Raw genomic sequence first — 72089 nt, 5'->3', positions numbered from 1 at the left:
GGTGAAATACCTTAAGGGCGGACTAAACCCTGCGTTCGCGTTTTGAATGCTCCGCAACGCCGTTGAAGTCATTCGTGCAGGTGGGGGGAGCTGGGGAAGGATCCGCATGAGTGAGGGCTTGACCCGATCAAGCATCCCATTATCATAGACGAATGCGGCCTTTACGTTTATAGGCGAACGGAGCCTTTCTAGGCAACGGCACTCGCATCCAAGGCTTGTGTGTCCACGCGGGTGTAGGCCTCTCGTTCGAAAGGCGTCGTCCCTTCAATCGGGGGAAAATTTAAAGACGATCCCCGCCGAGACATACGGTGTGTGCCACTTTGAGGAAAGACTGCACTTTGAATTTACGAAATAAAACCGGCTCAGTAAACTTTCGCGCCAAGGTTTTTAATGCGATGTCAAACGCCGTAACCGTGGACGACGCCTGCCTCTCAAAGCGCGATCCTTGGAAGTTATTGAATCTTGTGCTGGAAGTCGGTGTGGGTGGCAGTTACGAGATGGTGGTGGGCCAAGTGAATTGGTTGGGGGTTTGAACGTGTTGAAGGGGAGGGGACGCGAGGGTGGAGCGTATGTGGAAGAAAAGAGGTTCTGGACTGGGTATTAATAAAACGAAGTTTTCGACCTAGTTTATGTACTTTTTTCAATGCTGCGAAGATATGGGTACGTGGGCGGAGTTATACGTTAGGGGTTGGTTGCGTGCTGGATAGCTCAAGCTGAATGCCCCTCCGAAATTGATGTTGCGGTGTTGAGATGCTGGTGTTTTTTTTTAATTTTATGGATTCGTTTTAAGGTCTTTTTTTGCTTAGTGCCCCTTGAAAGAGTGCGTTCGTCAACCAAGGGCGAGATATCGAAATTTTGCGACATATATTAAAAGAACATCCGATAGTTAGATAGCATTCAGAGTATTTACGTGCAAAACTTATTTTCTAGTAGTTGTTTACTGATGCGAAATAGTGGTCAAGTACAATGGTGGTGGTTGGAAAGCTAAACTTAAAGCATTCGGAAATTACGGATGTATTTTATAAATTGCTAACTCGGCAAAATAAAACGTATGATGCTGGTCTTTTCATTAGTCACTAAAAATGTAGAATGAATGGAGAACATTTTTTAGTAAATTGTCGAAGACCGTTGTAAAATAGGAATTAAAAACTGAAATTATTTTAAAAATTTTTCGTTTGAATTATTTATATTTATGGCTTTTACTCTCGAGGTTGGTTGGATGGAATGTGATTCAACGTTGCATAATTTATTTCGTTTGGCCTGTGATGAAATGAAATTAATAAAAAAAAAGACGTTTAGACAATTATTAGCTTAAGGCTCATAGGCCTACTCTCGTCATGAGCCTGAGTGAAGATCTGATATGGAGATCTGAATTTTGGCGCAACCTTCAGTAATAGTTAAAATAAATTGCACACAAGCCACACATTTTTGGAGAGAACATTTCGTTATCTTCATTGAATATCAATCCGAGGATTGGTTTATATCAGCTCTCCAAACTCTCCCGTTGTCAGACAATTTCTTCATTCTATCATAGCATCTTGTACCAAAATTTCCCATCACCTGCATCTCGTAGTCATTCTATCCCTCCTTCTTTACTTCAATTATAATCTTCGGTAAGATCTCATGCCCCGGGACGTGTCCTATCAGCTTTCAACTTATTCGTATAGTTATCCTAATTAAGCTTCTCCCTTCATCCGCACTTCTAACTACTTCTTCAATTATTATACTGTCTATCAAATTCATTTCCGTTGTTCGTTAGTTCCTCATGTTCCTTCCGCTCTCCTATTTCCCGCCACAGCTACGTCCTCAATCGGTAGAAAAGTAGGATCTATGCATGAGTATTAATGAAACGATTATCTGTCTATGGCATTACAATTTTTTTGTTGGTGGTTACCAAGTCAGCTAGAATGTCCTCTTTGTCATTCCTATTCTGATTACTATGTCTATCCCTTGTGCTTCATCCATTGCTAGTGACATTTCTGTCTGCATAGAAAAACTAGTTCACTTGTTAATGCATCTTACCCTAGTCTTACCTGGGGGCAGCGGGATGGTGCAGATGCTGGAGACGGCATATCTTTTTCAGCGATATCCCGATTCCTACTTGAGGTGCTTTGAGGAGAGCACTTTGAGTGAGTGCCTCCTCCGTCGGATGGGACGTTAAACTGCCCTTAGCGCTTTTCGTTAAGAGTAGAATGCCGACGCCGGGTTCTCCCTACCCTTCCTTTCCCATCCATCCCTAATGGCACTATGACCTTAGCTTTCAGTCGCCTCACCTAAAACTACTACTACCCTCGTCTTACATTGAGATTATATTCCCTATTTGTTTATCTTAATATTTTTCATTCAATCCTTTTTATTCCCTCCTGCGTTAATTTATCTTTAAGTTCTTATATGTTGGGCCGGTATTTTTAACCTACGCGTAATTAATTTTTATAAACGATATGATAGCATCATAAACACGAGTGCTTTGTTCACTTGCTTGGTTTCAGAGTTCTATAGAATAGCGACCGTACGTGCTAGAGCAATGTAACTTTCATCACAGTTAAGGCATATGGTCTCAAAGGCGTTCACTTTTTGGAAAAGTAAATTACTGCATGTAGTTAAGTAATCTCTTAGAGGGGTTTTGATAATGTAAATAGACTCCTAACGATCTGATAGCTCTTCCACTTAAAGTCTCTCTTACTTGGCGAAGTTGTTTGCCCCCTGGTCTTCTTCTTGGAACCTTAAATTTTCCTTATTTTCCTCATAAATCCACTGTATCGAGCGGTTTGCTCACTTCATCTGATTCTTCTTTTTCTTAGTATGCTCCATATCTTATTTTCTTCCTCTATTCTGACAGTAAACTCAACGTGATAAATATTTCTGATTTTTTCTTTTCGGAAGAATGACTCGCGGTGATCCTTGAACGATCGTTCTGAGGGTGACGATCTTCTTCTAAGATATCTGCAAGTACGGAGGTTTTATCTCGTGATAATACTGGTTAAGATGAACCTATATCTCCTGCGTTCATGCCAATTGATCCCCATCGGAGGCTTGATTCTTCAGCCATTGTTTGGAAATGGAGCCCGGAGAAGACAGGACTCTCGCTGAGAGGGGGAAGGCTATCGAAGTAGGAGAGGGAAAGATGGTCGTGTCCGCAAAATAATTCGATATAATCCTCTGTAAAAAAATTGAAACGGAAGAAAACTTACCTTTACTAATCTCCCCCCGATGAGTCCCTACAATCACTGCTGCTGTAGTTAATGAATGTAAAATAAGTGAAATGCTCTGAAAATACTACGCGAGTATAAATTTACTATAGAAATTTAACGACTTCTAATTAGACAACTACAATCAATTCCACTTCCAAGTACAGTTATTTAATAACCAAAACCTTTATAATGCATCCGAAGGTTGGTTTGATAAGTGAGAGCAGAGTTTACCCAGTAATAAGCCCTACGGCGTGTGAAATTCACGTATGTATTTTTATAACGACTTTATTGGGATCAGATTAAGACTTAATGATTTCTTCTTCCATCTAAACATTATACATTACAATAAAGATAATTACAAAAATCCATGCGTTAGGTGGAGGAAAACTCACCTAGGCGGGACTCGAAGCCGTGACCTCTGGCTTGGCAGGTGAGGGCGTTACCCTGCCTCTACCGGGGCCAACATTTAAGGGTGAGGGTGTCTATTCATTTCTCTGTGCCAAGAGTGGTTTCCCAGGAAGTTCTGGTACCCGAAAAATTACACCACCTGGGTGAAGCTGAAGGTGCCCTTAGGCGTCACTCAGAATGTAACCTGGACCCTCCGGTCAGTCATCCAGGGCTCAACTAACTGATCTGCCACGCCCTTAACTTCCACCGATTAATATTTGATATACACACATCATTAAATCTGGCAGTGAGTTTCAACGGGCTCATGCTTTTTCCAGTACAAGATCTCATGTCAGGGTCAAAGTTTTCCGCTATTGATTATCCTAGACGCCACAAAGCTTTTCCTCGTAAAACTTATTGACTAACTTCATAATTATGATACCATTAGACTTGCGGAAGGAGGTGACGAGAACCCTCTTCATTGCTACCGCGCCGTGTCTTGGGTAAATGAAGGGATTGGAGGTGACACTTTTCGGACTTGACGTGAGAGAGTGCGTCGCACGAGGAACCCTTGTGAGCAAATGGCCACACGCGGGCCACTGTGTAGAGGCTAAATAAGTAATTATGGCCTATGGGAGCGTGTGTAGTAGCAGTAGAGCAGATCAGAATGAATTAATCTCTAGCTTAACTCAGGATGAACATTGGGTTTAAATGGAGATTAGGTGTAATAGGATGACACATTCAATTTTTATTTCTTAGCAAGTGAAGGAGTAAGAGAACAATAGCTACAAAATTCTTAGACTTTCTTTCCCATTGAACTCAGTGGTCTTTCATCGCCACACACAGCTAACTTTAACACAGTTAGCGCCATTTCCAGGTAAAAGAGTGAAAGTGAAAAATGCTTGAAAGAAATTAAGTTTTAAACCATCCAGAATTGAATATCTTAATGATAACCAAAAGATGTGATGCTTTCTAGTACAAAGTTCGAGACAGTTCCGGTGAATTAAGGAAACGGTTTATAATGGGTTGCATTTATCTGAAATAGATATTATTAGTCTAATATCTTAAATTTGGGGAGCAACAGGCATCCAAATGGGGCTTTAAAAAGTCTGTTTTATATAATTTAAAAAAGTAAAAAGCAACGGATTTGAAGTAGGTATTTATTTAGAATTTTGTATACGATATCTACCTTCTTTTTCATTATTTTTCTCAATTTTGTCAATTTATCGTTGTTGACTTAGATAATTATTGCCGCTCAAAGTGAAAACTCACTTAGATAGATCACAAATGAAAAGGATAACAATATTTAATACCCTTGGAAATTAAAGATATTTAACTCCCCACGGCTGCTTTAATATTGCGCTCGAGATATGGCGATAGCGATGGCTAGCAGTATCTTGTCCGTTTGAGTTATCTCAGTAGACATTAATGATTCCAGGGTTTTGCGAGAAGGGTTCTAGAGGGGAAGGGTAATTGATCAGCGAATAGAGATGGCCTCGGATGCTTGAATGACAAGCCCCGGGTGGTGCGCGGAATACTTAAAGAGGGTGAATTTTGATTCCGTATTAATTGGCCCTGGAATCGTGAAGTCAATGATATACAGGTGATGCCTGACATTTCATATCGTTTTCGCCATTGAAAGATTGTTTATAAGTTAGGATAAAAGTTTTCTGTAACAAATTATCAAATAACCCTGAAATGCGTGTATATTTTAGGTATACAATAATTAGTTATCAATTCGACCCTATTTTATATCATGGCCATTGTATGACTCACCGGTATAATTACTTAATTAATTACATTAATTAAGTTATTTTAAACTTAAGTTAATTGATGTTGAGTTAATGTAGAGCAATAAGTCCCCTCTCTTTGCAAATGACTGAGAAAAGAAATGAAAGTTAGCTCGGTATGGGAAATTACCACTGATCACCAGCTAGTCGTTATTTAAACGAATTTGGTAATAATTTACTCAATTATCACACTCATCATTCGGCTACAACTGGTTTAAATGCAGGTATAATGGATTAGTCTAAAACGCACAACAATGAGCAAAAGTGAGTGTGCTGTTTCCCCGCTTTGTTTGGCGTGAAACATCTAACATTATGGGTTTAAGTTTTTACTGCGCAGTGGAGAAGATTATGAATTTCGATTATGTGGGGAAGATGACAGCAGAATCAAGGGGGAGGTATTGTTACACAAGCAGTGTTCATTTTTATTATATTATTTAATTGACATATTTTATATCACCCATTTTATTTATTATTTTATCTCCTTTTCATTGCAGAATAAGTCCTTCGCACTCATTGTAAAATACTTTTACTTGGAAAAATGGAGGATGAGGCATTCACTTGCAGGAATATGAGCATTCAAAGATCTCCGTCTGTGAGTGCTAGTATTCCTAAAAGAATCTGGCTGAAAGGAGTTTGAGTTGCCTTAAGGTAGACCAAGTTATTTCGTATCAGAAGTTGAGAGTGTTTGACTACTTTTTGGACAGATGTATATCTTAACATCCACGAGCGTCTTCAAATTAGGAAATAATTTCATGATCCATAAATCAGAATCTCATCAAAAGTAGTGAGAAGTCGTTTGGAGTAGTTTGAAGAAGCGTATGGTCTCAAGATAACGACGATAAATCTTGAATACCTACTTGTTTTTGAACGACTTTCGTCCGGATGGAAACGGAGGATTCTTAATGTGTATTTTTGAGAAATCTCACTGTTCTTAATGTGACACTAGGATATTACGACCTGGTGCTACCGCTTAAGAATTAGTTAACTGTCTTTGAAAGGACCTTTTGGAGCTTTTGATGTTTGTTGGTATCATTCCTAGTTATCGGCCTGATGGTGACAATTAATTTCATTCCTAGTGAAAGAGTTGCTTTTTTATCGAGTCCTGGTGACATCAATCATTCCATGCTTTACATAATAATATTTCACACTACCTTCAATTCGTCTAGATGCTAAAAATCGTTTTCATTGAAGCTAAATCAGAAAATTAATCATTATTCGCTTCATTGGAAAATTTAACAAAAACACTGCAAGTATACATCTCATAGTATTTTAAAATTTTCTAGAGGTTTTGATTGTGCAGCGGAAAAATCTGAACGGTTGAGAGTAATTATCAGATACCTTTAAACTGTAGGTATATTACAAATACTGTTGGCATTTATGCTACAACGTTTGTCCAATTAAGAATGACTCATACTTCATCGTACAAAGAATTCTCATTATTACGGTATTGTAAATGCTTAAAACGCTATGCTTATATTTGAAAAGACTCAATTTTTATGTTACACGTGAGAAAATGCATCTGTTATATATTTTCGTAATTTAAGTATATTTTTTACAGAAAAGTTATTTAAAGAGTGATAAAATTAAATTATTGATAAAATATTTAATCGATTATTTATATCTTTTTAAGTAGCTAATAATTTTTGAATGATGGTTTTTCTCAGGAATATTTTCAAAGGAAAACTGCAAAATAATCTTTAAAATAAACATTTAGTCAAGTGAATTGTCTTTAAAAGTAATCACCGTATTAAGATTTATTTTTATTAATAAAATGAAAATTACTAATCGACTAGAGTGCTTTTACACCAGCCATCAACTTCATCCATCACTTGAGCTAATATTTGAGTTCGCCGCTCGTTTTGGATAGAATCTTAAATAATGCTATCTCTTATCCTTAATAATTCCTTTTGGTTGGTTTGGTTCACCTTCGCGTTCCGATTATACTCGGGAATGATCCTGGGGTCGAGATACCCTGCATTGCGTTTGTCTTAATCACGTCGGGTTTTAACTGACCAAAATATCGGGATATTTTAATTGGCACAAAAATCCCTTCCATCTTCCATTATATATCCCTCCGAATACAATTCAAACCCTAAACACTGAAACCTCCACTCACTTCACCCTCACTCAAGGCACTTCTTTCCCTTCCAATCTTTCAGGTATGAAATACCAGTTTAACAAAATATTTCTGATTTGACCCATCAGGCAGCGCTCGCAAATCTCCACGACCAATTTTGTAAATGGTTGTTCGCCAGATGTTTCGCACTAAAATTTCGCTGTCATCGTAAAAAACACTTTAATTTTACAAGAAGAGAAAAATAGTATACAATTTTTTCCCACAGATAGTATCTTTTACAGGGTCGCACCCAAAAGTGGTAGGACTGATTTTTTTACAAGAATTTTATTGACGATATACTTACATCGACTTAATAATCTTCAAAGTATGCTCCTTGAGCTGCTACACACTTAGTATAACGTTGCTCCCATTCCCCGAACGCCCGCTGGAAATTTTCTTTGGGGATGCCGTTGATGACCCTCGTCGAAGCCTCTTGAACGGCCTTTATCGAGTCAAAACGTCGTCCCTTGAGCTGTCTTTTCATCAGGGGGAAGAAGAAGAAGTCCGGTGGTGCCAGATCGGGAGAATAGGGCGGATGCGGCAACGTGGCAACGCCGTATTTGGCCAGGAGCTGTCTGACGACGAGCGCGCCATGGCAGAATTTTCGGCACCATCTTGGCGCACACCTTGCGCATGGCCAAATCCTGTGAAATAATGCGTTGGACGTTGGATGCAGACAGACCCAACTGGTCTGCAAATTCTTCACTGGTTATGCGTCGGTCTGTGTTCAGCAGTGTCCTCACTCTGTCCAAATTCGTGTCGGTTCTTGCCGTCGACGGCCGTCCGGAGCGATGGTCGTCTTCAACGAGCTCCCTACCCTCTTTAAACAACTTGCGCCACTCAATGCTGTGGAACGGCTTAAGGCAGTGTCCCCATAAGCCTGCTTGATCATATCGAGGGTCTCAGTGTCCGTCTTCCCGATTTTCGCACAAAACTTCATGGAATAACGTTGCTCTAAATTCAGATTCTTTTGTTTTTCGACGCGGACAAAAAACTTGCTTCACTAAAAACGGTGTCCTCACTCAACGACAGCCCGCAGGTGACTGAGGTTGGTGTCGGTTTGTTGCTAAGAGCCCCTTCCACCTTACCCTGCTAGGCAGATCCCCCTCCACCACTCCGTTCGCGCCAGAGAAAATCAGTCCTACCACTTTTGGGTGCGACCCTGTATTGACCAATCCATCGCTCCGAGGCTTGGTATTGAGTAGTTTAACAAATATAGATTTTGTGAGTGACAGTTATTAGCCTGGTACTTTAATCCTCTTACCGAAGGACCAGAGTTTGATTCCGGAGCGTCATTCTCCTAGATGTATGTTGTCTTCAAAGAAAACAAATATAGAAATTACCATCGTAAAATGCTTATTCAGTTATAATTGTGAACCAATGAATTAAAAATCTAAAATATCATCACTGACTACAGAGATGGACTTTTAAAGACGATCAGTTGAAAAATCAAAAAGAAAAATGATAAGGGAGGAAAGTATTATAAATTGTGAAGGTAAATAACCCCGTAGTAGGAAGTAGCATTACAAGACACAGCAATTATGATGGCATGGACTCGTACAACTGATGGGAAATGAGAGCATTTCTTAGTTAAGTTTGTAGTGATACCTGAACGGAAGACGGCCGGAGGAAACTTGAATAGAAGGAATAAAGAAGGAAATGAGCGAAAAAGAGAGAGAGCTTTGGAATAATGGCATACCATGGAGGTTGCGAGGCGGAAGACTCGTAGAACGTCGTTAACCGCCATTAATAATAATAAGAGTGCCTCTTATTCGCAGTAAATTCATTTGATTTTAAGACGAGCAAATGGAACAAAAACGATAACGAGCGCAAATACCGAGATAAGAGGGACGTTGGAGTTAAAGAAGCACGATTCATTACCCGATATATTTATGTGGCTAAGTGGAGAGAGAGCCTAGTTAGGAAATTAGTTCGAGAAAAACAGAAATATTATTCCTCATCTTTCTCGGGTCCAACCAGTGGCTCGGGATGCCGGAAGAGGAGTTTTTATTTCTTATTCGTTATCATATTTTTGATCTTTTTGTTCTCTATACTTTTGTGTACATTTCCAAATTGAAAGGGGGGTTCGACAGAAATTGTGATGAAAACAATGCAAACTAAGTAGAAATGAAAGCATTAACTGGTCCTCTACATATGACCGAAGTTAATAGAGCAGCTGATTTAAATTTTGAGAATCAATGGAACAAAGGTGGCCAATCAGTTTATTCAATGGCCATGTCATAAAATAGGTTTCTATTTTTACGATTTGATGACATTTCTTACATAAATTAAAGAATGAAAGGAAGTTAGACGAATTAGCACGGATACGTGAATTACTAACGCTGATTAGAGAGCATGTTCCTATACATATACCTATAAATATACCTGTTGATGAGAAAATCAGTCCATCTATGCTCATTTTTTTGTAGTTGCCTAGAAGCTCAATACGTACGCCATCAATATATTTACCCTGGTGGACTCATGAACTTCTATCAGTTCAATTCGAAATTTTTGCTGGAACGCAGCCTAAGGCTCATTCAATCAGTCAGATAAACCTAAATACATTTCAACCACTGATTTATGCGGTAAAAGGTACTTGTAGGAACATAGCCACCAATAACAGGTACAGTGATAGTCCTTTAGCCGGAGTATTGTTGACAGAATCCAGAATTGCTTTCGTGGAGATTTAACGAAAAAATAAATCCGAGATGCATGTCAAATGTCTTCCATCTAAAAAGGGAAAGCAACTTTCAAGTCTCTTTTGTTTTATGAAAGAAGTATCTATGGTATTCTATGTTCCTGTTAAATTTAGAGCAGTTATATTTGTCTCCATTCTTCATAATATGACGTATTGATGAGGAGGATACCGGCTCCTTGAGAAAGTGGGATATTATTACTCCACTAAAGGTGGGGTTGATTCCTGTGATCACTGTGAAAGTAATTATTATGTTGGTCGCCGAACTCGGAGATGTTCTTTGACTGTATTCTACCATTAATTGGTAATTATGGCAAATTAAAAAGCAGTTAATCAGAATTTGAACAGGTTTTCTCCATTTGTGCTAGAATACAATACTTATATACGTGATTCTTAAGTCAAAAGTTTGTAGGTAATAATTTCTTAGACTTATTTTTGACAAGAATTTTTATAGTTAGCAAACAAATTCTGTGATTTTTTATGATTGTTTCCGAGTTCGGGTTGAAAATACCCAATGTGACTACTTTTGGCCACGTTAGTAGTTGTGGGTTTATGCGCCGGTTCCGGGGATGCTAGGTTGAATTCTTCTTCAAATATGTGCTTGGTCACATGCTAAATAATATTTTAGCTTAATTGCCTTTTTAAAACGGACTCATCGGTCGTATACCGGACAGAAAACCAATGGACTCCTGCTTCTAATTAGTTTTGGGCTGATTATTCCCCAGTAAAAATTCAATTAATATATTCACTATATTCCGTAAGTTTTTTAAAAAGAAAAAACCCTACTCCTTCCTTTTTATTGGGCCAAGAATTAAAATCAATTGCCTTTAGAATATAGGGTTTTCTCGGTGTATCAGTATTACAACTTGAATTGCGGAAGGGTTAACCCAAACGATGTTCATGATATCGATTAATTCAGTATTTAAAAAAAATGAGATGTTTACAAATACAAATCCTCAAGATCAATACACGTTCATTTACGCTGAAATTATTTCTAACTTACTTTTTCATTAAGATAACGTATTTCCGTAGGAAAATTCTGTTGGATACGATTTTATTTTTGTAATAGTTTCCTTCGTCCATTAATCGGAATGAATGTACCAAGAACTTTTCTAGGTCAGCTAGGCAAAAAAACAAGGAAAAACAGAAAACACAAATATGAGATAAATTTTCAGCTTCATGTTATGAGCCCGCAGTGCTCATTTCAGGAAAAATTATGTGGATTTCCTAAAAAAAGCATTTTCTTAAAGATGCATAATTCAACCGATTAAACGATTCTGTGTAATGGAGTACTATCCTCTAAGAAGCCTGAGCATTGCTCAACAACGTTTTTGGATCTGCCTAAGTTCGCAAATATGCCACGTTTTCTCTATATGGGTAAATTATCACAGAGCTTAATTTTTTGCAAATGGCTCCAGAAAATGTCTTAAGACTTAGGTTTTATCGATGCTTTAAGGGCCGATTGGTACTTCTGCGACGAATATAAAACATATTGGTTGAAATTCGGCGGATTTGTGGACGTAACACACTAGCTATATCTTTAGAGAATGAACGAAAAGCATATGACTTTGATCATTAAGTCACTATTCTGTAAATTTTCATCATATATCATGAAATAGTGGGTCGCGGTAGTCCAGGGGGTAGAGCGTTGGACTGCTGACCGGAGGGGCCCGGGTTTGATTCTCGGGCAATTCTCTCTGGGCACCTGCAGCTCCACCCAAGCTATGTGATTTTTCGGGTACCAGATCTTCCTGGGAAACCATAACCGGCACAGGGAAAGGAACTGGCCCCCCTACCATGATGCGTGAATTTCACTCGCCGTCGGGCTTGAGTACTGGGTAAACTTTACCATCACCTACCAAACCGACCTTCGGATTGATTACTGTGTTTATGGTGTTTTAAATTATGAAGTAAGGAGTGATTTTATTTCTATGATAAATAATATTGAGGCAATGTATGCCAGTCTATAAATACCTGTAAATGACCAAATCAAAATATGCTTAATGCAAATGAGCATTTATAAATCCATCATATCAAATTATTGAATGCTAAAAATGGATTACCATTAGACTTTGGAGGAGATTATGAGTGAAGACAGAAAGATGGGTACAGAGGAAGAAAATGGTGCATATCAAAAAAGAAATATCGATAGCTGCAAACGAAATGATATAGGAAGAGTAAATAATGAAAAGGAAATCATGGGATTACGGACGAGATGATTATGTAGGTACAAAAGAAATGTAAATAGAAGAAAGTGAACGCAGAATTAGGTATAAGGAAGTATAAATGGTTTAATAATAAACCGAAGGGGGAAATAAACAGTAAAAGAAACGTTGTGGAAGACAAAGTGCGAGGATATGGGAAATTTACCGAAGGAGGGTGAATTTGGTGCTCTATGCAGGAAGCGCTCTCGGGAAAGAAGAAGAAAAATTATAAACGGAGCCAAGATGGAAGGAATATACAGAGGAACTATATGTTAAAGACTTAAGGCCAGCGGGCTTAGGCATAGAAAGAGAATACAGAAGAGTACAGCTTAGGCCCTGGCATACTGGATGGCGAGATAGAAAAGACATTAAGGGAAATGAAATCAAATAAAGCCATGAAGGTAAATCAAATTTCTTAATCAAAAAGGAACAACTTATCGGTTCAGGAAAATAGAAGGAAGAGTTTTATTTTATGAAGGAGGAACTTGGCCCGAAAATTTCGTCTCATCAGTTTTAGTTTCAATCCAGAAAAGAGATTGACAGTCATATAAAAGGACTGTAGAAAAATAATGTTGATTTATCATAAAGCTAAAATCAAACGTCAAACGATTACTTGGGGGATAATAATTTTTGGGTCAGAAAGGGAGAGGCTCGCGTAAAGGTATTACATTAATGAAGAGGAACATAGAATACAATCAGGATGTAGCTTTTGTTACGTAGATTGACATAAGGCGTTTGATAGAGAGATTTGGGTAGAATGAATGAATGTGTTGAAGAGCATAGAAATGAATTGGTGGAATGGGAGACATCCACAACTTGTACATATCTCAGACCTCTCGGGTGCTGGTGGCGGATAGCGTGTTGATAGAGAGAGATTGGGCAGTGCTAGAAAGATGAGTGAGATAGTGGTGTCCATCAGTAATACGGGCTGCTCCAAGCTACGCATTGTGGCTCATGTCGGGACAAACGACGCCTCGGAACGTGGATCTGAAGAGATCCTGCGCTCCTTTAAGGAGATGCACTCGGAGGTGAAACGAGTCGAGGCAGAGTTGAAGGTCCCAATTAAATTAAGTATATGTAGTATTGTGCCGCGTTCAGACCGCGGAAGGCTCGTTTGGAGCCGCATTGAGGGTTTAAATGAGAGATTGCTGGGATTTTGCCGGGGAATCGGAGCGGACTTCGTTGATCTGAGGCCCGTCCTCTCATCGTGTCGGGTACCCCTTAATCGCTCCGGGGTCCATTATACTGCCGAGGCATCGCAGTTGGTAGCGCGTAGGTTACACGAACACGTGTCGAGGGTTTAGCATAGCTGGTAGGCAAGAGCGTAGGTCATATATTGGGAAAAATAAAGTAGAATCCAGCGCTTTTTGTCAATTCAGTTCAGGTAATGCCTCTCAAATCCCCAAAAATATTGAACAAACAAGCACTTGCGTTAAAACAACATATAACCCACGTAAATTTAATAAAATTGGTGCCTCTACATACATAACAGATAGCAATGCAAGTGAATGTAATTCTTTTGTCTCTGTTCACCACGAATCGTCTCAAAACAGTTTTGTTAGCGTACATAAAACCGAAAAACAAGAAGTTATTAGCCATATTAAAATTATAACATTAAATTGCCGTAGCATTAGAAACAAAATATCGGATATTGAACATATTTTTGTCAGTACAAACGCAGACATAGTAGTTGGAACAGAAAGTTGGCTCACGGGAGATATAGCAAACAATGAGGTTTTTCCAAACGGCTTCACAATTTACAGAAGGGACAGACCAAATAGGTTGGGTGGGGGAGTATTCATTGCAGTAAAGTCACATCTTAGTAGCCAACGATATGAATGCGACGTAGATGACATAGAAAGCGTTTGGTGCAACATTAAGGACTACAACGGCAGAAGCCTATACGTGTGTTCATTTTATAGACCCCCAGATTCTAACACAGATGTCCTACACAAGCTCGACGAACAAATATCCACTATCAGCAGCAGACAAAGCAACAGTATTACTATAATCGCTGGTGACACAAATCTACCGTCAATTGACTGGGAAAACTACTGCGTGGGAAAATCTGCCAAATACAGAGATTCATGCCAAGAACTCCTTCATATATTCACAAAACAGTCCTTAGAACAAATAGTTAAATCACCAACACGGGGCCAAAGCATACTAGACATCTTTGCGACTTCTATGCCCGAAATCATTACTAACATTGAAATAATAGACGGAATCAGTGACCATAAGGCTATTCTTGTGGAGTTAAAAACTAAGTTCGTCAAAATAAACAAAGAAAAGCGTAAAATATACCTATACAACAAGGCAAATTTTAACGGACGAAGAGAATATTTAAAGATAAAATTACCGGAATACAAGACAAAAACACTGACAACAAATACAGAGAACACTTGGAATTATTTCTTAAATATTTTACGCGAAGGAATAAAGACGTACATCCCGTCCAAACTCAAATGCGACAGTAAGGAACCTAGATGGTACAACGGGGAAGTCAGATCGGCATTAAGAAGGCAAAGAAAGCTACAGTCAAATTTCAAAAAGAGTTTAAAAAGTGACGATATAAGTTTTGTGAATACAACCAAACAGCTACTAAAAGAATGTCGTAGTAAGACGAAAAGTATTATGCGCACAGCACTACACTCTTTTAAATCTAAAATGCTAAGCGAATATCTTGAGGAAAATCCAAAGTCATTCTGGTCCTATGTTAGGGAAATACAGGGTAAACGTCCCACTGTTCACTCTTTGAAGACGGAAAATGGAGAAATCATTACAGATAGCGTGAAAAAGGCAAATATTTTAAATAATTTTTTCCAGAGCGTCTACAACAAAAACACAAACGCACCAAACGATCCTCCACACCCACCCGGGGAACACATGAGCGATCTTACACTGACCAAGCAGGGAATAGTACATCTGCTCCGTAGTATCAAAGCACACAAGGCACCTGGTCCGGAAGAAATACCTGCTAGAATATTAAAGGAATTAGCTGACGACATTGCCCCATTTTTACATATTGTTTTTCTAAAATCGATAGAAGAAGGCTCAGTGCCTCGCGACTGGAAGCTAGCCCATATAACTCCCATCTATAAAGGCGGCGATAGGGATAAACCAACCAATTACCGACCCATTTCTTTAACATCGATCTCTTGTAAAATATTGGAACACGTTATTGTCACTAACATTATGAAATTTCTTGATAGTAGGAAAATACTAATCCACAACCAGCACGGATTTAGGAAAAGCAGATCTTGCGAAACACAACTTGGTCTCTTCATTCACGATATACTTAGATCGGGAGAAAACAACACCCAAGTCGATGCAGTATTCCTGGATTTCAAAAAAGCCTTCGACAAAGTCCCACACAATAAATTGTTACACAAACTTAAATACTATGGGATCAATGAGAAAATAATTAATTGGATTAGGGACTTCTTGTCAAACCGCAAACAAATAGTAGTCATAGATGGGTTGTGCTCAACGGAGAGAGATGTTACTTCGGGCGTCCCCCAGGGAAGTGTAATAGGGCCTCTTCTGTTCTTAATATACATAAATGACTTAAGCACACACGTTAGTAGCAATCTAAGGTTATTTGCTGACGACACGGTGATATACAGGGAAATAAGGAGCCAACTAGATCGCGAGCTACTCTCTAGAGACTTAGACAATATCTCGGGATGGTGCAATAAATGGGGATTAACACTTAATATAGATAAATGTGCAGTTTTGAAATTTTGGAATAAAGGAAGCGAGGAACAGGATATAAACTACAAAATAGAGGGTTCAGTATTGACTACGGCAAATCAAGTTAAATATTTGGGGGTTGTTCTAACACCACGCCTTTCATGGGGAGCACATATCAGGACAATATGCGGATCAGCTTTAAAGAAACTTGGCTTCATAAAACGGGTGGTGGGGAAATGTAATGAAAAAGTTAAAGAGAGGTGTTATTTTGCTCTAGTTAGACCTCATTTGGAATATGCCGCAAGTATTTGGGATCCGTGGGAGAAAATTTGGCAAAAAGAATTAGATAAAGTCCAGAGAAAATCCGCTAGATTCGTTAAAAATTGTTATGATAAGAACACAAGTGTGACAGGTCTCTTGGGGGATTTAGGCTGGGAACCACTTGAAGTACGGAGAGAACAAGCGAGGCTTAGACTTTTAGAAAGGTTCAGAACAAACGAGTTTAACTATGACACTGAAGGAATTATAATGGCCCCACACTACTTAAATAGATCAGACCACAAAGATAAACTAAGGGAGATAGATTCCAAGACAGATAGGTACAAATACTCATTCTTTCCCCGAACAATCAGTAATCATAATAGCAAGAAACCGAAGTCACTTTAGAAATATTAAAAACTTTGAATTTACAAGTCGGAACAAAATTAAACACTATAGAGATGTTAGGTATACTTTCAGGTGCATGTGTATGTTAGTTGGTAGTTTGAGTGTTTGCATGTGTGTGGGGTGTAAGTGTTCATGCATGAATGTATGCCATGTTTTTTTTTTATATATGATTTTGTCGTTATTGCATGCGATTTTTTTTTTATTATTTTTCTTTTCTAATTTATGGGTGGTGTCCTAGCACCCCCCGCCACACGCCCTTGCGGCGGCTTGCGGGGTATTGAGTAGATGTAGATGTAGATTATATTTTTGGTGTTTTCGGTGTTTTTCAACTTATATATGGAGGAAATGGCTAAAGAGGCATGGGGAGAACTGGAGATTTAAATGGAAGTCGGTGGAAAGTTGATAAAATCAGATTTACACGAAGGATTTTTCAGGCGGCGAGGAAACATAGTCGTTGAAGCAAGATGATAGGCTTGGATTTGGAGGCTTTTGAAATGTGGATTTTGATAAAATGAACAGTAAGGAAAACGAAAGAGGAAAAGCTAAAAATGGAAGAGGAGGAGAGGAGATTATTGGGAGAAAGAAAAAGGAAAGATGGATGCAGAGCGTTTTGATTCGCAATAGGATATTAAAGACTTTGATGATGGGGGGATCGTTTGGTAAACGAGGAAGGGGAAGAAATAGGATAGGCATGTAGGACAGAATTTAGGGCTGTCCATCGAAAACCTAATTTTAAGAGTAGATAACCAGTAATAATAACCTAATGATGAAATTAATATTAGGAAAGTTACCTATATTTCTAACTTACTCAGAAGGCTGCAACCAAAGTTCGCTTACGTGTCTGGACTCTTTTCTTCGCTGGAAACAAATTTTTGAGGGCTAGTTAAAATGAAGGTTTTATTCCATTGAGCGTGATCACATTAAAACGCTGTAATGTTGAATTTTGAGGGGAAATGTCACCATTATCTTCTGTGAAAAGTATTTTTCTAGAACTGTACGTTTAAAAATGATGACACCAATAACTGAATCTTCTCGAAAGCTTCAGTTATATACTTTCCGGTGATAATTTCCGCATAGGTTCGTTCATTTCTCACCTCAATGGATAATCAGTTTGCAAAGCACACGGCTGGAAAACAGGATCTTCGAACTACGAAAATCCTCCGCCTCCTTTTGGGGTGTGGACTTTCATCTCCTCGGATATCCTTTTCATTTTTTTTTCAAAGTTTGGCTTTCGCCATCGAAGCTGGTTTATTATTTCTTCATCGGACATATTTTACGGATTAAATTCTAAGCACGGCTCCAATCTCCACGCCTTAGGATTGGATAAATTAATTTTAAACCAATTTCCTTTGCTTTTGTGAATGTTGACTCGGGAGAATTTTAAATAATCTTACAATTGAGTAGAATTATTTTAACTTTCCGATAGCTATGGGTCGGAAATAGAATTTTTTTTCTCGGGAAATTAAAGGTTTCAACTGGACGCTGTTAAAGCGTATCGCAGTACAAACCTTATTATAAAATTCTTTCAATATATTATAGAATACGCAATAGCAAAGACTTATGTAATAAGCTGCGATAAAAAAATTATGCTGTTAAAAGTATAACTGTGTCTAGCTCGTTTAAATTTTCATAATTTGTGGATTTCTAAAGAAATTCGTGTTTAAAGATGAATAGATTTTTCTTATATCCTTTCGTCACCTAACTGAGGCGTTCCGACTAGATATATAATGGCTATAATGTTGCCCTTAGCATTATGCTTTCAATTATTATGTGTGTGGAGCTCTTTTTGTGTAGCTTTTTCGAGCCAAATGAATGTGCACGATATTAATGATTTGACCGGATTCCTTCTTATAAAGAGAGCCGTTTCAATATAACTTAACTTCTGTATGACTTAGTTTCTTATTACATTGAAGAAATACGGTTAGGGAAGTCGGTAAAAAGGAAGTAGAACTTTGGAGAGTGAAAGCCCTAGGCGGAATAAACCTTTTCGTTCAATGCCTCCGCTTCAACGTTAACGCTGTTTTGAAATATGCTATCGGAAAACTGTCTATATCTACGACCGTTCATTTCAGTGCTTTCACCCTGATTGTGGAGAAATTTGGTCCCATTATGGGTGCAGGACTCTTTAATTTATCTATTTTTCTCCGCATTGGAAGAAAATAGTGTGAAATGGAAATGGATGGAAATATTTGATGCCTCACGTTTCACCATTTTAATGTTTCGATTGCGTAACGTTAATTCGAGTGAAGGCTATTAAGAATATATGAAATTTTATTATCTTACTGCACTGTATCTAAAAAAATAGTTTCATGATAACACCAAGTTTTCCCACCACAGGATTTACATGACTAGTTACTATTCAATTTAGACAGAGCACTGCTCACACCAGGTTGTATTCGGTTTGTAGTTATCAAAGTGTTGCGAACACTCGAAAAGCAGATGGAGAATCAATCACCTTTACCTTTGTTGCTCATTGTTAGAGATGAAGTTGATTAGTTCCGGTGGTATTTTTAAGCTCTTTCTTGAGGAGCTGCAATTGAGAAGTCACAAGTAATAAGCTTCAGAAATTGAATTTCACCGTCATGCCACACTGAAGACGGAAAGACAATGTATTACTAGTCGCCAAACTTCTGTTCACAAATTGCTCATTTAAGTATTAATTGAATGAATTGAAAAAGAAAGGTACCCACGCATATTTTATGTAAAAAGTGATGCAGGGCATTAACAAGTTTCAAAAGGGTCGCTATCCAACTTCTCTTCCATGTCTTGATTGCAACAGAGTAAACTTAGCATTAATGGATTTTAAGCGTGGTGCGTAGGAACATTTTTATTAAAGCATAGATACGAACACTCAGAGGCTCTGGAGGAATAGGAGTGTATATAAATATTAATCCGACAAAATTGTCGGCATAAAACTAAGGTGGCCGCAGGTCATGGGTCCTGCGTCACCGAGTCTCTGATTGGGTTTCAACTTTATATGTTTATTTATTATAATAGCTTTGGAAACGGACTTAAAATGGGGCCTCTAATTTCAAATCTTTCCAAAATGCCGAGAAGTAAATGATATTCAGCTATATTGAAAGTTTTCGCGATATTAATGCTATACATTTATATTCCGCCTATGGTAAACAAAATCATCAATAAAACGAAGTGCCTGTAATTCTTCTACTTCTTCTTCTGTTGTAATATAAAAGTAATTGTTTTTATTGATTCAAATTTTATTTATTGCAAACTCTATTAGTCATAATGTCTATTGATCTCTCCATATGTGGAAGATGAAAAATGTTTACGGAGTGGCATCATATGCCTAAACTATCATCTTGCTTCTATATTATTCACAATTTTATATAATTATTTCATGTAATCACATTATTTCATGTAATTACATTATTGATGTAAACAACAAGTGCTCCGAGTAAAGATACTAAGGAATATAATTCATTTTTTAATCAGTACTTCTAATTTTGAGAATCAACATCACAGATTTCAGTATACTTCCTTTTTAATATTTTTTAAAGAATTCAAATCAGTAATATGGCTTGCCCATAAATTAAGAAAAATATTTTTCGCCAAAATAGGCTATGCTTATTCGTCATAAACGTTTTAAAGATATCGATGCTGAGAGATGTCACATGATTCATTTATTCAATGGCCCATACTACTTTCATATTGTGAAAAAGCCATTTGTGTTGATATATCGATAAACCATGACGGTATTTTAATGAAAATACAAATTTAAAACCTCTTTATTCTTCTTTTTATGCAATGGAATGACCTTGAAAATTTGAGAGTTTAGAAAAACTTAGCTCGAAACCGATTATTTGTTAGAGTCAACGAAAGTACTTTATGAACAACTTTGTAATATTTCTTGATAAAATAATAGATCCCATCATTGTCGGATAATATCTTGTTTTCTATAAGTTATTTTTAATTATCACCCAATTTCAATAGCTATATTGGTGCAGTAAAATAAAAATATTTTACCTCTTTCATCTTGCAACTCTTGGAGTTTGTTTATTTAAAGCCAGAATTCATATGATTTTATGCTTGTGTAAGGACTATTGTTCTCTCCCGTCATCAATTCCTGATCAGAAGTAATTGGATTATTGCTTGGCATTGCATCACATCTGTGTCGGAGAGGTGACCTGTCAGGGTCGCAAAGCGAGGGGAGAGAAATGCTTACTTGGGGTTACCATGCCTCCTATGTTTCATTCGCGGGGTACACGCCCGACGGCAGACGACGTGAGTCCGAGGTCAGTGCACACTTTTTCCGCCAACATGGTCTCCTAGGCCTTGGAGGAAGCAGTTGGTCGGTTGATTATCGTGTTCAGGGTGACCGCTTTTCGAATGCAGGCCTTTGGCTACGATTCCGTGACCCTGTGGCTGCTCCGCCGGCCTTCACCTTGACCCAAACCACCATTCCAAGACAAGAGTTCAGCTAGGTGTTAATAAAATCTATGCTTGAATAAACAGCGGGGAGAATGATATGGTGTTCAGTTATATTTGCCTGCTGGATACTTGCATGGTCAACCATGTCTAACACTTTGCATCTATTCCTTGGAAATGCACTTCAGGAGTGAATACAGGGACATTCTTCTCGTGGAATCCTGAGTAAAATCTTCTTCTCCTAGATTATTCCTACTCTACTTCTTCCAGCATCATAGTGGCTCTTTTTATGAGATTTGACGAATCGGGATACCCTACACTGTGTCATCTCTACATGGGCGAATCAAAATTTCATGTTATTGCCTATGAACGGTTTTTTTTCGCCACGTGTCACCATTTTCTGCGGATGACTCTTCTGCTCATGCCGTAACTAGGGCTTGGAGGTCAGCGGGCAGCTGCATTGAGTTCAGGGATTATTAAATTATTTTTTGGTGCTATTTTGTAGTTTAAAATCATTATTTAATTGATTTTACTAGATTTAAAAAGAAATTTTTCATATTTATTAGAGATTGTTGTCGTCTTCTCTATGATGATTTATTTTTCCTTTCAACGTTTTGCATGATGCGTATCATCAAGATGTAATAATAGCCTTTGTAGCAAACCCAGTGACTAAATCCATCCATAACATAAGATACCTTTCTTAGCCTTGTTAAATACCTGAAATCTTTAATCTGACTTGTTTCCCTGTGAATAGTATTTTTTTCTAATATGTCGATAGACATTGCCTTTCCTCCACAATAGTTGGAAATAAATCTAAAAAATACATTTTTAATTTCATCTTATTCATGAGAGCACTCACTATACGACCAGGAGATTTGGAACACCTTGGTGAAAAATAGATATTAATGTATGATCGAACTAATGGACATCTATGAATGAAGTTCTCCCTGCAATTCGTGACAATACCAAAACACAAGGCTGGACGCCGCTTTTAAGTGAAACTTCGTCTATTTTTTTATCATTTAAAACTCATGACTGGTGGGTCTAAAATTTAGCACTAGTTATTCGAGGGGAGGTAACCATCACCTAAGGCTATTTACTCTACTAGGGATAGGTGGGTCATTTGGTCGAGGTAGGATGTTCAGGGAATGGGGAGGAAGGTAGGGTTCGCAGTGAAGCGTCCCATACGACGGACGGCGTGCTGAAATTGAAGTACTCTTCAAATTGTCAGTCCAAGCAGGGACAAGTTCTGTCAGGATTCGAACCTTTGCTCTCAGGGTGGGAAATTAGTACTGTAGTCGTCGCACCTAATCGATGACCGTCTGAAATGTGACGTTTATATTCAGAGGGTTCAGGAGAGAAACACACAAAGGATTACACTGTCGGTTGAAACTCCGCTATTTAATAATGAATCTGGTATCTTCTGATGCAATGTCTCACCCAATGTTATACAGGTATCGCCGACGCAAATTTTGAACGATATTGAACGACTGCGGCCAAACGGATGAATCATCGCAGCCATAACATCCCGAAGCGGAGAAATCCATGAAATCAACCTTCCGACGCATGTTCTTGGATAAGAGGTCGATATTTTGTCTCAAGAGAGAGATCTTTAAGTCTGACGTTAAAACCTCTGAGGAAACCATTCATAGCCTTTTTCAATATTCTGACTGATGATCCCGCCTTCAATATAAAGGTTTTCAGAGGATATGACAATTAATTTATTGCATTGAGAATGTTTTTTTCGTCCTACACATTGCTTAAAATTGATAATTTCCTTTCAAAACAAAGAAATATTGAAATTATTTCCAGGGTTAATCTGAAACTGCCTAAGGCCGATAAGACCGTAACTACAAAACATGAGCTAAGTAATTGATATGAGCTGCTTTGGAAGTAAAGGTATTTAATTCACTGGATTGGAACTTGAGTATTGGAATTCGATATTGGCAAGGCCTGCTCACCAAGATTTCCCATCTTGTGTTCGGCAGTAGAATTGGAGTCCTGGCTTTCCATACGCTATGGTTCTTTGCGGTTACACGGACTGGGTAGTAGATTTTGGTCCACCGAATTATTTCAAGAGGCAGTAACTTTTTCTAATGTGGAAAGTGGTATTACCCGTGCTGGGTGTGACCATAGGATCAATTTTTTCGGAGGCGGCTACTCACTCAATCCACATATTTTTCTTCGCGGTCACCGTGCCACTCGCCGTGCGATAAACGAGTATTTTCCTCTGGGAATGCATTGACATTTGGGGGATTCAGCTGTTAGGTATGATGTGAGAAAAATCTTCCTTCTGTCGATGATGCGCTAATGCGAAAGAGCTGTTCCAACGCCAACGCACCGAATGCCACTCGGGATCAATTCCAATGGAAATATTTGCTTCCGGGACTTGGGTTGGCCATATTTGGGGGGTGGGGGTGATGGGTGATATCAATGGAATTTGCAGTGGCAAAAACTTGAGGATGAGCTCCAGAGATTACATTGAGATACTAAACGTAGCGAAAATACTCTTTGACTAAACATGCAGGTTTTACTATAAATAATTTATTTTGTTGCAGATAGAATCACGGTCCCCCATTGAATTAAATTAATAGAATGAAGTAGAGAGGACCTTTTACATATTTAAACCTAAAAATGTGTATACCGGAGTGAAATTTAGCCTCTAAGTTTCCTATTTTGCCTATTTATGACGTTCCCAAATTTGTTTTGATTATTCATCTCCATAGATCTTAAATTTTGTTTTTTCACATTTCTCCCAAAGCACCTTCATAGAAAAATTGGAGACCACTTGAAAGGAATTAGGGAATGTAAAAGGAACTGCAAGATTCATATAAGTGATTCATATGGAAGATCATGAGCAGGTTTTACACTCATATTTGTGTCATCATTTCTATAGACTTAGTCGGAAAACAGTACTTTAAGCGAAATATTAACATTAGTGATAGCAATAGAGACGATTACAAACATCCAAGTCCTAGGTTGAGAATTGGTGATTATTAAAATTAGTTCTCATTTTATTTTCGGGCTTTTTAGAATGTTTGTGCGTGTTGGGTTCTGGCCTTGTGATCACTGTCTGAGGAAAAAGGTTATTTAAATCGGTCAGCTTGGAAATCAATTTCCAATGCAACTTCCTGTTTGCAGTATTGTCTGCCAACATAATGTAGGGTAAGCGTTATTGCCTCTTTGTCAGTTGTAAACTCATACGATTTGTTCTTTTAAATAAATCATGAACTGAATTCGCATCCACTCCCGGGATAACTACTGAGTTAATTACACTCTTCCTAAATGTGTGTCAAAGGGCGTATTGATCAATAGAATGGTTTTAGGCGTCATTTTGTGGAAGCGATTCATATCGGAAAAGAAAATACTTAGGATTATATGTGGAAGAACTAAGTATTTTCTTTTCCGGTGTATTAATCGACAGTGGGATGTTGAAAACTGTAGTAGAGAGGAGAATCTTAGGCAAACGAGGAAAGGGCAGGGACAGAATAGAGATGTTGGACGGGATGAAAGGAGGAAGGAAGTACGCGGAGATGAAGGACTTGATGCAGAGTACGTTGCTGGGTTGTGTTTTGTTAGGAGTTACAAAATATTTATTTGGTAGTTGCGTCCATTCAAATACAAACCTTATAATTACATGTATAATTTATATATGTATATATAGGCACTCTGGGTACCTGCAGCTCCACCCAAGCTACGTGATTTTCAACAGGGTACCAGATCTTCCTGAGAAACCATAACTGGCTCAGGGAAAGGAACTGGCCCCCCTACCCTGATGTGTGAATTTCACACGCCATCGGGCTTAGTACTGGGTGAACTTTGGGATGATTTCTGTGTTTATGGCATATATATATATATATATATATATATATATATATATATATGCCATAAACAAATAAAAAATATATATCGCATATACCCCCATACATATATATATATACATATATATATATACATATATATATATATATATATATATATATATATATATATATATATATATATATATGTGTGTGTGTGTGTGTAAATATCCATGACAGATATGTATGGAAAGAAAACTCAATCTCAATGAGGTGGTTTGAATTATCGAAATATCTGAACCGTTTTGTCCTCTGTATGTGATCCGTTACTGTGAATATTTATTTCTTCTTTGTTCACGTAAACGTGCTCTGCCCCTCCTCCTACATTTTTTGTACTTAATAACGCTGTATCAAATAGAAACACGTGGTTCCAAGTAATAAAATTGTTTGGAAAAGTACGTTGTATCCTTATTAAGAATTTTATTCCTAGACTAAAATTAGGGACAATATTTTGCTGTCAAACTCCAGAAATAAAATTGTCGAAGTTATCTAGAAGTTTTGCTGTAAATGTTGCTCTGCCCACAAAGTTATTTTTTTATCTTAGAGAGAATAGAGTATATGAGCCCGAGCGATGGTAAAGTTCGTTCGATATCTCACCTGGATTGCCTAGAAGAGCCGTATTTCATTAGCGTTGAACCCTCGCAGCGGAAAATTTGACTACCTACGGTATAGATTTTAATGGCCGGCTATGATTCTTCTGGATTAGTTCTGAAGTTCTTTAAAAATGCTTATTATGTGTGTTTTGTATTGAATTGCGAAAACTTGCTTGCTTCACATTAAAGTTTTTATTGGTGCATGCTTTATTCATATTTTGACTTGAAATGTGTGACGAGGAAGTTTTATTTACAAACCTGGCTCGTATTCAATGAGGAAATTGTGGAAAAACCAAGTTTTATTAACTTAAATCATTATAAATTTGTTTCAAAATGTTTCCTTAGGGTAAACAATTCTTATCATGAGGGTAAGTCAATGAATAAGTCGTAAACGTCAGCAAGGCAAACGCGGGAGCTGTTTCGACTTAGCCTCAAGTAATTTTCATCTGTTAGGGCTCCTAAAAAATCATTTGTGTGGCCGTCGTTTGGAAAATTATAATGCTGTAGACCAAAGGGGTAACTATTTGGCTGCGACAGCAAATAAAAACTTCTTTGCTGTCGAATATTAAGGATTTTTAAAGAGATGAGATGAGTTCTGAATGTATGTGGCGAATATGTGCATTAGTGAAATTAATTTCAGGAAATTACTTTGATTTTTATTGCCTCTATCCAGTTTTTCGAGTTATTCTTACTTACTTACTTACCCCCGTATATTCTTTTAAATTTTTGGTTCCAGAAGAAAAGGCCCTTTTCCTGTAACGTGCGATTCTTTTGATGCCCTTTTCACATGATGAAAATGGTGGAACCTTTTGCTTCGTCAAAAACTGCTAAACGCTGTGTGCAGGCGCGTTGTCACGGTCGAAAATCATTCACGAGTCTTTCGTCCACTGTGCCGGTATTCATATTCTTATCCACTCACGAATATCTTTCGAAATCCCCTGATTATTTATCTTCTGACTTTGAGGTTGACTCTTTATTTAAAATAGTAATATGAGGCAAAAAATCTCTCGGATATCGAAAAAACTATCTTCGGAAATCGGTTTGCATTTGGATTCTCTCATCAGTACGTCTCTGATTCTTGGTGCACTTTGAACTCATCCACTGGCATTGATTGGTCCGTATTTCATGAAGTTCTCTGAAAAATACAACTTTCGTTAATAATGATTATATACGACTAATTTTAGTTAGTTTGACTCACGATGTCATCAACAGCGTCAGCATTTATTCGAGTTTTCTTTGGCTCAGTGGTGAGATGTTTCGGCACCATTTGTTTAAACTCTCTCATTCCATAAATGCAGTAATTAAGTAGCAGGTTTTTCGGTAAAAACTAGATTTAAACAGATATTAATGCTATACTTCCAATTAGAGTTAGCATGTCACCAGGATATTACAATAATTAAAACCTATTTCATTTCATGGTGTAATATAGCATTAGTTTTTAAATATATTTCCTTTAAAACTAGTGTTAAATGACATTTAATATCATGTTAAATATATTAGTGTTAAGCAAATATGTCGTCAAAGTACAAAAAGAATTTAAAACCAATGGTCCTTAAATACAATCCTTTTAGACCCAATTTTTTTTCTGGGGAAATAGATTTCAAAGTTTGTCCGTCTGTTTGTGTTTTGATGTTAGCTAATTCAGCAGTTTCTTTTTAGTAATTCTCAGTAACTCTTGAATCTTGACAAACAAATGAATCGAATTTTTTGTTAATATCGTCAGTTTTTGATGCGAGAGAACGACTGAGTCGCGGATTGCCTTCGACATGCTCCATTCCCGCATTACTTTTAGAAAGCACTCAAATACTCGAGTGTATGGTAAAACGCTCGTCACTGTAAAATATTTGAGACCACTCACATGTTTTTTGATGTTTTTCAATTGTTACGGGAAATTCCAGCAGTGTCAATAGAATTTTGACGTAGAACAAAAACGCGTTTTAATTCAAACGAGAGTGCCTGATAAATACTTGCTATGAATTTATGAAGTAGATCTTGTAATTAAATGTGAGAGCACTCATGAGTACCGTGCTTTACCCATTGTTCTAGACGCCATAGGAAATGTATAAAACGATTAAATACAATTACTGAATAGCTGGTACTTACTCTGATTGATTACCACACATTAGAAAAGAGACACTCGGGACCGATGATTATTGCTGATGGGAAATCAAATTGATTAAATAATTAGAAGCAAATATCTATCGCAGTAAGATATGCCAATGCTTAGTCTAGCCATTATAGTCCGATAGTAACGGTACCGATGTTATCAGATACGAACACACAATACATAAATATTGGTTGATCTAATGAAAAAAAAGAGGAAAAGGTAAATCGAGAAAGATCAACAGCTTGATATTATAAAACACTGTTTGAAACAAGTTGATAAAATTAAATGTAGATTAGACCAAAAATGAAATACCAAAGAGACGGCTACATTATAAAATGAAATACGTGGGAAATGAAAACAAATGAATTTCATAATTTTTGAATTCTAAAGTCGTTAGAAATTTGGCATATCGAACTTTAGACGCTAAGATAGAGATTGGAACTAAACCAGTCATAATGTCCTAAAAAAGATCAGGTACAAATTATTTAACACCACGTTAATTGAGACGCGACGCTGAAAATTAGGGGTACCGGCGCATGATTGGAAATATATCTCCTGTTAATTATTATTGCATGTTGTTTTGCTCATTCAAGGACAGTAAATACCTGTATGTATTAACTTGTTGGAAGAAATGACGATTATGGAATGCAGCAAAAAACTGTACGTTTTTAACGGCTGTCTGTTAGTGGAAAATAACTTGTGTCAAATGAGAAGACACTTTAAATGGAAATAAAAATCCATTCCGTCTTTATCAATAAATATGTCGAGAGAAGACAGACGGAGTAAGTAAAAAGTGAAAATGTCAGGTAATTGCCGGTTTATGTCCCGAGTTTTAAACATAATACATTATGTTTGATAAAACGTTCAACTATTTTATTCGACGTTAATTATTGGAAATGACTTCAAGGAAAGAAGGAGAGAATAGGTAAAATGGTCAAACTCAGTATTTAATTTTTTGACACACTTAAAGTAGTGTAATTTTATATATAATAAAACTATGCATTTTTATTTAATAAAATTTATATTAATAATTTACATCCATTTGATAAAATTATCTATATTAAAATGCATAACACTAATTTATTGATGAAATGTATTCATTACTTTGCCTATTAAAAGAAAAAAATACAAAATTTACATATGCACTGCATATGTAAATTTTGTATTTTTTCCCCTCTAAATAATGAGATAAAATGCAAAGTTTCAAACATGAATTAATATTTATATGTATTGGAAAAGCAATTGCCTTAATATGAAGCATTCATTTCATTTGTTATAAAATATCTTTTACCCTGAAATGGCTTCTCCTTAGGAAAGTAGAAGCGGTGAGAATGGGGTACAGTATACTTATACAATTTGCACTAAAGAAATATTAGCTATGAGTAGTTGCCATCATATTACGAATTGAAATATTAGAATACAACAAATGATTAACTTAGAAATCATGCAAATTAATTTTATTTAATATTCTGAAAAAAAATCGGAAAATAAATCCTAAATCTTTGAGTAGATTCCTAAAAAAATATGTACATATTTGTGTTTAAAAAATAACTTGTGATTACCAGAGAGAATGGCTGGCAGAATTGTGTATTTACTCTTGTTTTCCAAAAAAAAGAATGCCTTTGTATTGCTTTAGAGATTAAAAATTCAGTCTTATTCCCTTTTTTAATATTAATGTGCAAAAATGGAGACTAATATGTTTTCACAGCCTATTCTCTTTTCAGGTCTCTTTTTTCCCCTTCCTAAACAGCATTACTTAACGAGAAATATTATTCACATCTTTCTTTCGGCTTAAATTTGCATTTCCATCGATAGCTTAATGAGATATGTCCCTTCGCATTATTTATCGATGGATTTTATCAATGCCTCGTTATATGAAGATCATTATTTTTCCCCTCATCAAAGAGAAAATTAAGATGAGGGGCTATGTTTCGGGCGAAAAGAAGTGCGGCTGGAAAACAGTGATTTATTGATCAATGGGAGGATATTAAGCGTGGAAATCGACGTATTCGGGAGAAACAGGACCGAGTAAAGCATACGGGGAACATATATTCTTATTAATTCGAGATATGTGATAAGGATCTCAGCAATCCAACCCTCAGAAGGACGAATTTCGGGTCCCTGACAGTTAATTATGACCCGAAGAAGAAATATTGAGTTCATTTAAGTATTTGCTACTGTGCTAAGCACGCAAACAAGATCCGGATTTAGTAAAAAAAGTTTATATGTACGTTTCACGTCTTTTCGTTTACACGAAGTTCCAGTCGTTAATGGTCGGTAAATAACGGCGTGATCTCTATCCACCAGTAAGATATAAACTCACCAAAATTTATTTTATATAGTGTGCGGATCTCATTTAAAACATTTTTAAACTGAAATCGATGTGTGTGGAATGCGATTATAAATACAACAAAACCTTCTAAAGTTCTTTCCATCGCTACTATTCCTTTAGCAACATCCCGTCAAATAATTTTGTGTCATTCTTGACTGAAAAATACCCGCTTCTTTGCTCCAGCACGCACAAATAAATATTTTTGAGTTTAAAATGATATGGTTTTCTATTTCTTTACATATTCAACCGAACAGCACTCGTATACGATGTATGCATACCATAATTGTAGAATAAAAGAATCAGATGTCAATTTAAAGTAAAAACGGGAATAAGAAGTCATCTGTAAAAAAATTTATTGATAATTAAAGTAATGCAACAAATTTCATTTATAAAAAATTCAAATTTCTTGATATTCACCCCAACTTTGTTGCACCTTTTTATTTTGTAAATCTACAAGTGCCTAATTGATGGAAGTTTTAATCCATTCATGTACTCTGGGAGGCCTTCTTAATATATTCCAATGGAATGAAAATTAACGTGAGACATATTCAAGTGCTAACTATTCGACAATTACGCTGTATTTAATAGTGAAATTTCTACATCTACCCACGGCCCCGCAAGCCGTCACAAGAACTTGCGGTGGGGAGAGGCAGAGCACCAGCAAGTCACGCACAGCTGTTAGTCATACGTGCATTTGAATATTCGGTACATTAGCTCGTATAAAAAACACTCGTGCACATGCGCACATCATATGGTGCCTGTATACACCATAAAACCAGGTTCGACATTGTGGCCATTGCGTGTCGTACGAGGGAAGAAAGGGTACTTGAAACTGTTGGTGGCGTTCTATATAATTTATCCCAGTGTTCCAATCAAACAATATAATTTGGTGCCATTATAATTTCCTCTATGCTGTGAGAAAACTCTGTTGTCCATGTACCGCTTTATATATCTAAGTGTTTCCTGCTCTCTTTGTGAATTTAGGGGCTCTCAAGCTAATTCCTCCAGCATACTGCTCATTCGTTCACGCTTACTATCCTCTCGTAACTTTTTTTTTAGCAATTATGGAGGATTTTCTTTGACCCTTTTCCAATTTCTGAATTGAAATGGGGGCTGCGATGGTGCGGTGGCTAGCTTACAGGCTTCCTACCGAGAGGATCCGGGTTCAAATCCTGGAGACAACAAATATTTTTCAGTGGTATCCCGATCCCTTTTTAAGGTGCTTTGTGTAAAGTACTTCCCATCCATCCCTAATGACGCAAATGACCTTAGCTGTCGGTCGCCTCCTATAAAAACTACTATTACTGAATTAAAATTTTCTCCCAAGGATCCTGAATACTTGCCGCGTATCCCATCTCTGGCTCAACTAAGGCAAAACAACACTTCTTCCTTCTTCGAAGAATCTCTGGGGTTGCTACCATAGTTAGTTTAACGGAGCCATCATCTAATGCACATTAAAATGCAGAAATTTCACAGCGTAAAAATTATTCATAGAATTTTAAAGAGTAAAGAAGATGCCTCGATAGCTTAATTGGTTCCCACTATTCGTCGGAAAGCGAGGGATCGGGGGTCGCGTGACGTTCATGGTAAATGATTTTTACGCTGGAATATTCCTGCATTGAAACCTCTCTCCCTCCTCTTCTTTTCTTTTGCATATTCATTTTCATATTGCGTAGCAGGAGCTCATGTGAGAATTTATCAGCGCTATCGATTCAGTTTAAGGTTCAATAATAATTTGATATTTTCCCAACTGCTACTCTCTTTATGAGTTTTTTCCAAAGTTTTCCTTTGGAATATATACAGCAGTACAGCAAGTCCATCAAAGTTCTTTCATCCTGCGACGTGTGTTCACGTTCTAAAATTTTTCAATTTTTTCTTGGGGACGGAACTATACAGAATGATATGGTTGAGCAAGCAGTACTAAAGCAATCTTTATAAAATATATATTATACCCAAACACTGCTCCATATAGCGTACAAGATTTGTATGGTTGGCACTAGAGCGAGAAGCATTTCACTACTTAAAATAGCATCGTTTAGTTTACAAGAACTATGTTCAATCATCCCTTTCCTTCCCTTGTGTGGTATAACTTTCATAAAAACTCTCTTTCAACTGAGTGAGAGATGAAGAGATGCTGCTATCCATGTGAAAAATATGCGTCTGTGACTGCGACAGTTCAAAGAAGGCCGAACTTCGTGTGACATCGAGCCCAAGAAACCGCCACGGATTGGCCAGTTTTTCCATTGGGCCAAATTAACCCCTATAGAAGCGTCCTCCACGGCTACGGGGTCATGGAGTCGACGTTGTAAAACATTTTTCCTTTTAAAAAGAAGTTATATTGTAAATCAACGGAAATGATAAAGTGCTGGTATACTTACTTTAAAAATAATTTAAATAGTGAATTGCGTTTAACAGTAATTATACTAATATGACCTGTAGACATTCTTAATTGCATTATTTTTAGATATATTAAACAGAAGCTTGTATCAAGGGAATTTCAGTTCTCCAAATGTATTCGGAAAACAACTATGTAACCTTTTAGTTTCAGGCATATCGTAGGAAAGGGACGGATATTCACTGTATATTTATCGAATATTTCTTCTAATTCCTAGCGTTGTCCTATGTCTAGAGGGTCTGAATTTAAAACCATGGTCAATTAAGGTTTTATTTGAATTTATAACGGATAGTAACTTTGGAATGAGTTGATGATAATTGACGCGATACATCTCTACATCTACATAAACACCCCGTGATTATCCAAAAAGGTGTGTGACAGGGGGTGAAAGCACCAGGAGGAATGGGCAAGCAAGATAAAGGGCTTCTAAGGGGAAAATGAGTAAGAAATCCACTGAAATCACGTGCGAGGCGGTTCCTTGAAGAAGAACCGACCCCAGTGTGCACACGAGTACACATGATATCGCAAAGCAATATTTAAAACAAGCCTTCAATATAGCCTGCCCAGAATCTCGCAAATTACAAAGGAGGAAACAAAAAAGAGCATAGCCTTCCATATTAGAGACGGCCTCCAAGCGTGTACAAGTCATACAGATCTGGAGAGCAAGAAGAAGGAAACATCAATTACAGTGTGAAAGTCATGTAAATTGAGGTTTACAACGTCGTTTGTTGATTTATATATTTTTAAAATTAATTTGCATCGAAAAAATATATTAATTGATAGTTATACCGAAGGGTTCTTTTTAAAATTATGCATAGCAATAAAATAATAAAAGCAATGAATTATTAACGAAATCGATACACCTTATACGCACTTGTTTCGACGAGGATGGGACACCTAAAACCGATGTATAAAATCAAAAACTTTGTGAAAAATGTGCCTTAACTTAAGGTAACTCCATAGAATTTGGAATATCAAAGGTGTTCGTAATTAGAGGCGACTAGTTTGTCTGTAGAAATACCGGCAAGGAAGCAAGAAAGAATGTAAAATAAACAAGGGCGAGAAATTTGAAAATCTATTAATGAACGGCAAAATAAATTCTATGGTGATATTCATTGCACTCGGTCAATAAATTATGCTTCCAAATTTGAGCAACGTTAGAATTACTTTGTATGGGGATGCATTTTTTGACCCCAATCACAACATTTTTACATATGTGTAACAGGAATAAAAAAATAGCAGCAGGACTTCTTTAATACAATTATAAACATGTTTTTATTATAGACCCATTATAAATACGCTTGCTCTTAAAATTAAGATAGTAGATTGACGTAAGGAAAAACATTAATATATTAAAACTAAAAAGGAGAGTGCGAGCTATACCTAAGGTTACGGAAGCATATATAAACAAAGACAATTGATTTTAAAATTGAATAAATGTTATATACAAAAATATTTATAAATTTTATTTTAAAATTAAAAATTAAATTTTATAACCCATGAAAAAATGATGATTTCTTGAAAATCGCAATGCCGAAGTATGCGGGAGGACTCTAAGAAGAAAATCAGGAGACAGATCAAGTTTAGGGCAGAATAGGAAAGATGTGACACAGGGGCCTAGTAAGGGCGAAATAGAATAGATGCCAGGGCATTTACCTCGAGAATAAAAACTGATGTTGGCGGGTGAAGGCTACAGGAGTTCCACGAAGAAAATTTGAGTTGTGCCCGTCGTCGATTCTCGGTTTTGTGCATGTCTTTATGCGTCTCATGTGGCCAGAAAGAGAGACGCGTAAATGTTTTTTGCGCATATTTCGACCTTATTTATAACCTAAATGCTCTAATAAAAATTATACAAAAAAGAAGTTCAAGATTTGACAAAATAAATCTATTTCCTGGAGCATTAACAAGAAAAAAAGCAAATTGCCCATATTTTACGTAACCCGAACTTCTTTATAATAGCGTATATACCAACAAAATATTATGAAGAAATTTAGGTCATGAAATATGGGAATATTAGTTTGAATGGAAGGTAGTTACTCTGTACAAAGAAAAAATACCCGGTTTGGGATAGAGTAACGAAAGATTCATTTATGACCGAGTTTACTTTAACTCTTTTCCATAAAAAGAGAAGGAGCAACAAACTTTTCCACAGAATATTAACATTTGGTACAAAGCAATTCACTGCGATTATGCATCATAAGGTGCCTCCAAAAGCTGTATCATGGTTAAATACGTCGTACCAGATATTACAATTTTGCGTAGTTGTTTTGAGTAAGTTGTTCCTTCCATTACTATGGAATATACAACTTCTACGAAGTGGAGCCTGAAACCATAAAGTTTAAAATTATTTTATTTTGAAAGTTTTCAATTTATTCAATCTTTTTGTGCTTTACCGCGTTTATATAAGTTAAAAACTTTTTCTCTTTTTTGTATGATGCCACTTCGTTAAAACTGGCTCAACTTCGTAACGCTCAATTAGAGTTCATAATGCAGATGGTTCATACAACAGATCGGGGTTTCCTTTTGAAAAGCGCTCCTTTGATTCGTTATTGTTACCTCATAGACCAAATTAACAATGAACGAGTTGATTTCGCTGTTGCAAAACTACCCCGCAAGTCTTACAGGCTTCGCAGCCGCCATTTACCTTGGAGGGTCAGGGAGTGTGGCTCCCGGCAGTTTCCCGACCCCCTTCCCCTCGTTTCCGCCCGCCGTCCTATCCCTTCGTCTTAATCCATCGACCCGCGTCCCTCCATTAAGTGCTCCTCTTCGTTTGTGTCGCCTCTTCCAGAGCGCCCACCTCATCTTCAGCAAACTCTCTTCTTCTCATCGATTTTCAATCTCCCCAGTTTCCCCCATCCGTCAGTCTTCCTCTTTTCTGACTTCTTCCGGCAACGCTGTCTCAAGTGTATTTGGACTTGCTTCCACCACTCCTTACTCTTTGTTGGCCACTTCGGTTATTTTCCCGCTTTCTTTAGAATACGGATAACCGTCAGTTATACCATAAAATTCTCAATTTCTATGATATACATGCTTTGATATTATTGAGTAGTATCACTGAATTACTATTATATTAAAGTTACCAGTTCTAATGGTTGTACAGGAAAAGTTGAATGGCCATGAGTCAGGGGCTTCTTCTCTATGTAGTTCTTCTTTTGTGTCATCTCGAAGTTGATTAAGCTCAAATAAAGTAAAACTTCTTTTGACTTGGGTGAAAATTAAAAAGTTTCTTGATTTTGAATTTTGAATTCATACTGAGCAAGATACTTTTTCATTTGATGCGTGATACGTTGCGGGTGTTTCATTTTGTACTGAGTTACGCCATTTCGACGTAGTATTCCTCACACTAAGAAGACGCAATCTAATTCAGGGATATCGATTATTTTGTGAAATTTAGGACTTTATCAGCTATGTATACGGGATCTGCCAGTATTGTTGGAATTAGCTTGGAATACTTTTGACTCCGTATAATCTTCAGGAAATTCGTTCGGGAATAAAATTCTGTGTGTCACGTCCCTGGGAATTTTATGGCGACTCAAAAAAAACTCGGAATGGTCGTAAAAAGGTTTTTTTGGAGTTCATTAATGAAATTATGATGGCAATCAATGACCGAAATGGAAGGAAACACGGATGAAAATAATTATAGAGCAAAAAACTTAGGATGAAATATGGAAAGAAAAAATGGAATATGTCAGTGCAAGGACTTACAAGAAAATGAATAGATCGGTAGGGAGTGGAACATAGTTTGGTGAGATGCCACAAACCATTTCTCAGATTGATAACCCGTGAAGATGAAGATGTAAATGATGTCTTATTTTGAAAACCTTTTGAAACCCATAGCGCTCAATTAAATTTTTATCGAAGATCCAATCTCATTTGGCTGGTTAATCAACGATATTCAAGCGACATTATTTCCTTCCTGAAGTGTTCGGAAAATTTAACTGGGACAGTTTTTCTTGAGAGTCAAGATTTCATTGATGTTAGTAAAAGATAATTGAATGGAAAAAGCAGTATTGATTAGTACTTGTAATAATTTACCTGATATATTTTTCCGTATTTTATGGTTTGGAATTTTGTTTGTTTCCTCTTTGTGTCGTTCCTTCGCTACTGTATCATTAAGTCTTGCTTCCAAATTAATATATTTACACTTGAGTGATATTATTTAAATTTTTATATTTTTAAACTTTCCTTTCCTTTTTAATTCAATCCCTGTTTTGAGTCAAAATCCAGTCATAGCGGCTTAAATGAAAAGTTTTTCAACTTAGCTAGAGGCCTGGTTCTAATTTTAGCAAAATCTGCAATTTAACCATTGCTGCGTGAGTGATTCCCTGCATAGTTCCTCTAACAATCTTAATGTGCTACTCCGTTTATCATAAAAACGTTTTAAAAATCTAGCTCCTCTACCTACACTTGATCTTATACGGCAATCGATCCAACTGCTTGTGGATCCCAATTACTAGCAGCTTATTTTAAACGAGGCCTAACTAGTGAAGAATTACATTGCTCTTTAATCTTCTCGTCATATTGCCTTAATACTCTTCCAATAAATTCCAATTTTTTGATGAATTTTCAAATATCCCCCTTTTATTTTTCACTCAGGAGAGGTCGTGAGCTTGGGTAGCGCCTAAGTATTTAATCACATCTACGCTCCATTTCGCATTTTTGATACAGTAGGCGGGAGGAAACTACTCTTATTCCAGAAATTCATCGCCGCACACTTATATAAGCATAATTTTATTTCTAAAGTTTTAATTTGCCCCGGAGGATTCATTACGGCTAATATTTTACTACATAAGTTCTATTCCACTTTACGAAATTGCAATTCGGGAATCAGGCTGTGGACATTATTTGGTCAACTATCGGAGATATTCAGTGGGACTTTGGGGAAAAAGCTTTGATTGAACTGCTGGTTAGTCTTTCGCCTTTATTTACTTTGAGTGAATTAACTGTACACTTATTAACTTGAACCTCTATGATGTAGGACCAAAATAGTTTTGGATTCCGTTTAAAGTTTCAGCTAATGTTTTGCTTTTCAATACGCCTAACGCTTTCCGAAATTTCTTTTTGGAATTCACCCTAGAGACTTTATAATCGTAAATAATCTCATACCGTTCGTCACTGTAGATATCACTTCGTATATTTTTTATCTTTGCGTGGAATACCCTTTGACATCGTAATTATTTTATAATATCCACGTTGCACCATGTAGGTTCCGTGTTATCTTATATACATTTACTGGCAAGGAAATTATTAGCTGCTGAGCGCGTGGTGACGAGGTGTCAACTACACGTCATGAAAATCTAGCTAATTTAAATGTAAAATTGACTACTAAGTATCCTTGTTTTGACCCCTGTTTTCAAACCCTGTGTTAGAAGGAAAGGTGTCTAATTTACCATAAAATAGGCTACGGAAATCGAATTGAGCATTTTTTGAAAGCTTGCCGGGATTTTGTTTATGTACCCCAAATACTTGAATCCAATTCAACGTGAAATCTTGCTCTTGATGTCTTGGGAATGGGGGCAATTAAGGGGCCCTTGTCTCGAAAATCTTAATATTTTGAAAGTTACGTCCCGTTTAATTTGATACGGAAATTCCTCTCCCAGAAGTTTAATACGCAATCAGTTAAGAAATGAAATTTGTGCTGGAAAACTAATTTTGGAACCCTGAATTTCACGCTATGAATATTGAAAGTTCGTTATTGATGTTCATTTAAAATTCAACTAAGGAATTAGTGAAAAACGCTCAGAGTTGTCGAACTGTGACTGGCATCCATTCATATTTATTTTGGATTCGATACATTTAGGCATGATGCTATTGCCTCATGTATTAAATTAGAGTGACATGAATGGTTCAAGATTTGGGATATAACGACTAATGAATAATGATTACGATGAAAAGAGGCAGAGCTTGGAACCATCGTTGGTTCACTTCAAAGCAAGCTAAGCTGAAGAGCATATTCGGCTGAAGTGCGACTTGTATTCTGTATTTTTATGTATAGGATATACATTTGATGAATCATTTTTTTATAGCAAAAATTTTCTTTTTCCTTTCATTCAATGAATCGAATGCTAAATTTCTTAACGTAGCGTATATTTCTTTTTATTCAATTTTAACCTTGTATACATTTGATTCTGAGTTCGGAGAACTTCATTACTATAAATACATATGTGCTCAGAATCCATCAACCGTTAAGTCGCATTAGTCGTGAAGAGCCTTTTGAAACTATTTGGATCCCAAAAATTTTATATATTTAATAATATAGCGGTTGCTTATTTCTCAAATAAATAGATTTCATATTTAATTTTTTGCACGGTGTTCTTCCTAGGGGCCACGAATCTTATTATAAGAGTAAGTCAATAAATAAGTCGCAATATTCAGCAAGAGAAACACAGAAGCTATTACAAACATTCCGTTAAGGTCGCATGAAATATCCAGAGTAGTATTGACATAGCCTTCAGGGATTTTTATCTTTTCGGGCCCCTAAAAGATCATTTGGGTGGCGAACGTTTTGAAAATAATGACAATGCCGTAGTGCAAGAGGTTACTTATTGGTTGCGAGAATAAACGAAAGGCTTCTTTGCTGCCGGCTTTCAAATCTTATGAAAATATGGAGTAAGTGTTTCAAGGTACCCGGTGAATATGTAGAAAAGTGAAATAAATGTCAGGAAGTTACCTTGATTATTATTGCCTCTATCCAGGTTTGCGAGATGTTTATTGACATGCCCTTGTATTTCAATTTTAAATGTTTAGCTTTAATTTTTAAATCAACAAACACTTAAGGTTTAGACAATGCCTAAATTTACCATGTTATTAAAATAATAAACTTAGGAAAAATTTTAATTTATGTCTTTGCTAGGGATCAATTAAGTTAAGATTGATCTAGCGGTTATCCCATTTATGTTTTTGCTTTCAGAAAAAATTTTAATCAGCTTCTTTCAATTTGTATTATTGAAATTTCCGATTCATACGAGATTTTGCTGGTGGAACCTAAATTAGCGATAGCTTAAAAATATGAATATGGAAAAGGAATTTAATTGACGCGTAAACAGGTACTAGGGCATGTAAGCGCTCCTATAGCGTGACGTTAATACGAGATTCATCCGGAAAGTAGTACCCGTTCCTGCCGCATGAAGTGCTGACGACGCGAGTAGCCGCTGGACGAGGTCGGATAGCTTCAGTGGCTTGTCTGCCTTCTCTGAGCCAAGTTGCGTGACGCTAGCATTGCCTGTGTTGTTTCTGTGATTGTTTACAATGTTTAAAAAAATTGAGAACGCCGCCAGTTGTGAAGTGAGGGCAGTGATTAAATTCCTCAATGCAAGAAACGTTCGCCCATGTGATATTCATCGCCAATTAAAGGAGGTGTATGGAGACAATGTAATGGACGAGTCGTCTGTTCGGCGGTGGTGTCGCAACTTCAACATGGGGAGGGGGAACACACACGACGATGAGCGTTCGGGGAGACCGTCTGTCATTACAGACCAACTGGTGAGCTCAGTTGACGAATTCGTGAGGAACGATCGTCGCGTCACAATTGATGACATCTGTGAGCATTTTCCCAATGTTTCTCGAACAATTGTTCATAAAATTGTTAAACACCATCTGCATTATGCAAAAATTTGTGCAAGATGGGTCCCTCGCGTATCTCAATGAGCTGGCGGCGAAGGACTATGCAGCAGGAATACAGAAACTTGTCACACGTTATGACAAATGCCTTAATTTGCTTGGAGATTATGTTGAGAAGTAGTTTAAAGTATCCTCTTTCAAATAAAATTTTTTATGTTTGTTAATATTTACTTTTGTGTCTTTATTTCACGAACGGGTACTACTTTCCGGATGACCCTCGTATGTATAATGTGCAAAAGATAGAAGTTTTGAAATCCCGTTTAATCTCTCGTGAAACGTGTTCAACGGAAAATAACGCCATCATATTTCTTAATTTTGACGAAAATTGAGGGATTTCACCCGTCAATGTATGAAAATTAAATAATCTATTCTCAAGATAAAATTAAAAATTATTTCGCTAACCCATTGAAAAACATAGAGAGGTGAAAATATTTCAGAAAATTTATTTTTATGGACATTCCAGAGCGTACCGCACATCCATGGAGTGGGAGAATGTGCATGTGTGTACGGGACAAGCTCCTGTTCGCTTAAACCTCTAGGTATTGACTATTTTTCCAGAAGTCACGTGCCTTTCAGTATTCGCTGTTATAGAAGGTCTCTAGAGTTTCATTCTGAGAATGCATCACGTTTTTTGACACTAAGGAATATTATTTCAGTTACCAGTCAGCAACGTGAGTAGTTTCCCTCTCACACTTTTACAGATTTAAGCAATAAATGCGCATATCATAGGATAGGCATGCACTAAGGTTTATAGTGCGGCTGATGCTTGAAGCAAAATGTTTTCAAGGATTAATTTAAGGAAGTAGTTCCTCACCGCTTTTATTCAACATTTATATTTAAAACTTTACGGATTATTGATCGATATTGAACGAGTCACAGAGAATAATAAGGAGCTGGAAATATCTCTCGGACTCAAAAAAATTACCAAATGAAAAATTTTAACTGAAAATAAAGGGTAACAAAAAAGAGGTTTTGGACACAGTAGGAAAAAAGAGATAAATCATGTCAGGATAGATGGAGGAAAACCGATCTAGGTTAAAATGATCTGCTGCCTTTGGCAAAGTTATATCCATTGGAAAAAGCTATTAGTGCATCAAAGCGAGGATACCTGAAGACAAAGAAGCATTTCATATGGAAATCAGGATGCTAACATGCAGTGGAATCAGCGCCGATGTTAAGAAAAGTTTCATAAAAAAATTGAATGGAGCTTTGCAACGTACGGGATGGAGGCCAGAATCCTTCTGGCAAAATTAAACAAAAAAATTCGAGATTTTGAAATGTTGTGCTGGCGTTGCTTGTTTGATATACGACGGTATGGTCGTACATTGTGCAGGCAAAGTGAGCTATAAAGTAAGGTGAATGGAGAGAGTGAAGGGGAAACATCAGCTGACAGGAGCGATATCAAATTTAAAAAACAAGGTTGTGGAACACCCAATGCATCCGATAAAGAATTTAAAATCTTGTCAAAGGAACATTAGAAGAATAAAGGATGAGATCAGCTATTAAAATTTAGGAGTTAGACTAAGTTGCGCAAAAACAGCGAAAACCCGTTAATGGAAAAAATGGTGAAATTTTGTAAAATGATATTGCAATGGGAAGACGAAAAGTGTAACCGCAGTTCACCACAACAAGGTAAGAGTATAAAGTGTAACAAAATCATCTAAGGAAATGATCTTTCATTAAATACCATCCCCTGACTTGGTGCGTCTTAAGGGATGGTTCACAGTCTTTCCACGAAAAATGCTAAAGCGAAATTTCGACGCTATTTATATGGAAAACTCGTGGAAAATATGTCCGTGTTCTTGCATAAGACTGCTTGACAGGTTCCGACAAAAGCAGAAGGGGATAAATGAATTGTCTCCACCTCTGCCGTTTCACTAGATCAGTTCATACCTTTTTTTGGAGTTGAGGCATGTATGCCACTGTAATTTGATTTAAATGAGGTAAGCGAGATGAAACTTCTCGATTCTCAGAATAAGTCATTATCAATTCCTTTATAATGTTCCACTCTCCTCGATTGTTAATCGGCAAAAGAGTTGTAATATCGTCCTTCTTTTCCAACACATTTTGAGATATTCTGTTTTATATAAATACCATGGAAGGAAAACTGTATTTGCAATAACTATATTCGGATTAAAATGCCAAATCAGTTTGAATCCGAAATAAATGTAATAAGTTGATGGTTACGTAGCGCTTCAATAATACAAGTTCAATAATATTTGAAGTAAATGTCATCTTAAAGTAATCACAGAACATAATGTGCAAGAGCAAATCAATAATAATGATGGCTTTTTATCATTGTGCGCATCTCAACCAACCAAATTGGAGTTCATGTGAGTAACATAATTCTCTATATTTTACTGTCTTAAACATATTATTTATAAATATTTATAATGGATTTTTGGCGACAAAATTTTTTTCAAATGTATCAGAATTTCTTATATTAGCAAGGAATGGGAAGAAAATTCTGAAATGAGGTTATTAGTAAGCATTGTCAAAAGACATAATATAAGGGAAAATAGAACTGAATAAATGACGAAAGAGGTTTTCAGAGCAATATTAAAACCATCCAATTATTTATGATTGATAACGATTTTCCATCGTTTTCTATTTTGCAGCTCGTGTAGGTTGACACAATGTGCATGCCCTCTGTGAAATTCTGTTTGAGGGTATTTATTCAAGTGACCCTTCACGTGCACAAATAATTCAGATCTTGAATATTTCATAGCGATATGCATCATTTGCAGTTGGCTTGTATTGGCTATCTCTGCTTGAATACGTAGTCAAAGCTTATTGGTCGATGAAATATTTTACCCGCAATATTTCTGAATAAAAGAATTGCATATTCAACGGACTGTTGAAAAACTAATTCGCACAACAGATTGCTCCAATGCTCGAATGCTCCCATTTTTAGCCTGCCGTGAAGAATTTTAAATAACCGGTAGTGAAATAGAAATAAGTTGTTTTTAACAATATTGATTGACATTAATTCAAAATATCGATTGATATTCATTTTAAATTTGAACTTTGTTTTATTGCGGGGCGTGGCGATGATTTGACGTAATTGCCCGCTAATTTAGAAATTGCGGACTCAATTCCCACTAGGGTGGGTTTTCATCCTCTACCCCTAGCTTTGATGCTTGTGATTGTCTTTCTATTGTTTGAAATACAAGTATAAAAGCATGTAAATTTCAGAGAAGAGTGGGTCGAAATTAGGTCCTTACGACCCTCATTTCGTCGTCATTGAAGGCATTAAAATTACTATTATTGTATAATATACACCTCCAGCATCTTAAAGGCTGGTGATTGTTATACCCGGCACCCCCGCCACACACACTTGCGGCAGTTTGCAGTGGCTAGATGTTGATTGGAAGAACTTAACGCGGTACCAGCAATTTCACAGCATCAAATCACGAAATAAACTCAGCACAGTTGGAGAGGAAAAAAATTATCAGCGCCCTAAATTCCTCATGAACATGACCCATGCTTAAAGACGAATCAACATGCTTCTCTGAAAGTACATTTTCAAACGTAGCAATGTATAAATTAACGTTATACCCTTAAAGCAAACATTTAATGGGTTACACTCATCAGACAAAGATGCGTTTCAGCTTTCAAAGGAGCTAAGTTTCATTAAACGGGTGGAAGGGATATGTGATGGAAAGGTACGCAAGAGAGATATTACTCCATTTTATTCAGACTACCTTTGGAATTAGCAGAAATAATTTGGGAAAAAGGTAGATAACGTTAATTCTAGAAATAGGTTCAGGAAAAATCCGCAGGATTTGTGAAAAATTGCTGGGAAAAGAGAGTAAGCGTGATGGGTTGTTGGAGGAATTAGATGTCCCTTGATTAACAAACACAGTATGCAAGACGAGGGTACGGAATAAACGACAATGTAATAAACTAGATCTAGGATTTCCCTAATAACCGCAAATAAATGGTTTAAGATCTAATGTAAATGTAAAAACCGGCATCCCTCGGAGTAGTGTTATAAGGCATTTATTCTTTCTTATATACATGAATGATTATTTTTAGGTAATGTAACTGCTAGGTTAGGGTTTGATCGACAAAACTAACAATTAAATATTTTGTTTCCCCTGATAAAACACAACCCAACATCTTACTCTACAACAAACCCCTCTTCATCTCTGCGTACTTACTTCCTCCCTTCATCCCGTCCAACATCCCTATCCTATTCGTGCCAATTCCTACACAGCCCAACATTCTCCCCTCTGTTACAGTCTTTAACATCCCACTACCAATCAATACGCCCTTCATCCATTTTCCGGCCTCCATATGGTTTCAACAATCCCCTCTCTTGGCCCATCATACTTAGCTTCCTCATTTTCATTTCGGTCCATTTCACCTTCTCCATCTTTCTTCCCACCCACATTTCAAATACCTCCTATCGACGCCTATTATCCTGCTTCAATGACCACGTTTCCGTGCTGTATATGTATGATCATGCTAATAATAAAAGTTTTAACCAAAATACGTCCGAGCCTTTTCTTAATATCCTTACTTAACATCCCTGTCATCAACTCCCTCCTCTTGTGAAAGCCTCAATGCCTAGTGCAATTCTTATCCTTACCTCCATACTACTTTGACCATTTTGGTTCAAAACACTTCCGAGATACGTAAACTGTTCCACCTGCTCTAATTTTTGCCTTATTATTTAGATGCTAAGCTTAGCCTTTCTCTTTCTGGTAAATCGCATAGCCTTTGTTGTATTTATATTGATTCTCATCCCATATCTATCGCATCGAATTTCCAATTCATTCACAATCTTTGCAACCCCTTGACGGACTGACAAACTAGATCTCGGTCATCAGAAAAACTAAATGATTTTACGTATTCCATGCCGAATTCCATTCCTTACTCCAGTTGTGTCCATGCCTCTTTGATCATTTTCTCCACGTACACGTTGAACATCACCGGTGATAATGGATAACCCAGCCTCACACCGCTTCCTAATATTGCCCATCCGGACTCTCAGTCCCCCACTGCCACCTGAGCAGTCTGAGACATGTGCAGGTTGCGCATTAGATTCCTGTCCCTCCAATCATTCCTATTTTCTGTAATATACGTGGTATGTGCAATAAATGTGCGAACTGGTGCAATATGACGGCCATGACGCTGACTATAGCCCCGCTCACGAGCGCTAGTTGCCTTTGACCCAATGAGCCGTCTGTGCTCGGCGGATCGTCGAGCTGTGCATGTGGTGCTCGTTATGTTAGTTTCTGCTGCCCTTGTTTTTACTGTTTGTCAAAAATGGAAATTGTTGAAATCACGGAGCAACGAATCAACATATAGTTTTTGGTAAAGTGTCGTATAAGTTATCAAGAAATAACTGCAATGTTGACAGCTGTTTACGGTGATAATGCTCTGAAGGAAACATCCGTTTTCAAGTGAACTAAGCGTTTTAAAGTTGCCGACAAGACGCCATGGATGATGCAAGGCCGGGATGACCTTCAACCACTCGTGTTGATGACAACATTGATCGTGTGCGGTCCCTTGTCCTTACCGATCGTCGAAAAACTGTCCAAATAATAGCTGATGAGCTGAATTTAGGAAAATCAACAGTGCACACCATTTTAACCAAACATGATGGATGGATCTTTGGCCATGACAATGCACCTACACTCAGCATTGATTATTCGCCAGTTTCTGGCAAAAATTTAATCACCATCCTTGATCATCCTCCTTATTCGCCAGATCTCGTCCCCTGCAACTTTTTCCTATCCTCAAAATGCATAAATGTGATGAGAGGACATCACTCGGAAGATGTGGACAGAATAAAGCAAGAAACGACGATACAACTAAAAAACCTAACTGCTGAGGACTTACAAGGATTTTTGAAACAGTGGAAAAGAAGATGGAATAAGTGCATAACAATAAATGGGGACAATAAGTACTTTTGAAGGGGACGAAATCGGTGTAAACTAAATTAGCAAAGTAAAGTTCTAATGGCCTCATTTCGCGTATTTATTGGACCTACCTCGCACTCATAAGATTTTATCAACTCACTCCATCAAGTGCCTTTTCAAAATCTAAGAAACAGGAAAATACGTTCTGATTGTATTCTATATTCCTCTCAATTATCTTTCTCCTCTTCCTACATAATTTCATATGATCTTATATGGGGAAAACATACTCACTATTTGCGGCGAGGACCTAAAGAAGCTGGCTTTCATTAAAAGTAGGGTTCAAAAGTGTGCGGATGAAAAAGTGAAAAAGGCGAGCTAATTTTCTTTTGTAAAACTCCATATAGAATAAGTGACGATCATATGATATCCATGTCAAATACACCGATTACAGAATTGAACTAGATATAACGAAGGGGAGCCAGTTCCGTAAAAACTTCGAATGAAAGAACACAAAAGTGTCGCACATTTACTACAAGGGAGAGAACTTTTAGTATTTGAGGACTCAAAGCTAAATTAAACCTGTTGCAGATGTACTAACCGTGTGATTTTGCGTCCGTTATAGAATATAAGATTCGGCCCACCAATGATATAGGTTGTACAGAAAATTCTCACAAAATAAGTGAGATATACGCACTGCCGAACGGTAGGAGAAGTAAGATTCAAGCGTCCGTTTTTCATGCGCGCTATTCGGTGCAACAACACAAGGAAACACTGAGATGGAAATGGGTGGGCACTGACGTAAATAGTTAGAAACATACAAGTTACATCCCTCCTCAACTCACTCTCTGGCTGGCTTTCCTTGGTGGAGTGTCGCGTAAATAAATTTATAGAGCTAACGTATTTGTGAACTCATCTTACAGCATTAACGAAATGCTACATCAGTAATTAGTAAATGCATTGCATGTGAGCCCGCCCTTATTTATTTTAGGTGTCACCGTAAAGTGTGCTTATTTGCCTTCTTAGTGTAGTCACTAGAGTAGTATTAACAATATCATATTTGTAATAAGTACGACGGATATTACTCTAGTGGTGTCCGGTCGCCCCTTTCCACGCGTCTTTTCGTTGAATCTAGGAGGATTATATGCACGCGGAAGTGGTAAAGTAGACGTACAGGCTGTAGAATGGCTTGTGACCTAATGTCCATTGCCACACGTCACTGCGACGGCTTGCGGAGTAGTGTATGGATGTAGATGTGGGCTCAAGCCACACTCCAACCATCTCATCATGGTTATCAGATAAACAGTTTTTACCTAAATCCCCACCCCCCAAGGCCTTCGGAGTCACAAGCTATCACCGTCGATCTCCACCGTTGTAAAATTTTTCATTATACCTTTTTCCTACGGTGTTTTGGTTGTGTTTTATAATAATAGTTTTTTTCGTAGCCCCGTCAAATTCATTTCTTTTCGTGGGTATATCTTTCAAAGAGGTGACTTCTAATTGATGACGCGCGAATAATCCCCCGCACGTCACCACCGTTCAGAGTCGGCTTACAAGCGAAAAACACTGTCCGCCACTCCTAAATTTTTAAATTTTCCGTTAAAGCAATTACGGGCCGACTCTAGAGGAGGTTCAACCGTAGGGTCATGATGACCTGGAATCTCGTGGGAAGGGCAGGGAAAATAATGCATTTTCCTGAAATGAATTCACTTTGAGCTGTCAGGTATACCTTCATAGAGCCGAGCGCGACGCAGATTACCGAACGCGAATACAGTGCGATCGGTTCAGGTTGGATTTCATGTCGCCCAGGTAGCTGTTAACGGGGATGCAATATCGAGGTCACGGTGGGGTTAACATTGCAACAGCTTGCACGGTCACTATACTCACATCATCCTCTATGGTACCATGCTTTTCCATAATCTGCTTAGGATACCTCGCCCTAATCCGTTATAGAGATCGGAGTGGATGTAATATACTTTGAATATTCAGGAGTATTTATTCGCCTTTCTGTGGTTTTTTATTCAATATGTGAATTATTATTCTGACATTATACACTGCTGGTTTCTAGCATTAATGTTTTTTAATACCCTGCCAGCCACCGCCAGGGTGTTAACACACTAGACTAATTTTTGACCTGAATATTTTTACCCTTATCGCGGTCGGACAGCGTTACTCTGATTCCTTATCGTTCGCGAAAATATTGACTTCCTAAATCTATCTGTTCTAACTTAATATCTCTAATTTTATTGACATGGTCTCGTCCAAAGTAGTGCGATGGAGATAATAATAACTTTTCAACATCATTGTTAATTTTTAGTTGGAAAGAGATGACTTTTAAACTTTGTCTAGCATGACACAACCCCACATGAAACTATAATGGAACTTTCAATTTCCCATACATGCCACCTCCCTTCATTCCATTCAACATTTCTATCCTTTTCCTACCCCTACCTGACCTGTCTAACACTCTTCCCTCTATCACAACCTTCGACACTCCATCGTCAATCAAAATTCGCCACATCAACTTTTCATGCCTCCTTTGAATTTCTCCCAACAAACCTCTCCTCTCACCCATCATGCCCAGTATTTCTTCACGCACTTTCCTTTTTGTCCTTTTACATTTTAAATTATTAACCGCATCCATTACTGAAAAGCTTCTATCTATGCCTATCACATAGTCATAACGCCAATATATTAGGTCAATAAAAATTTTGCTTATATTATTTTAGCTTAATTTTATTAGCACTTGATGATTCTGGAGAATCATATTTGAGGCTAGAGATTTGAGAGGGAGATTGTAGGGAATAAGTTGGACAGAGAAGATGAGAAATGCCGAAATTTTAAAGGAAATCGGCATAAATTAAAAAAGAGAAGAAATTGCTGGCGAAAATCCGACAAAAAACAGAAAAAATGGTCGGAGGAAATGATTTAAAGGTAATGGGATGTATGAGGCCATGATAGAAAGTACAAAGCTGAGTAGGCGGAGTGAGGGAAGAATAAAATGAGGTTTTTTAAACAGCATGAGGGAAGGCAAAAGTTACGAAGAAATGGAGGAGATAATGCAATTCAAGCAAGGTGTCATTGATGTACGGAAGTTCGGGATTTTTCATAATCTACTTTTGATGGGTAGAATAAATAAAAATAGCCGTGTTTTCTGTGGAATCCCATAGTTGTTATGCTTAATTCAATATTACGAAATAAATTAGGTTTATCTTAAGAAATGAGGGAAATAACGAGCATGCTTATGGCATCATTGTTGCTAAATGGCTAATTTGATTATTATTTTATCGACCCATTCACCAATATAAATGTTTCTTAGGAAATTCAGAAGTAAATATTCATCTTCAACTTATGGACCAAAATTTTCCTTTCCTTTCATGAGGAGTGGCGCGCTCTCAGTTTCCTACATCTGCATTCACCCCTGCGGAGTAAACGCCATCACCCTGCGGATAGAGAATTGGAGTAGCCCAACTTCGGAGGGTTCACCGGGTCACGCGATAGATGGGAGATAGAAGTTATATGTGTATACCGGCAAAAGGGTGTGGGTGGGACACTTTTGGGGGAAGGGTAGCAGGCCGGGAGCGGCACTCTCCCCGATGGAGAACTTGTGGGTAAAAGGGGGCAAGGGGTCAGGGGAGACCACCGTTGGGGACAGTCGTGCTCTCTCTCTCTCTAAGAGGTTGATATCCTTTTTGAATATTTCAGTATCTCACGGTAAGGAAATTTTCTATTCGCCTCTGCCGCGAACGTTTCCAAATGCGGTGCTTCTGAGTGAACGGCGGAAGTAACAGGATGGAGGGAGGGCCCCGGGGTCAGGAGATCGGCGAAAGGAGTACGTCTCGGGTGATATTTGACTGGAAGTCGTGGTGGTAGCAAAGTGGAGGGCGGAAACACTGACGGGACTCTGCCAGCATTTGTTCTTTGAGGCGGAGACGACTTCTGTTCATGTCGGCTTGCAAACAAACGAGTTTAATGGACAGATATTTCGAGTCTGAGACTTTTCGAATAAAGTGCGGTCACGAGCATTTTTTTCTTGTATCTAAAGCTCTGGATCGGATTTAATTGAATTATGTAATCAATCGAATGTTGTTGTCCACTTAAGTGGACCTTTCTTTTCTCCATTCCCCATTTTCTAATGCCTTTCTTGGAGGATTTCAGGGTAGGCGGATTCTCTACTTTTCTCACTCAACACCCACCTAATTACCTCACCTCAGTCATCAGCATTTCACAGGCTTCTATGATTCGGTCTCATACGACTATATTCCACGGCAACGTAGTGACTGATTTGTCTCCGTTTCTCAGGGCCTCTGACACCGGCCATTTTTAATGCTTCTATATAATGGGAATATTTTTTTTCTTACAATTTTCCCAAGGTGATTCATGAGTAACAAATCGATTGCAGATAATGCGTCATTTCAAGTATCTTTTTAAATATTCACAATTGAATTACGGAGAGGATTGTGTTAACTGAAGGAGTGCGGCTTTTAATGACACCTTCATCAAGGTTTAAATAAATACAGAAATTCGGACCACGGTTATGAAGTGCTCTCGTTTTACGGTCCAATTTTTTATAACTTTTTGAACGTACGAATTCATTTTAATAGGTTTCCATATAGATAGTGTAATAATGTTTTTATATTTATTTTAAATATTCATTTGTTCGTGTAACATTGCATTTGGTAACTTCTGGCTGAAATTAACTCAGTTCTCTCACCCATATCCCATTAATATTACCAGAAAGCTAAAAGACGATTGAATACCACTTCTAATTACTATAGCATGGAAGTAAACGGATGAGGGATAACTTGAGCACTGCCGAATAATATCGTTACTTTGTCGATGAAATGGATGGGCAGATGATTTTGTTAGTTGACGTTTCCAATTCTATCATGTCGATCAGCTTTTAGGCTAGAATTTCAACATGAGGGGCCAGTTAAACAGTTAATGGGTGGCGAGGCAAGGGATATGTTTGAATGGACGGGGAAATGAAAAAATTGAAGCAAATCAAGGCCTAACCGGAGGAAGTTAATTTTCTGTTCATTTCGTGGAGGAAGTACGAAAAAGCAGAGAAAATGGATATAACCCACGTAAATGGTAGAAATATTTGCATATTTGAAATATTTTCGGCGGCATTAATGGCTATGTCGATAAATGAAATCAAAATTTGCCAGAGTATTTAAAATTGCCACATGTTACCGTAATAGACGATGGTCAAGTCACAAGCTGCATGTATTTGTAGACACAAAGTTTTCTAGATAATGCCTAAAATAGAAACATGTTTTCTAATCATTTTTCCTGGTTACTTATACTTGTTTGAAACCTACAAACAGGACACAAAACGAGGAGAAACGTCCAACAGCCATACAATTGACATAAAACCTTTTGACAAGCAAATTTTGTGCAACAATATTTTCAGACATAAAAAAACTTATGCGGTGATTTTCCAGCTTTTAGGTGTTTTTCGTTAGCTCGGACGTTCAATATGGACGCTTTTTCAATTTTCTCTGTAATCCATGAAAGCTCGTGAATAGAAAATGGAAAAATAATACTTGAAATTGTTGTTGCATTCTTCTAATAAGACATGGTCCTATATGCCATGCTTTCATTCCTTACCATTACTCTTCGAATGATTCTTATTGTAGTCCATATGAAATCAATATTTTTCTCTTGGTAATGTGAGAAAAGCTGAAGGATGTAATTTAATTGTCATTTAGCAAAGTAAAGTCCTGCACCTCCCATAATATCTCAAAATTTGGACAAGGAATGTAGGGGGAAATATAGCATCAAGGTTGCCCTAATTGATACTTCGTGAATACTTTCATTTCCACTTTATATTATTCAGACTCAAGAGAAAAAAAAAATTGAAAACTTTTCCCCGGCTAAATACAAAAAATACTCGTAATTATTTATAAATAATAAACGTGTGTACGTTATAATTTAGATCATTTTAAAAACTAAAAATAAGCTAAAAAAGAAGAAAAAGAAAATAAAAAAGAATAGGGAATCTTGCTTCATAATTATTATTCAATAAAATTTTAAACACAAATATTTTCATTAAAGTACCCAGCAAAATATGACAAACTAAATTTTAAGTGACGATTACTTTGACTTTTAAAATTCTTACGAGCCGATGAATTTCTAATTTGTCCACTTCTCTGTTAAATATTTATTTTCCTTTAAAAAAATCAGGTTTATACACATTTCTTCTGAAATTTGGCTTTATTAGTATAAAATCCAAATTGACATTTTACGGGCCTTATTAAATCTTGAGCTCTCATTTCCCTGACATAAATTCATTTTTTTTCTAGTAGTGATTTAATTGCTTCGAAAGAGACTATTTAAGCATTTCATTAGTTTTATTTCTTTCTCTCATATCAGGCAAAATGATAATCTATAATGATACCTGTGGCTCTCATGTAAGTTAAAAACTTAATATTTCTCTTACGGGACAAGAATGATTTTGGAAATCAGGGCTTTAACTTCTGTTTTCTTTCAATATTTTTAGTTCCGCGGAAGAAAGGGCGCTGGGTAATTATCCTTGTTCTTATTCACTAACGGCCTTTAAATTTCGTTAAGTTATATGCAATTATTAATTTTTGCAGGTCAGTAGATTCAGACTTATACTGTCTCATCCGCTGAGTAAGTGTGAATACTCGTAGGTACTGAAAATAGTTGGATTTATGTCTGTAATCACAACAGATCCACAATGCAGTTACAGTCATAATTCTTCGTAGGGTTTCTGGGAAAACAAACTGATTGGTCAACGTAAAATGGTACACTAGATGGTTACTTAAGGTTATTAATTTAGTGAAGATGATTCTTCGTTAATATTCAACACGAAATAAACTTCACGATCTCTCTAATTAATCAAATATGAAGTGCTAACTTAAAGATTAACCTGGCAGTAAATTAATACCAGAACTCGTAAATAGTTCAGTGAAGCTCCAACATGTGAGCCCTTTGTTTTAGATCACGTAACTACAGTATGACTAAAATGTGCTTAATTTAAATTATAATTTTTTCCTGTTTATAATGCATTAAATCTAAATGTGGATTCATATTTTCTTCTACATCAGCAATTTTGGTTATGAATCCGCAACCGGTCTTGAAGAAGGTTTCACTGTTGTCACTATGTCTTTTTATATGAAATAATTCTTCATGTTGTCATAATTTGAAGATATTTTAATCACATTGTAATATTTCCCAGTATCTGGGATCCTCATGAGGCAGGTTCAATGAAATAGTTACATGGCTTGAAGCGTAGGGCAGCGAGATTCGTCAAAGGGCAAAATTGCTGAAAGATTTGGGGTAGGACCGACTCCAAAAACGAGGATTAATTTACTAGATCTCTTTAGTAAATTTAAGACCGACTAGTTTTCGGAAGGAACGCATGTCCATTCATTCAAGATTAAAGAACTATTCTGCAGAACGGATAGGTTTGAGAAGTCACTTTTTACGAAAAAAATTACAAAAAAATAACAGCTGCTACTCACGTCAAATAGGGTACAATTGTAACCATCATTACGTCTACGATACATTTGTATGTAGGTATGCACGTGTATGTATGTACAAGTGTACACATTTTAGTGTATGCATATGCATACATGCATCTCAGTACGCGTGTATGTCAATCCATTCACATGTCTTCGCACATATCTTTTAAGTGGTAGAGGGTATATTCAACAATAAACATATCACTATTGTTTCATCACTTTGCTCTGGCAAAGTGATGCAAAAATAGCGTTGGCGGTGATATCCTGTGCATTACTCTTAAGTTCGATAGGTAGTTACAAATTCATTCTCATGTCGGAGTTGTTTTCTGTACGCTTTGTTGGCTTGTGGTTGTAGTCTCGTTGTTGTTGTGACGTCGTTGTGATGCTATGGTTGTGTCTCATCAATGACGCGGGACTTTGTATGTTCGTGCCATGCCCGACTTCGCCATCGCCATGCCCTGTGTATGTCTCTTGTGGATACACTTACTGCCATACACCTTCTCGGTGGCTTGCAGGAAATTATGTAGATTTAGATTTATATATTAAGGAAATATATTACTATATCTATAAAATTGAGGAAAAGTAAATAAAAATTTCCGCATGAATATATTTCCATTTAAATTTGATTTCGTAGAGCTTTGCGAATTTGAATACTGATCACTCAAAAGGATCAAATGAAAGCCACTGATAGAAAACTTCATCGCCATGTTCTTCTTTAAGATGTAATTTTTTGAAACTCGTTAAAAAGTAGTGGGCGTTCTACTAATTGATTTGAATTACAAACTCACATAGAAAAACAACATATACACAAATACACACACATATGTATGTATATGTGTTTATATACACACACATACCTGTATATATATATATATATATATATATATATATATATAAAACTTGGACAGCAACAAACAATATTAGAATGCATAAAAAACACACACGTTATTTCTTAATAATTTTCACGGAATTTATCTCCGTCTTCCTCAGAAGAAACAGTAGCACTCATATTATACATAGAGCTTAAATTGTTTGTTGCTCTCCAAGTTTTTTATTTAACACTTGTAAACACTTTACGAATGATTAGGGATCAAATTAACATTGTCCGACCGCGGTAGGGGTCATATTCGGGTAAAAATTAGCCTGCTACACCCTCTGCTACACACCCAAGCGGTGGCTTGCAGGGTACTAAAATATCAAATAATTTCAAATATTACCAGTATTTTTTATCGTAGTGGACGAGCCTCAAAATTTTAATGACGACATCGAGCTTCCAATCAAAGGCGTGTTCGTTTGCGAACTGAGGTCAGAGGTAAAGTGAAGTGCCAACGATGCATTACCAGTTTGCAGATCGACTTTGACTCCTAGTCTGAGTCTCGAATTTTTCCTTGTGCCAATGAGAAATACCGCCCCTCGTTGTCGAGGACATTACGCTGTAATTATAATAACTTTCGAAGATCCAACTGGTATGCGACTCATGCAAAAGGTTAAGATATTAAATACTCGACGAACAAAGCCAAAGGGTGGGCTAATACCAAACAGAGAAACCCACAAAATGTGCACTCTGCTTGGCCTCAGCCCCTAACTGCGGCGGCGCACGTGAATGGAGAACGACGTCTAGTAACTCTAGGAGAGAAATTTTCCTCTTCGCGCTGAGAGAATCTATTCCTCCCGAGAAGATGGAGGTCGGAGTGGAAACTGCTTCACCATGCGATTCCCAAAATGTTGGCGTAAAGTTCTCTCCATCCGTTTCCACTTTCATTCTTATCTCCATACAACTTCACTTCTAGTACTAGGTTGGGACTGCGGTAGCAGTTATTTACAGCATTGCGTTCTGTCCCGAATTGAGCCATTCAGCCTTAGGTTGAAGGTTAGAAACCAGACGAGAGGTTGTCCACGCAGCGTCTGTTCCTCAGTGAGGCGGATGCAAATACGCCTGACCACATTGGAGTGGCCATTAACTGATGGTGTCACGTTAAAAACACTAATGAGGAAGGCAGCGGGAATCCTTGATGATTGCTTGATTGCAAGTAGGCCTGAATAATGATCAAGTTCGCTGATTCAGCTTTTATTTCAACGAACGAATTCAAAGATAAACGTACTCGCTTTTAATGACTTGATTTCTTAAGTTTGAATTTTAACGAATACAATAGCTAATTTTGAGGGAGATAAAAATCAACGGACAAAAGGCCTACAATAAGACCTGGTATACTTCTAGGTTAAATTTACGATAGTCAATTTTAATGACATGATTCTTAAGATTTAAATTGTATCGAATAGCATCTTTTGAGATAAATATCATCAGACAAAAGATCCACAATAAGCCCAAACATAGTTTATTCCGTTGTGTCAATGCTAAAGTTTTCCCACCGACCTCCATCATAACCTAATATTCCTGTTTCACGAAAAAAAATTTTCAACCGCAAAAAAATCTTCGTGGAGTCCTATTAACTAATACACATGATGAAATTATATTCTTTTCAGATCAACATTGTGGATCACTAAGAAATCATTTTTCTACTTTATTGTATACCAACAAAAAGTTAACATTTATAAAATAAGTCTATGAATGCCGCTCTGTAACATATAATTTATGCCGGCTCTTTCACCAGTAGTTACCTCTCATTTTGATACACGCATTAGCTTTTCAAAGAAATTTGGACAATGAATAATTGACAAACAAAAAAGGACTTTGATTCCTTCGAAGCATGGGTATCAAACCGAGTTTCCCCGGATAACTCGCAGAAAACCCCCTTTATATTGCCAAGCCAACCTGTTTCTTCTTTACATTCGTAACTCTTTTTCGATGGGTTTGATATCTTTCATACAATTCACGATAATATCCACAATCCACATAATTAGAAGGTCCTTTAAAGGCTCAAGATATTGAGGCCCAAATAAATAACGTATCGTTCACCGGATAATATCAGTTCTCTCAGAAAGCAAAACTATATAATTATACTATTTTTGTTTTTAAAAAACTTTTTTTTGCATTATTAAGCTTTTAAAAAGGCCTTAAGTTATTAATACTAGTTTTACATATTTTTAAGCATTTTATATGTTTTTATATGCTTTTTTCAATCAATTCGATATTTTAATGGCGTCCAGATGAAAGACCCAATTTCACACACACACACACACACATATATATATATATATATATATATATATATATTTATATTTGGACGGCACAATAGAGCACAAATAAATTAGTAAGACTTCAAGAGAGTCTTACTTCAAGAAAGCCTCGGAGAAGGCCAAAAGCTTAAACAATTTACAACGTGAGTGTCCTTTTAAGTGTTACTATTTTATTTATGTTCTATTGTGCCGTCTAAATATTATACTACTCGTATGAGTGTTTCCGTATAATCGATATATATATATATATATATATAAATATATATATATATATATATATATATATATATATATATATATATATATATATAAATTGACTTACATCTTTAAAACCGTAACCGGCACCGCTTGACTTATTTTCATAAATCAGACTGAACGCGTAACCTAGAAATTTTGAATCCGTATGAAAAAGACCATAGACAATTACTAGTTTAATCCAATACTCCTAAAGAATTCATGAATTCAGCAATCTCTCTGAACAAATATCACGTTATTACACATATAAGATTCTTACCATGGAAAAGAGAATCTATCACAAAATACTTCGCAACTGAGGACAAGTGAAGAACTTTCAAATCAAAATTAGCATATCGGCAAAATCGTACTCAACCTAAACTCGCTGACGAGTACGTGGGATTATAGTTCGGCGTGAACACGGCGATAAAGAGAGTCGGCTCCGGCGAAGATAGAGACCCGATTATTCCAATTCGACCCCACCGTGATCGTTCGTCAGTCGAATTGAAATCTCCTCTCCACTTCCCTCGAGCCCTTCACCTCCCGTTTCGTCATTACTCTGTCCCATACTTCTCTCTCCCTCCATCAAGTTAGACACGCCCTTCACCCCTTTCACAGGCGCTAACGACCTTAGCCACTGACACGCCTCCAAACAGAGCGATATACAATGATAGCCACCCCTTCCTTCCCTCCATCCCTGACGTCTTATATACGTCCTCTGCCTTTATCCTTAGTACGTACCTTTCCCCTTGCTTGCGACCCTGAATCCTTCCCCGTGCCGTCAACTCTTCCGACCCTAGCAGCCCACTCCTGTTTCAATTTTAATGCTCCTTAAGTCCTTCTCCACGAGGCAGTTTTCTCGTCCTGCTTACCCCTCCGCATGACCCTTTAAGTTCTCCATTCCTTCTCTCTATTCCCCACAGCTGCTCCTACACTTCTTCCTCAGTCCTCTCTCCACTCGCTCCGCCCTCTTGCGTCCGTAGGCTTCAACTCTTCCTCATCGCCTAATTCTCCCCTTGACGGAGGCTTTGACAGCCCCCATTCAAGTCTCGACCTTCAAATTTCACAATATCCTCCCCTTCGTCTCCTTCTCCCCATACCTCGAGCTGGATTTCTCGGGTGTATGCCTGTCATTCAACCCAGTCACCCCTTTCACCCCTTCACGTCCCACGACACTTCCCTTCCCGGACACATAACCAAGGCTGCAGCGTCACAGATGCGAGCGCATACAAAACGGAGATGATTGAATTTTTCCAGCTTCATTAAACTTCATTATCGAAATTCGGTTAAAATGCACGGGGGATGGAGAAAAATTTGATCCTTAAAGGCGTGAAATTGAAGCGAGAAATGCGAATTCCTCGCCGAGACTTGGAAGTGCCTTCCGGGGATTCTCGCTGGAGTTTTATGTACTTTCCAGCACCCACGATGTTGGAAATTTGCTTTATTTTGTTCGCCTGCCGTTCTGTAGACAAAATATAGGGCATATTCTCAATCTCAAGAGTTCGAAACGTTGAGGACACCTTGTTTGAAAGCTTCATTGATCCCACCTGAATAACGTTTTGGAACGTAACTTTTATTGGGTTTATAAATTCTGCATTGCATATTTTTCGACAACTGTGTACCCATCTATATATATGTATACATATATATATATATATATATATATATACATATATATATATACACACACACACACACATATATATATATATATTATATATATATATATATATATATATATATATATATATATACATATATATATATATACACACACACACACACACACACACATATATATATATATATATATATATATATATATATATATATATATATATATATATATATATAGATGATTTCGTTAACTAGATAACAAAATCTATAATTTAATTATATAAAATCGCTTTTATCGTGATTGAAATTTATGTTAATCGAAGATTGACATGTACTAGCGACGATCCATGACGCGTTTCTATACGGAACACATCGTTATTGCGTTGCGTTATCACACCATGATACGTGTTCCTATGATCGATCCATGACGTGATACCGACACCTTTCCGGCAGGCAACGCTGTCGCTACCACTATTAAGGGATTAGGTGGAAGAAAAGACTATCTAGTCTCAATTTCGCTCTAATTAAGCTGTTTTGGGATAAGAATTGTTGCGGTGGCTATCGTACTGGCTTCCCACCCAGAGGGCTCGGGTTCAAATCCCGGCGGTGTTGAATATTTTTCAGAGGTATCTCGATCCCTACTTGAGGTGCTTTGTTGAGGGCACTTTGAGTGAGTACGCCGTCCGTCGGATGGGACGTTAAGCTGCTGACCCCTTGGCGCTTTTCGTAAAGAGTAGGCTAATGCCGACGCCGGGTTTCTCTCCACCCTTCATCCTTTCCTGTCCATCCCCTATGGCGCAAATGACCTCAGCAGTCGGTCGCCTCCCCTAAATACTACTACTATGACATTTCTCTCTGACTTTTCATCACATTTACCCAGTACTCTTCTAATAAATCCTAATTTTTGTTAACTAATCCATATATTCCCCATATGTGTTTCACACCGGTGAGATAGTGAGTGAGGGCAACGCCTAGGTATTTAATCGAGTCTACATATTCCATTTTAGTGTTCCCAATGCAGTCGGCGTTCGGGAGGGAATTGCTCTCTTTCCAAAAATGCATGACTACGCACTTTTTTAAGTTTATTTCTAATTGCCGAGTGTCGTACCAGCGTTGTACAGCATTAAGGTCATCGGATAAAGCTACTGTGTCCTCAGGATCACGGAGATAACGATAAACCACTACATCGTCGGCAAATTAACGTATCACACTAGTGACTACGGAGTCAATGTCGTTAGCGTAAAGTAGGAATAAAATAGGTCCGATTGAACTTCCCTGGGGAAAACCTGAAGCAAATTCTACTGCCTTTGAGCTAACTCCATCGATGGTTACTCTTTGTACCCGACCATTCCTAAAGTCTTTAATCCAATCCAGGATATTTTTATAAATGCCATTTGCATTTAGCTTTGTGAGTAGTTTACTATGAGGTACTTTGTCGAATGCTTTCTTAAAATCTAGAAAACTGGCGTCCACTGGAACATTGCTCTCTCTCAAAATAAGAGTAATATTAACAAAAAGCGCTAGTTTTGTAACGAACATTCTCGTAATAGATGCATTATCAATGATTGGGAATAGCTTAAAATTTTCCCAAGTTGATATACTTTCTTTCCTTTGTTTGATTGATGTCGATTTAACGGATTTTAAACTGTTCGTTACTTATGAGTTTATAATTACGTCTGCATTGAAGTTTTTACGCGGTAATTGGCAAAACCATAGACAAAACTCCATTTTGCACGATAATGGAGGTGTTTTACTGGATTGGATAGTCAAATACAAGCAAAATAAGATGAAAGAAAGTCAAATTTGCGGTTAAACTATTCGCCCACTGAATTATTATACTGTATACATATGGACGAATCGACTCCAAAAATTGTTAAATAAATTGGCACAAGTATATATTCCATTATTAAACAGTCGTCTGGTTTAAAGTACGCCCATTGATGACACTGATTTTCTGTCCTCTGAAGGTCTTCCTTAGACGGTAGATTAATATGTATATTATTTGATTGTGAAAATAAAAATGGAAAGATGCCGATAATGGCTCCTGGTAACTGGCTATCAAAAGTCAGCCTAATTATAAACATGAATGTGCAATCGGAAAAAGTCGCTCTTGGGAAATACGAATCATGTGTTTAGTGGTACAACATGGATCGACTTAGTACCTACCCTAGTCAACTTTCAGAGTCAAATAGGTTACATCTACAGCTATACAATTTTCTGCAAGCCGTCGCTAGGGCGTGTGGCAGGAGGTGTTAGGGTACCATACAGACATAAATATGAGTTAATATATAATTATGAATATATATTTTCTCATAAGCACAAACACTTGAACATATAGGTACATACATACGCCATTTATACATCTTTTAATAATTGGTATGTTTAAATAAATCGTTATATTTGGTTTTGAAGATAAAAATATCTCCATCTACATGGCTCCCTGTAAGCCATCTCTAGGGAGATTGATATGGCGTGATTCAACGTCAGGCATACAACATCGGAAGGGAACTGTTTCCTAATTGTTAGTTACAATAAAAATGTAAAATATTTCAAATAATATAGGTAATGGTAATTACAGGTATATGTTCTATGGCATGTAAGGATAAGAGACTTCTCTACTCATGCCAGACGAGCTGCTAGTAACAAGAGGGAAAGTATGCTAAGATATTGAAATGAAATAAAATTATTGACTTTGTAATTCCATACACTTTGTTAAGTGTGCAGAATTACAAAATCAATAATATCATTTCATTTCAATATGTTACGTAAATTCCATAAAGTTACGCCAGAGGCAACAAATTTTAAAGTATATTAAGATTGAGAGAAATAATGATACTAAGCTACTTAGGACAAAAAAATAAAAATACTTTATTCCCTTAGCACGGTCGGTTACACTAAATATTCGGAGGTTGCATCTGATTTTCTTTACATTGTGTTTATTCTGCGAGTTGGAAAGAGAGATACGATCGATATCCCGTTACAAAGGTCTTCGAATGTCAAAAGAGACTCCCAAAGGACATCCAATTTGTAATCTGATCGAGATTCGATTATCCTGGAAAGGCTCACTGCTCGAACAAACATAATTTGACTAGTGGAAGTAAGACAGAACCACAATACCAATCCCTCTCACAACATGTCCAATTGCTGCGGAATACTAAACCTCCGAGGATATAAAAATCAGTGTATGTGATTTGGCAAATGGCGAGGAAGTTTCATTTTTTTATTCACCTAATCAAACGCGGAAGAGGAAATAAGAATTCGCCTGAATTTCCGCTGGAGTTCTCTACGATTGAATCGCGTGGAGCACCGGAGAATGAATGAGGAAAGCAGGATTGTTGCGAAAACGTTTGCTTGGGGAATTGGAGGAGGGAGTTTACAATGAGCTGACGGAAAGTGAATCATTCTGAAAGTTTTGGGCGTAGGAGGAACGAGTCGGCGAAGTCAAACACCATAGTTGAGATGTGCTCATTCGTTTATTTACACACACGAGCATGTATCCCCGTATGTGTCCATAGTTTTTACACGGAACAGTAGGACTCCTGAGACTAAAAAAAATCAGACATGTAACTACGCCGAAACTTTGCTGTCCCAAAGTGACAACATTGGAATGCTTTTATTCGAGCGAGTGATAATCGAGGCTTATCCGCGATGGGGAAGTATTTATTAAAAAGTTCCGAGGTTTTTTTACGGAGGTAAACGGATGAAGCTGGGACTGGATGGGAGTGGAGAGATGGGGGAGAAGATTTCATTGCCACGAGGGAAGTCCCCCTTCTCAGGAACTATTCCTGGGATACTTTTTCGGATGTTCCAATTTTTCATTCTTTCCCACGAGTTTGCCTTGCAAGTGAAACGAAATCTCAAAGGAACACTGGAATTCACTCTTCAAGTTGGAAAAGGATGACCGAATGAAACGGAAGAATATCCTCCTTTTCGTAAGGGAAAACTCGACGCATCATACTTGACGGTCAAAGCCGCGTTCGTGAGCCCAAAGTGATAATTCAGTGCTCCCATAGGGCTGACGTTTTGACCGGATTGTCACGACTCGTCATGATAGTGGAACGTGTTGGAGCGTGAAGTCCTTGGCAAGAGAAAATCCCAGGTTTCCATTGAATGGGCGTGTATTATTGTGATTGTCATAGAAGCGATGAAAAACGAAAAATCGCCTCTGTTATTTTAATAGCTCTCTACAGAGGTCGTCATGGCGCAATCTTTATCGTGAATAGCAACCGTCGAGGCAGGTTCAAAAGATGCGCCATCGAAAATAAGAGCTAAGGAGGGAAATCTGTTGACAGTAATATTAATAAAACAGCTTAGTAGTAGTATTTAGGGGAGGCGACCGACTGCTGAGGTCATTTGCGCCATAGGGGATGGACAGGAAAGGATGAAGGGTGGAGAGAAACCCGGCGTCGGAATTAGCCTACTCTTTACGAAAAGCGCCAAGGGGTCCGCAGCTAGACGTCCCATCCGACGGACGGCGTACTCACTCAAAGTGCCCTCAACAAAGCACCTCAAGTAGGGATCGAGATACCTCTGAAAAATATTCAACACCGCCGGGATTTGAACCCGAGCCCTCTGGGTGGGAAGCCAGTACGATAGCCACCGCAACAATTCTTATCCCAAAACAGCTTAATTAGAGCGAAATTGAGACTAGATAGTCTTTTCTTCCACCTAATCCCTTAATAGTGGTAGCGACAGCGTTGCCTGCCGGAAAGGTGTCGGTATCACGTCATGGATCGATCATAGGAACACGTATCATGGTGTGATAACGCAACGCAATAACGATGTGTTCCGTATAGAAACGCGTCATGGATCGTCGCTAGTACATGTCAATCTTCGATTAACATAAATTTCAATCACGATAAAAGCGACTTTATATAATTAAATTATAGATTTTGTTATCTAGTGAGAAAGAAATGTTTCAATTTTTGAATTCCAATTGAATGGCCCACAAGAGGGCGAAACTCAATCCCTCTCATGGGAAATCAGGATAAATCTCACTCCCTGCTTATCAAAATTTGGGACTCTGGACTCTTTTAATTTCGAATGTTTTATGTTACATAATGATTAAACGTGGTAGTCCAGTGGGTCGAGCTTTGGACTACTAATCGAAGGGCCCGGGTTTAATACCCGGGGATGCCCGTGGGCACCCTCAGCTTCACCCAAGCCGTGTGAATTTTTGGGCACCAAAACGTCCTGGGAAACCATAGGCGGCACAGGAAAAGGAATTGGCCCCCCTAACCTGATCTGTGAGTTTCACACGCTGTTGGGCTTAGTATTAGGTGAACTATACCAACACCTGCCAAACCAGCTTTCGGCTTGTTAACTGTGGTTTTACATAATTACTGCTCTTAGCATATAATCAAAATTTGGAATCGTAACATCCATGCCCTGGGCAAAATTCATATATATTTTCTTTATATAATTTCTTTGAACTTTCGAGTGCTGCTAATGATCAAGCCGCAGGCTGCTACCTTTGATCTTCCGCTCAGAACCTCCATTTGAGGCTCATTCTTGACGAGGCGAGTCCTGGATTTTCTTAAATTATGAGTTTCTAGTATCCCATATTTCGTCGATAGGACTGATTCGATGGTCCTTCTTGGTCCGTTCGCGAATGCCGGGACCCAAAAGCGAAGACTTTTCTATCTTTCATGTTATTAATAAGTTATTTTTAGAGTGTTTTGGTATCCTAGGGAAATCCAAAATACCTAAAAAACAAATTCTTGGCGCTATAACTGAGTTATATGCCAACAGAAGAGTGTCACATCTTGTAGTTGCGACGTCAGAGGTGAGGACTATTTATTACGTGGCCATGGCTTAATAGAACTTTCCCCTTCTTGATTTCTAGTTCTGCATGTCCTGTCTCAGAATGGTGACGGTCTATTGTATGAGTGGTCGATGTCCATTTTTATCCATTCGGATTTGATATATCCGAGAAATTATGTAGTAGTTAACATTAACACATGCGTAAAAAAAGTTTTCCCGCTATCATGTGTAAGTTTATGCACCACAATGTACGTCTTTTCATGGACCTTAAGTATTTTTCCCTTTCTTTCACCCCTTAAACCGCTATCCACTATAACTTACATTTTCTACCATGTGCTTACACCTACATTCGCAAACCTCTCTGTATTATAATCATCAATACGTATGCTAACAAACCTACTTTCTCTGTTTTCATCTTGCATTTCGCGAATTGGTGAATATAATCTCTGAAAATAATATTTCCTCTTAGTTAATTTAAAAATCCCTCGCAAGGTGGTACGTGGTGAATTGAATTTTTGAGTAGCTTGAAATATTCTAATAACATATCATACGCAATTTTCAACAAACTTCTCAAATAATTTCAAATCGTAAAACCGTATATTTAAATTTAAATAGGCATGATATCCTGTGTGAATTTTATCCCTAATTCACGACACCTTTTTAATGCAGTCCTCAAACTCTACATTGACCTTTCTCTAAGACATCCTGGCGGCCATTGGGAAAAGTAGACTAAGTAAAAAATGAAGAAGTACTTCGAGGATCGAGGGAAGAGAGAAGCCTATGGAGGGCACTTGCATAATGAAGAGGGAAACTAATTGGTTACATTCTGAGGTAAGATAATTCACTAAAGAATAATATTGAAGGGAACATAGGAGGGGGAAATTACCAGGCGAATCGGAAGGTAAAGGCAAGGAAATATCATGAGGAGATGTTGAAAGACGTCAGCGCAAGAGACTTTGAAGAAACGAAGACACTTGCCGGCACTTATGCGTTTTGAATTCATTGCCGGTATAGATGTTAACTAGAAAGGAGCATGGCAGGTGTACGACTATTCTCAACAGTTGTTTCAAAATAATGCCGTGAACCTGGAAATTTCATAGCTTGAGAAGCTGCTATGAAATAATATTAGAACTGATTGCCCATGAATTTTACATACTTGCGGGGTATTGTGTACATGCATTCACAATACCCCGCAAGCCGCCGCAAGTTTTGGACCAATGGTTATTTTTCGGTTTAACGTAATGCGTGATAATGCACATGACGCTGAAGACTGCAGTGATATTTCCGTTTTAGCTGTCCACAGTTGCTCAATTAGCCTGAACCGTTAACGAGGTATTTATTTCACACATCGCACGTTTCATCAAATTTCACTACTTTTCCGCTCGAAGTCTACCCCCGGAAATGACCCACGTTCCTCGAAATAGAAGAATCGTGCCAAAATCACTGTATGAACTTGGGATATATTTGTGTGCTTCGTGGATTTTGAGAAGGTGTTCGACCAATGATGTAATTTAAAACGGTTTTTGCACGAATGTATACGTCTCTGTGGGCATGAATTGGCATAGAATTATTAGATTTTTGCATGAGGTCTTACTCTGTTTTACAGGTGGCGACCTAGTACCCCCCACCACAAATCCCCCTCGCGGCGGCTTGCGGGGTATTGTGTAGATGTAGACCATGTACAGTAAGCGGAGTAAATGGAGATATTGCGGAATATTTGAGTGAAGTGGAAGATTAGGTGAATTATTCGAAACTTGTACATGACTCGGAAGGCACAGATAGGGGTAACAGAGAAAGAATCAGGATGGGCAGTGATTGGTAGGGGAGCGAGACAATGTTGCAAATTATTATCAATACTCTTCAAAATATATACTGAGGATTTGAATTGAGTAGCTTCAGGCGTGATGTGGCGGAAGTCGAAAATCATGAATAACTAATTGAAGAAGCACTTTTCCACTTGATATCCTTATATTACCCTTGATATTTTCCCTAACAAGTGGAAAAGTACTTCTTCAATCAGTAATTCATTACTGAGGATTTGTTTAGGGTAGAATGAGAAAGCCTGAATCTGCAAATAAAAGTGGAAGGCGAGGTGATTATGTCAGGTTTGCAGATGATGAAACAATGGTAACTCAGACAGCCGAAGAATTACATTTATTATTGACTATTATATTTAAATTCAGAAACGATGCGAGAGGTGCGTGGTGAACATTAACTATAAGAAAGTGAAGTCTTCGATGAGTAAGAATAAGATCTTCGATATGTTAAAATGCGAAGTTTCGATAAATAGGAGGGAAAAAACTAGAACAGATGGGGCAATTCATGTATTAAGGAAAGATTTTAGATGAAAAAAGGGCCTTTTAATGGAAAAATTAGGAAAAGATTTTCGTCCACAAAAGAAGAATTTGCAAGAAGAGAGTCGATTAATTGAAATCGAAATTAAGAAAGAAATAGAAAGTTTCCACGATCATTTAAAATAAATAGTCGTTTGGGACCGTCTGAAGTCAACCTTTAAAACAGGATATAGAATGCATTGATTGATTGTATGAAAGAATATTTCTGCGTAGGTTAGGCGCGATGTATGGAATTGTTAAAAAGGAGGAAGCGTGGGAAGATATATAGAAAGAGATAGAGAAGCCTAACTTGAAGGGAAAAAACGACCACAGTTTCAAAGTAAAAATAAGGACGCAAAAAACAAATAAGAAAAAATACTCTTTTTTAAATAGAACTATTATTGATTGGAACCAGCTGCCTGGAGGTTTGTTTGAGCCCTTTCCATCCAATTTTAGAAGCTTTAAGTATAAATGTAAAGCAGCCACAGGGTAATAAACTTCATTGTAGTTATTCAAATATTGTTTGTATGTGATGTGGACGGCATTTTTTATGTGATGTGGAAGTTTGTTTGTATATGATGTGGAAGTGTCATTGTATATAAGAATATTTTGTCCCTTGTCTGTTTTTCCAGTGCGTGTATGTATGTATTTTTCGTTGTAAGAGTGATCTTTGACCAAGCTTGACCGTTGCCACCAGGAAAATCGCCTGATTGCAAATTAATTCTTAAATAATAAATAATAATAAATGGCTGGTGCCCTAACACCCACGACACACAATGTAGATGTGTAAAACCTCTCACCCTCTCGCCTATGCTTCCGTCATGATATTTCCTCCCCTTCCACTACTCCATTCCTCCTGGATACGTATAAGGGTATATAAGGTGGCACTCGTATTCATTCTGTACCTAAAGAATACGTAGTACATCAAAACATGATCTTTAATACAAAAATTTATCAGTGGAAAAGTTATATTACATGGTCGTTAATATATTTATTGTTAACTAACAATTATGCCAAACTTTGATGATACACGCACGGTGTGGAATCAACATCGTCACAAACGCACAATTGCGGTGGCTTGCAGGGTATCATGTAGAATTAGGTGTGAGACCGCGGGACGGCTAATCCATAGTGAGAGAGATTCCGGCCGATGAATTCGAGCTGTGTGCAAATGAGAGGGGGAGCGACGCCGCGAGAAAACGGGAAGCGGGGGCCGGAGGGGGGAGGGGGGGACTCTTTTGCTGGATTGATTACTCGGCTCGCGGGGGTGGTTGTAAAACGGAGGTGACGCTGGACGTGGTTAAAAATGATACAGGCGATGGATGGAAGTGATTCGTTCCGGACGATGATTGATCGTTTGGAATATGTAATTCCGTCCTGAGTCTAATACCCATCATTTTGATAACAAGGTGGATCGGGCGTGATGGGTGCGGGAGTGGTGGGCAGTGGGACCTGCGCTGCGCCATGTGTGATCGTGAACTTTCTCTTCCACTCTCCCGACATGAAAAAGAAACAAACCTGCTGGTTCACACTCATATTTTTCAGTGCTCCGTCCCCGAATGTTTCCAATTAAATCCACCGCCCACATTTTTCTACCGAAAATTGTTACTGACCTATGTATAGGTATTATTTTAACGCACGATGAGAATATCCATCCGTGGCTTTTAGTGGAATAACTCCAAGTGACGGTACGAGAACAAGTGACTATCTGCATCTCCATGATATCACTACTTATTTCAAAAGACATGGATCTAAATGTATGTAGTTAACGTATATAGGCATGAACGTGCGTACGGAAGTGCGAGAATTTGAGTACATGAGCAGATATATCTTGATTTGAATGTATGAATCCAAATTTGTGCATAAATGGCTGGTACCCTGACTCTCTCCGCCACATGATCTCGCGGCGGCTTGCAGATCGCTTTATATATGTATATAGGTATAAGATTGTGTGATGAAAAAATTGCAGTAAAATGAATAACAATAATTTTCATGTGAACTACATCACTTAAAGAGTATTGCTGTATTTTATTGTATTTGAGAAATTAACATGCACATGATACACTGCACGACACCGCTAGTGCAGTTGGCGATTCCATCCTATGGCATGTGACCTCAAATTTAACTGTAGGTTAGTTATTAATAACAAAAAAAATGCGTAAAATAATTCAAGTAATAGAAATATTTTAAACAGTAGTTACATGTACTACTGCGGTATCTAAAAACAGATGCAATCGTACATAATGTAAGATAGTCCATAGTACCTTATGGAAAGCAGTAATTATTGTCGCAGGATCGCACGCGGCTCTTGAGGTCGTTAGGGCCATTAAGGAGAAATGAGTGATTTGAAATGCGTACCAGAGTATCACTGGAAGGAAGGAAGAGGAGAGGAGAGAGTTGTCACAACGTTTCCTCTCCCCTCTCCCGCGAAAGTCTGCCATTGTTCCCTTACAAGAATAATGGCAATCACTCGGGACCCTGTTCTTCAAGCTTCAAATACCTTTACAATTCCGTGCAGTTTGCCCTTAAAGAGAAAAATAACGGCAATAACTCACCGTTAATATTCTTTGTCTTAATATTTCAGGATGACATTAAGGAAGGATACTTCCACTTTGGGATACAACCCCCTTGATGAATCATTTTATCGTTATTGTTTGTCCCTATGTAATGATGTTGAGTGTTTGGATTTGAAATCAAAAAGGGGCTTTGCCAAAATTGATAAGTCCGGTTAATCCACGAATAGCAACCTATCCTGCTGATAATCTCGCCATTTAACCAACAAGATAACCACCAATATAAAATATGTATTTGGTGACCTTTAATAGGATATGTTATTTATGCGGGATATAATAATGTATCCATTCACTATAAAACACCTCTTTTTGTTAATTCGTAACCATCACAATGCTATTAAAATCGTAATGTGTAGTACATCCGCTAGAATTTTTTTGAAACTCGGCTCGATCTCAACAGCAACCCTCTTCACTCTATCACCAACTTAGTAAAATGATGCAATCTAAGCAGGCATTGTTTCCAGTAAGAAGCTTAAAAAAAAAGAGATATCCGTTACTTGTGGACTGCATTTAACATTAGACCCACAAAGTTCATTTGTAACGTTCATATACGAAGCTTTAGTTATAACTAAGTTTAGAATAAATGAATGATCTATAAAAAGAAAAGTTTAGCCAGTAGAGTTTTTTGGAAGGTATTATGGATCGAGGTCCTATAACAGTTGTCTATTATTTTATACTCTCTCAGGAATTCCCCTTATATTTGACCATCCATAGGGAAATTATATTTTATAATTGCCCTTCAAACATTTTTAAAATATGAGCATACCAGATTATCCCATTAATGCGAGATGGAGTTTAGCATAGTTTCATGAACCTTCGTTAAGATTCTTCATATCATTATATGGCACTTATACATATGATATGCATTATTTTATAATATTTGTATTTCGATATACATTTTGATGTTCGCATACAAAGGATCTTGTTCAAAACCCTGTGTATGAATAAATGATTACAGATCATAAAGGTATGAATGTATTATGGCTTCAAGTAGCTTCTTCAGGATAAAGGAATTGGACGTGCTCTTAGGGCATGCCCGCCTTTAGTGCTCGAGAGATGAGTTGTTTCCAAAAAAAATGGGCTCTTGTGGAAAGAACTCCGCCGCATTATTGCATAAAAACGAAGGAAGAGGAAGCTGGAGTGCTCTGAAATCGAGGGAAACTTGGGTGGAATGAGAATGAATGTAAAGGGAGGGAGTAGGTTAGGAGAGAGGGAGAATTGGTACGCCGAAAATTGAAATTTTAAGGGCAGAAAAGAGAATTAAGGGAGTAGGGAGGGAGGCGTGGCTAAAAAGAGAGAGAGAAAGAGAAGGGAAAGTTGAATGTGGAGAAGAGAGGGAAGAAATTTACCTGATCCTTGAAGTCTAAATCAAATCACAGATAACACAAACATTCCTTTTGAGCCGCCAAGGTTCTCGAGGGTGGTGTGCGCCACGACAAATTTACCGCGCGGCAGAGTTCCAGACAACATTTCACGATCCTCGGGGCTTTAAAGTTATCACCAAAGCATTTGCGTCGCTGAAACCAGGCCTAAATATAATTTTTTCCGTCATTTGAAATCTAATTCTTCGGGGTTAATCATTTCTAGGCACTTTAACTTTGAGGAATTCACTCATATAAATTGAAAAACACTTGGTCATTTTCCATCCTTACATCTAATTCTTTGAGTAATATGATCAGGGAACAGGTCGAATGCAATTGTGATGTTCTATTTAATCAAATTACGTTTTCACAGAAGAGTTAACTCACGTATTTGGTTTTAAGGAGTGATTGACCGGGATCAATTCGATTACGACTGGGATTATTTAGATTTCAGAAAGGTATATAGCTTCATTCTTTTTTGGTCAATGCCCACATTCAGACGTGTTTGCTTAATACATATGCGTAGTAGTGGTTTATATGGAGACAAATGACTGCAGAGATAATTGGACAACTTTCCCAAATTTGACCAATCGTACATTGAACAAACATGAGGAAATATTATTACACGGTTTATAAAGAACACATGGCTTATTACAGACTAGGTTATACTGAAGGATCGGAAATTGCGGAACATATGCATCAACACCACACAACATTGATTTGAAAAATTAAAAACTCATTAGCACAGTACCAAACCACTTATTAGACTACCATGAAAGCATCCACACCTACTGCGTCAAAAATAAACTCATGAACGATGACCAGGGTACCATCTCATCATCCTTATTCTCCTTAGCAAAACACCAGAATTACCCCACTCAAAAAATGGCCTAGGCTTATATTGTACTTATTTGACCATAATACGCGCAACGGTTTCCCACCCCCGCCCCTATAACAAAAATCCCCAACATGACCTTCCCCTTCCACCCGACTTCCCCCCTACTTTTGACCGTTACAATACTCACAGTATATATAAGACACCACACACGAAACAGCATCATTTCTACTCTGAAGAGGACCGCTTGGCAGTCGAAACGCTGTGTCAGTTCCTGGGCACCTGCTTACCTTTTCAAAGTGCGAGTTACAGGACTCACGTCTGAAGAGATTCCATGGAAGACCTCTTTGGGTGAGTGAGATTTGCAAAGGTTTTTACGCATACCCCAACAAGTGAGGCCGGCTGGTGCAGGGAGAAATCTCTCGTAATCCCTGGGTGTGTGTTAACTTGCGACTAGCAAGGTTCAATGCTATTTAGTACATCCTAGCTTGAGAGTGCGTTATTAATTTGCATTTATTTTATTACGTGTAATTGATGGGTCCTTGGCGCGGAGAGGAATATCTCGCAAGCCCTGTCTGGGTGCCTGCTTGATAAGGGCGAGGGTCCACCTTAGCCAGAGCCTCCCCGTCCTTAGCCATCCAGCCACCTTAGCCAGAGCGTTTTTGCTATCGTATTTTAGTTTAATACTTTGTTCTGTTCTAACCTTCCTATAACATTTGATTTTTAAATTTATTTTTATTTATTTGTTCTCTCTAATTTCCCTCACCATATACTTTGCTCACTATTAAGAGTACGGCTGGGGTTGATTCTTCCCATAATATTCATACGGCCATAGTTACC

This window comes from Hetaerina americana, unplaced genomic scaffold (genome assembly GCF_022747635.1).
Source record: "Hetaerina americana unplaced genomic scaffold, ioHetAmer1.1.p SCAF_83, whole genome shotgun sequence".
Taxonomy (NCBI): domain Eukaryota; kingdom Metazoa; phylum Arthropoda; class Insecta; order Odonata; family Calopterygidae; genus Hetaerina; species Hetaerina americana.
The sequence above is the reverse complement of the archived record's forward strand: the minus strand, read 5'-3'. Positions refer to the sequence as shown.